General features: G+C 37.4%; 1 protein-coding gene across 1 annotated transcript; it reads right to left on the bottom strand.

Moving 5' to 3' along the window:
- Positions 1 to 21,013: 21,013 nt before the first annotated feature.
- DIPK2A (divergent protein kinase domain 2A) lies at positions 21,014 to 49,665 on the bottom strand. Its single transcript, XM_017882283.1, has 3 exons — positions 48,470 to 49,665; positions 27,189 to 27,492; positions 21,014 to 23,873 (listed from the first exon to the last, which is right to left on the bottom strand). The coding sequence occupies exons 1-3, from the start codon at positions 49,124 to 49,126 to the stop codon at positions 23,542 to 23,544; spliced, it is 1,293 nt and encodes a 430-aa protein (XP_017737772.1). The 5' UTR covers positions 49,127 to 49,665; the 3' UTR covers positions 21,014 to 23,541.
- Positions 49,666 to 68,248: the final 18,583 nt, after the last annotated feature.

The following is a 68,248-nucleotide window of genomic DNA, read 5'->3' as shown; positions in this document are numbered from 1 at the left end:
ACCACAGTGCTATAAATTTCCCTCTACACACTGCTTTAAATGTGTCCCAGAGATTCTGGTATGTTGTATCTTTGTTCTCATTGGTTTCAAAGAACATCTTTATTTCTGCCTTCACTTTGTTATGTACCCAGTAGTCATTCAGGATCAGGTTGTTCAGTTTCCATGTAGTTGTGCAGTTTTGAGTGAGTTTCTTAACCCTGAGTTCTAGTTTGATTGCACTGTGGTCTGAGAGACAGTTGGTTATAATTTCTGTTCTTTCACATTTGCTGACAAGTGCTTTACTTCCAACTATGTGGTCAATTTTGGAATAAGTGCGATGTGGTGCTGAGAAGAATGTATATTCTGTTGATTTGGGGTGGAGACTTCTGTAGATGTCTATTAGGTCCGCTTGGTGCAGAGCTGAGTTCAATTCCTGGATATCCTTGTTAACTTTGTCTTGTTGATCTGTCTAATGTTGACAGTGGGGTGTTAAAGTCTCCCATTATTATTGTATGGGAGTCTATGTCTCTTTGTAAGTCTCTCAGGACTTGCTTTATGAATCTGGGTGCTCCTGTATTGGGTACATATATATTTAGGATAGTTAGCTCTTCTTATTGAGTTGATCCCTTTATCATTATGTAATGGCCTTCTTTGTCTCTTGATCTTTGTTGATTTAAAGTATGTTTTATAACAGACCGGGATTGCAACCCCAGCCTTTTTTTTGTTTTCCATTTGCTTGGTAGATCTTCCTCCATCCGTTTATTTTGAGCCTATGTGTGTCTCTGCACATGAGATGGGTCTCCTGAATACAGCAGACTGATGGGTCTTGACTCTTTATCCAATTTGCCAGTCTGTGTCTTTTAACTGGAGCATTTAGTCCATTCACATTTAAGGTTAATATAGTTACGTGTGAATTTGATCCTGTCATTATGATGTTAGCTGGTTATTTTGCTCATTAGTTGATGCAGTTTCTTTCTAGCATCAATGGTCTTTACATTTTGGCATGTTTTTGCAGTGGCTGGTACTGGTTGTTCCTTTCCATGTTTGGTGCTTCCTTCAGGACCTCTTGTAGGGCAGGACTGGTGCTGACAAAATCTCTCAGCATTTGCTTGTCTGTAAAGGATTTTATTTTTCCTTCACTTATGAAACTTAGTTTGGCTGGATATGAAATTCTGGGTTGAAAATTCTTTTCTTTAAGAATGCTGAATATTGGCCCCCACTCTCTTCTGGCTTGTAGAGTTTCTGCCAAGAGATCTGCTGTTAGTCTGATGGGCTTCCCTTTGTAGGTAACCTGACCTTTCTCTCTGGCTGCCCTTAACATTTTTTCCTTCATTTCAACTTTGGTGAACCTGACAATTATGTGTCTTGGAGTTGCTCTTCTCAAGGAGTATCTTTGTGGTGTTCTCTGTATTTCCTGAATTTGAATGTTGGCCTGCTTTGCTAGGCTGGGGAAGTTCTCCTGGATAATATTCTGCAGAGTGTTTTCCGACTTGGTTCCATTCTCCTTGTCACTTTCAGGTACACCAATCAGACTTAGATTTCATCTTTTCACATAGTCCCATATTTCTTGGGGGCTTTGTTTGTTTCTTTTTACTCTTTTTTCTCTAAACTTCTCTTCTTGCTTCATTTCATTCATTTGATCTTCAATCACTGATATCTTTTCTTCTAGTTGATCGAATCAGTTACTGAAGCTTGTGCATTTGTCATGTAGTTCTCATGCCATGGTTTTCAGCTCCATCAGCTCATTTAAGGACTTCTCTACATTGGTTATTCTAGTCAGCCATTTGTCTAATCTTTTTTCAAGGTTTTTAGCTTCTTCATGATGGGTTCGAACTTCCTCCTTTAGCTGGGAGATGTTTGATCATCTGAAGCCTTCTCTCAACTCATCAAAGTCATTCTCCATCCAGCTTTGTTCCACTGTGTGAGGAGCTGCATTCCTTTGGAGGGGGAGAGACACTCTGATTTTTAGAATTTTCAGCTTTTCTGCTCTGTTTTTTCCCCATCTTTGTGGTTTTATCTACCTTTGGTCTTTGATGATGGTGACGTACAGATGGGGTTTTGGTGTGGATGTCCTTTCTGTTAGTTTCCTTCTAACAGTCAGGACCCTAAGCTGCAGGTCTGTTGGAGTTTGCTCGAGGTCCACTCCAGACCCTGTTTGCCTCGGTATCAGCAGCAGAGGCTGCAGAAGAGTGAATATTGCTGAACAGCAAATGTTTCTGCCTGAACATTCCTCTGGAAGCTTCGTCTCAGAGGGGTACCCAGCCATGTGAGGTGTCAGTCTGCCCTTATTGGGGTGTGCCTCCCAGTTAGGCTACTCAGGGGTCAGGGACCCACCTGAGGAGGCAGTCTGTCCATTCTCAGATCTCAAACTCCATGCTGAGAGAACCACTACTCTCTTCAAAGCTGTCAGACAGGGACATTTAAATCTGCAGAGGTTTCTGCTGCCTTTTGTTTGGCTATGCCCTGTCCTGAGGTGGAGTCTACAGAGGCAGGCAGGCCTCCTTGAGCTGCGGTGGGCTCCACCCAGTTCAAGCTTCCAGGCCACTTTGTTGACCTACTCAAGCCTCAGCAATGGTGGGCGCCCCTCCCCCTTCCTTGCTGCTGCCTTGCAGCAGACTCAGACTGCTGTGCTAGCAACGAGGGAGGCCCCGTGGGTGTGGGACCCTGAGTCAGGCACAGGATATAATCTCCTGGTGTGCCGTTTGCTAAGATCCTTGGAAAAGTGCAGTATTAGCATGGGAGTGACCCAGTTTTCCAGGTGCTGTGTGTCATGGTTTCCCTTGGCTAGGAAAGGGAATTCCCTTACCCCTTGTGCTTCCTGGGTGAGGTGATGCCTCACCCTGCTTCGGCTCTCGCTCGGTGGGCTGCACCCACTGTCCCACACCCACTGTCTTACACACCCCGGTGAGATGAACCCGGTAGTACCTCAATTGGAAATGCAGAAATCACCCGTCTTCTTTGTTGCTCACGCTGGAGGCTGTAGCCTGGAGCTGTTCCTATTCGGCCATCTTGGAACCGCCCCCCGCATATTTTTCTTAATGTTCACTTTGATATTAGAATATTATTGTTTTATTTCCCCTATAAACATTTTTTAAAACTTTCTTATATTTGCCTTAATATTATTGCAAGTATCAAATGAAGAATTCTATTGCAGAAAAGTGTCAAGGCTCTATTTTTGGATCAGTAATATGTGAAAGAAATGTCACATTTTCCTTCACCCTTGTTAATTTAGTTCAGTGTATTTAGTGGATATTGTAGATCCATCAATTATAATCCCATGTACAAATAAATACACAATAAAAGCAAAATCAGGAATTGACACTAAAACTTTTCAGGAAAGGAGACATTGGAAACTATTTTACAAAAAAGAAGTTAGAATCTATTCCTAGTGAGAAAAAGGTTTCCTGAGAAAACAAATTCTGTGTTAATAGTAGCCATCATCATTCTTATGTATACAGAACAATTTCAATAGAATTAAAATTATTGGGAACCAAAATTGTTGGAAAGATTCAGACTTTAAGTCTCTTCCCTAGCTGAACAAATGATCCTTTGTTACTCTTTCTAATGTAATTTTAGTAATCCATCTACATTTGATTTAATTATGCCAACAAATTTTTTTTAATTAAAAAAATAACAAACCACGATTAGGCAACTGTTGTCTAATGGAAACCCTAATTTCAAATACAGACAGTCCCTGACTTGCAATCATTCAACATATGATTTTTCTGCTTTCCAATGGTGCAACAGTGACATGCATTCACTAGACCCATACTCATACAACCATTGTTTTTCACTTTCATTACAGTATTCAGTAAACTACATGAAATATTCAGTACTTTATTCAGTACTTTTTTATTATAAAACAGGCTTTGTGATAGATTATTTTGCCCAACTGTAGGTTAATGTAAGTGTTCTAAGCACATTTACAGTAAGCTCAACTGAGCTATAATGTTCAATAGGCCATATGTATTAAATGCATTTTTGACTTACAATATTTTCAGCCTGCTCACTTTATTGGAACATAACCCCATCATAAGTAGAGGAGCATCTGTATATTTTTTTAAAATACTAGAGAAGTGCAGTGTTCATATTTTGGTGTTCACAATCCATAATGTGCATGTAATGGGATAATTTAGCCTATATATTGAAATGGCACTCCATATACTGAAATGGCACTACTATTTTCAAAGCATTAGACCAGCCCATTTAATTTTCTGTCTAACATAATCACTTCATATATCTAAATGAGATTGTTTATTTTCAAAGTATTAGACCAGCCCACTAGCCATTTACCCCATTCTCTTTGAAATGCTCTGGACACACTGGGCTGAGATCCCAGCAATATTTGCATTATGCAAATCTATCTACTTGACCTTTGTTGATTGGATCAGGAGAAGAAATGTGAGGAAAAAAAAACAAGAATAAAATATAATTTACATCAAAGCTATTCTGTGCACCCCTTTTTTACTGTAAAGGCCATTTCAAGATCTTAAAAATCTCTCCAGAACAGCATTTCGAAAGGATGAAGTTTTTCAAGTGAGGCTTTGTGTATCCCAAATTATTTCTTTTAATTCCCTAGAGAGAATATTAGAATGCTTCATTCAAACAATACTTTTTTTGACTGGACTTTAAATACAACTTTATATTATAAAGTAATGATCATTCTGTCTTATCCCCCAAATTGTTAATGTGTTTGATTTTCTATCATAAGAATAAAATACAATTAGTATACATTTCTTGGTTTGCACCTTGTGGTTATATGCTTGCTAGATAATGAGAGTTACTATATGTTTGGGGCTTGCTTTTAAATACAAAACAGTAAAGCATAGTCTTTTAAAGTTCTGAAATGCACTCTCATTCATTCATTCAACAGATATTTCTTGAGTGTCTTTGTGGGGCAATATTCCAGTTATTGGGGTTAAAACAGTGATAAATATAAATGAAATAAAGATAAATATAATGAAACCCCCACCCTCATGGAGGTGACACATCAAGAAAGGGAGGGAAAAAGCAATGACAATAAGCAAATAAAATATGTAGTACTAAAATATATAGTACATCAGGTGATAAAAAGTGCCATGGAGAAAAGTAAATCTAGAAAGAGGTATAGTCATATTTAATGCACCTTTTCCGCAGGGGAAAATGTATTTTCTATTTCAAATGTGAATATAATTGTGTCTTACAAATACTTTTAAAAAAATGACAGGATTAGTAATGAGTTTGGGATCTAATTGAACACATAGCTATTTAGAGACTTTAAGAATATGCAAAGGAAATACAATTTTATAACGTTTTATAAACAGCTCCTATAAATAATAATAAAAAAAAGCCTTACTAAATTCTAGCGATAACACATAGCAACAAGATTATCCTTTACACTTATCTCCATCAGTGCCACACCCCACCCCAACAAACTACACACACACACACAAACACACACACACAAATGCACACACACACATCTATGAAAGCAAATAAATTTCATTTAGGTACTCAAATCGCTCACAGGAGTATGCGAAAACAGATCTAAGAAGAGCTTTATCCATTGGTCTTACTTTTTGTACTAACACATTTCTCACAAAATCTGCCATGACCCATTACAGTTTACAAAACATATCTAATCCTCATGCAAAATTTTAATATAGATCATCTTGTATCACACTATATTTATGAATGTTCACTTTCTATCACCCTCATAGACTGCAAGTTTCTTAAGGGAATAGATATTTATTGAAATAATATTTTTAAATATTTAACAATTTTTGTTTTTTGTTTTTTGTTTTTTGTTGAGACGGAGTCTCGCTCTGTCGCCCAGGCTGGACAGGCTGGAGCGCAGTGACCGGATCTCAGCTCATTGCAAGCTCCGCCTCCCAGCTTCACGCCATTCTCCTGCCTCAGCCTCCCGAGTAGCTGGGACTACAGGCGTCCGCCACCTGGCCCGGCTAGATTTTGTATTTTCTTTTTTTTTTTAGTAGAGGCGGGGTTTCACCGTGTTAGCCAGGATGGTCTTGATCTCCTGACCTCGTGATCCACCCGTCTCGGCCTCCCAAAGTGCTGGGATTAGAGGCTTGAGCCACCGCGCCCGGCCCAACAATTTTTAATGACTTGTTCACTATGACTTATCCAATGATGTAATAACTACTATTTTAGAACAGAGATCTTTGAAAATTAATACAACTCTTAAATTATATGTAAATATATTTTAAATACCACATTCAACATATCAACTTGAAATTATAGGAAACTGCAAATTGTCCTTAAGAATAATTTAAACCTACTTAACCCTGCTTCCTTTTAAGAGCAGAAAGTTAAAAACCAAAGAAATGGAGTGATTTTACCAAGATTATTCAGCTCATTATTGGTAAGGAGAGAGTTCAAATATAAATACCTTCGCATCCAAATCACAACTCTTTTCACTAAAACTTCATAAATGCCCTAAATATTAAAACTCAATAATCTGAATTATGATCTAGCAGACAAAGTGAATCTTTAAAGATTTAGGTTAAAGAAAAATCCTTAAAATGCTTAAATATGCTCTGACAATGTATATCCTTATATTTACTGTATAGGCACCACTTGTGTTATCATAGACAAGCAACAGCATTTAAATCTTCTTTGCCAAATCATGTTTAAAAGAAATAAACACAGTCTTTGCCTTGCAGTTGCAGCCATCATGACCTTGGTACATCCATTGTCCAAGATGAAGATATTTAGGTAGACATTGCAGTAGCTCTCAGCAAAGAATATCTGATTCTGAAATCTAATGAGCTAATTCAAGCTTAAGAATGAAGTGTTTTCTTATACTGTCCTCCAGGCTTCACCTAGCCTCAAAGACAATGAGATTATTTATGGTGACTCAGCTTTGGAGAGACAGCAAAGGAGCTAAAAGGTGGGTACAGATAGTACTTAAATATGGAACATTACTGTATAAAGCAAAAGATGAGAAGGAGTTCTTTTAAGTCCACAGAGTACATATGGAAATTACAGTGGAAATTTTTGTCAAAGGTTTGACAAAATCCTTGCATTTTGCAGAGAAAAGCACACAAATAAATGTTTTTTTCTCAACAGAAATCACAGAAATGTCATAAACATTCTTTTTCATTCTACCAATCTCACTACTGACCAGAGATGCACAATTATTTATAAGGTGGCTGCTCAGAGGAGAAAGGGGGAAATCTAAGCATTTCTTCATTTTAATAATGTGATTAAAATACATTTTAAATGGAAAATATTTTCAATAGCAAATCAAAGAAAAGGAAAGGCAAAGTTTATGAAAGAATAGCTGACCTGAAGTTTTGTTTAAAGATACCTATATCTGTCAGTCCCTTTGTATTAAATATTTTCCAAGTTACAGAGGGAAACGGAGTTTCCAAGCTGAGCTCTAAATGTGTTATACTTTAAAGTACAAAATTGCTTTCTTCTAAAATATATTTTACTTAATTACTCAACCACGTCAGGAAAATAACATGGACATATGTTCTACATCTGCACTATTCAATACAGTAGCCACAAGCCACTGTGGCTTCTGAGCATTTAAAATGTGGCTAGAGTAACTGAAGCACTGAATTTTTTATTTATTTAATTTTAAGTAATTTTAATTAGCCTCCTGTGGCTAATGGCTTCCATATTAGACAATGCAATCTATATAATCACTTGATACTAGTGCTAATGCAAGGGAACAAGTATATGAGGCATTTGAAGTGTTATGAAATATACTCCTATACTCTTCAGAAAAGAGCTCAACAATTAGGAAATTCCACCTAAAATGTAATGTTAATTAATGGACTAATGCTTAGTTATGATAAGACAGCACAAATCACTTTATAGTGGTAAAAGTGAACTTGGTTTCCTGAGGACTTGAAATGTAAACAGACAAAAAAAAATTAATGACTATGTCTCACATTTTCAGATTATGCTTTTTCCTCTTTTAAGAATGATTTTTCAACAGTCTCTTATTTGGTCACAGGCTGAACATTTCTTCTTGGTCTTGTTGAAGACAGGTGGTAAGTAGATAAAGGATGATTTCCTGTCGCCACAACTCCTCTTCTCTGTATCTCACATACGTAACTCTAGGTACATTCATCCACAAATAGAAATGCCCTACAAAGGGAGAACGGCCTCTCAAAATGTGGCAACACGTATGAGAATACATTTTGTTTAGCTCAAGGCCTGGTACAAGCTAACTTTTTAGTGTCAAAAAATAAAATGGTGAAGGCAAGTATTGAAGATCACATCACAGACATATATTTTTTAAACATCAAGTTGTCAAAACTTGTCAAGAAAAAACAAAATCACACACAGAAAAGAAATCTTGCCAAAAATTTGAAAAAAGCTAAAAAATCAGCAGACACAAAATTTTTTGCAAGTAGTACTGAATATAATGAGAGGACACGTAAACTCAAGGTAATCTCATCAAGATGAGTTATTTCCTAACATGTGACTTAAGAGTATTTTAAAAGGAAATATGAAACATGAAACAGATATGAACATTACTTTTAGCTGTTGGCAAAGTTTAGATTTAGAGTATTTTTAAAATCATACATGAAGAATATTAAAAAACTGCTTGAATTCATAGTTTTATAAAGACCCTTTTTTATTCCCATAAAACATACCAAAAAAGGCAGCAAGTAAATGCTTCTTAACCAAAACAGTTTGGTAAAATACTTTGAAGAAAGAATTTCTGGGAATTTTAAGTGGGATCAAACAACTAAACTGTTTACTTAACAGCAAAGGAAAGGGTTTCTTCTTCCAAAGACATGACACGAATTACTTTTCTTCAGGGACCAAATTACCTAGATACGTTTTGACAGCCTGGATAGCTTTTGGAACTAAAGTATTGCTGAAGATCTACAGAGCTTAACAATGTTCTCCCTGATTGCCAAGATTCATCTAAATTTTCAAAATGTAACAGCATAGTTATAATTCAGAGCTTAGCTTTATGAATCTAGTTAAGAATGGACAAATCATTTCCCACTGAAATATCTGTACTTCAGAAAAGTATGCATCCCAAGAAAAGAAAAAGAATCAAGTGAGAAATTTAATACCTTCCAACTTAGATTTTTTATTGTGGCTACCATTAAAAATGAGATCAATGTGGCCGGGCATGGTGGCTCATGCCTATAATCCCAGCACTTTGGGAGGCTGAGGCGGGTGGATTACTTGAGGCCAGGAGTTCGAGGCCAGTCTAGGCAACATGGCGAAACCCCATCTCTACTAAAAATACAAAAATTAGCCAGGTGTGGTCGTGGGCACCTGTAGTTCCAGCTACTAGGGAAACTGAGGCAGGAAAATCGGCTTGAACCTGGGAGGCAGAGGTTTCAGTGAGCTGAGATCATGCCACTGCACTCCAGCCTGAGCTATAGAGCGAGACTCCAACTCAAAAAAAAAAAAGAAAGATAAATTCAATATTTACAGTTTTGAGTATTTTCTCACCCACTTCTTTTATTCACTATACCTTTTTAATATACATCATCCCACTATGATAGATAAAAAAGCATATCCATTTTAAATAAATCTTAACAAAACAAAATGGGTAAAATGAAGAGATCCTCGAATACTGGTAGTAAGATTTAACTTATGAAATATTACTGAGTGAGAGGAGATTGAATGGGAACTAGGATGTATGTGAAAGAAGCCCTGAACTGAAGCAGGATACCAAGGTTCAAGACCAGGTACTACCATCAACGCCCAAATTGCCTGAGTAGACTGACCTTCACCATTCCTGATCTGCTTTCTTAGGTACCAAATGAAGAACCAGATTCAGTGAAATTTTTTTAAACTGTATTTTTCAAAGTAATAGCGTTCTAAGAAAGTGCCTATTTTGGGGAACACCCTAGGGATGCACAAGGTGACGGCTACCAATCAGTCAGAGTAGGTCTGGACCCTCTGGGGTCAGATAATCCCTCCTGCCTCAGACTCCTGAGGAGGTGCTGGGACTAGAGGTGTATGCCATGTGCCCAGCTAATGTTTGTATTTCCTGTAGAGATGGGGTTCCATCGTGTTGCCCAGGCTGATCTGGAACCCTGGGCTCAAGTGATCTGCTCACTTCAGCCTCCCAAAGTGCTGCCGTTACAGCACTTCAGGGTGAGCCACCACACCCAGCAAGAAAGCTTCCGATTTTAAAGCTGAATCAAAAAATTAAAATTCAATTTACAAAAAAGCCAAATAGGGGTCATGATGGTTGAGGAAATGCTACGAGGTGGAAGTTCTATCTAGCCACTTACAAATGGAACCTCTGGCTATCTTCTGATATTCTAAAGGTCCAGCATCAGGAATCTTTATGAAAATCATGTAAGATTTAAATGTCTCAACAAAATAAAGTGGGTAAAATTAAACAAGATATTTTCAAATATAAATCTGCTTGAAATTCATATTTGAAATACAGTCAACATGAAATTTTCAAAATTGTTTGACTTCATATTTGTATAAAGAAATAGTAGCATTGTTTATCATGTGACCTGCAACAGTTTTAAGTTAGCTGATCTATAGCCTTATTGGAAATATTCTAAAAACTTGTGTGGGGTAAGTTATAAGAACCTCCGTGAACGTGAAAAAATGCCCAGGCAGGGTTAGTGCCAGGATCATTCATATACTGCTACACCAAACCTTAAAGACAGAGATAGAAGCATAAATCAACCACCATTTTATATGCTCACAGTTCAGTGGGTTAGCAATTTAGGCTGCCTCAGCTGGGCAGTTCTGCAGGTTTTGCTTGGGGTCAGTCATGTGGCTGTAGGTATTAGGTGGTTCAGTTAACACAAGATGGTCTATGATGGCCTCACCGACATATCTGGCAGTAGATGCTGCCTGTTGGCTGAGCCAGATGTCTCCAGGGAGTGTCCTCAGGTTCCTTCTCAGGGGCAGCAGTGTGCCAAGCAGGCAACAGCAAAAACTGCCAGGCTTCTGGAGGCTTAGGTCCACAAGTCTCGCCATTCTGGCACATTCCATCTGCCCAAGCAAGCAACAAATCCAGTCTCATATTCAAGGGGTGAGAAAACTGAATCTACCTCTTGATGCGAGGAGAACAGTCACATTGCAAAGGAACCTGTGTATGACATAAGATGGGAGGAATTATTGGGCCTTCTATCTTTACAATCAACTACTATGTCTTTAGTGTATGTTTCCTCAGTCATATTTTGAGTGCCAGCTCCAGATAATATTAACTGGCATTTAAAGAAAAGGTGCTGATGTCAGTCACCTTGGAAAGTACTATTTTGACTGGAAACTGTAAGACTAAAGACTAAATGTACATAAACACAGTAGTTAGGTTGGTAAGCACATTCAAAATGCAAACAGGCACAAACATAACACACATGTATAATCACTACATTGCAGAGACAAAACGAAAATAAATACACCAAAAGTACAAATACAACAGATAACCTTGGCTGACAGCCCTCTACGTAGCCAATTAGGCTCTTCTGATATAAATATATACACATATTTTATTTATGTATACATTTAAAACTAAGAACAGGGGACAAGTGTGGTGGCTCACGCCTGTAATCCTAGCACTTTGGGAAGCCGAGGTGGGTGGATCACCTGAGGTGAGGAGTTCGAGACCAGCCTGCCGAACATGGTGAAACCCCATCTCTACTAAAAATACAAAAATTAGCAGGGCATAGTGGCACGTCCCTGTAATCCCAGCTACTTGGGAGGCTGAGACAGAAGAATCATCGATCCTGGAGGGGGCAGACGTTGCAGTGAGCCGAGATCGCACCACTGCACTCCAGCCTGGGCAAAAGGGTGAGACTCTGTCTCAAAAACAAAAACAAACAAACAAACAAAAAACAAAGAACAAAATTTTATATGCTGTTCAGGAACCTACTTTCTTCATGAAGCATATTTATGAAGCTTAATCTTCAAAGTCCCACATTGGCATAGGCTTTTTCCAAGTATCAGAACCTATTTTTTTAAAGATAGTTTCTAAATTATGTAAACTTCAGGTCCCACAAAACCTGTATACACTCCTGTTTCTAAGTGAATAAATACATATTTGCATTATCACTTTTTTTTTTTTTTTTTTTTTTTTTTTTTTTTTTTTTTTGAGACGGAGTCTCGCTCTGTCGCCCGGGCTGGAGTGCAGTGGCCGGATCTCAGCTCACTGCAAGCTCCGCCTCCCGGGTTTACGCCCTTCTGCTGCCTCACCGTCCCTTGAGTCTGGGACTACAGGCGCCCGCCACCTCACCCGGCTAGTTTTGTATTTTTTAGTAGAGACAGGGTTTCACCATGTTAGCCAGGATGGTCTCGATCTTCTGACCTCGTGATCTGCCCGTCTCGGCCTCCCAAAGCGCTGGGATTACAGGCTTGAGCCACCGCGCCCGGCCTGCATTATCACTTTAAGTGGCAGATTGTAACATAATATTTACTGCATGAAGGGACCATCCCCCCTTTTTTTTTTTAATCATTCCCTTAGACAGATGTTTAAGTTTTCTAATTCTGTGGACTATTACCCAGCACCTCAGCCTGGTTGTTGAGTTAGCATCCTCTGAGATACTCTCTCTGTGTCCTGAAGCCCTATGAGTGCGCACTCAATCCAGGCTCCTTGCTACTGCTCCTCACCCTGGTGCTCCTGACTTCTAACAGTCTTGAGGGAACAGAGAGTAAATTTGGGATAGTAGAAAATAAATGCAGGTTCTTGAGGAGAAATCATTGTGAGGCAGCAGTGTACTGTAGAACGTTATGACAATCAATTTATCAATAAATAAGTAATAGGGTGTTTGCACTGTGCAAATGTAACTCTCAGAGTAGCAGGGAAAAGAGAAACAATAACAGATCTGCAGACCCCTGTAGTTACAGTTGCAACCCAGAGATAGAAGTCCCCTTGATATAGCATCTAGGAGACAAAATTTCTTAAAATGAAAAATAAATTAAAAAGGGAAATGGGGAATCTGTTGACAGGGTAGGGGTGGGGTATGTTGGCACTTTAGGAAGGCACCCCTGTATGCCACTTTTTTTTTCTTCCAGTGAAAACACAGGGCCTCCTTATGAAGCAGAGTTGCAGTTTTGTTGATGAGGAAGAACTTCCAAGCTCAGCAGACATACCTCATACACTGAAGCACGCCGAAAGTAGACAGAGAAGGTTAGAAGAAAGCAAAATAACAGCAGTGCAAAGGCTCAGTTTGAGCTTAGGAATGAAGCTTTATGCTTCACTAACCAGACACCGGACACACTAAAGGAAAAACACACTCTGGGCAGTTTCACAGCAGAACAATGGCCAGTCCCAGTGCAAACCTGAAAGGGAAAAGAGAGGACTCACTCTTCCCAAAACAACTGTACACAGAGAGTGGTGGTCAAAAACAAATTCCATTACTAGAGCTTGTAGGGTTTGTGTGGCACTGTGAAAAGGGCTTGGGCACATGAAGAACCAGAGAACCCTAAATTCAAATACCATCTTGGCAGCTTACTGGCTCTGTGGCCTTGAACCAGTCACTTAATCTCTATATCCATACTTTCTTTATATGTAAAGTGAAAATAGCATACCTATCTTGCTTTAAAGTATGTAGCACAATGTCTGTCACTTAGAGTGTGCTTGTAAGGAGTGGTATTCTTTATTTTTTATAATTTCAACTTTTATTTTAGATTTGAGGGTAAATGTGCAGGTTTGTTATATGGGTATATTGACGCTAATAAATCTAAAGTAATTGCTCCTTCTCTCTCCACCTCCTCATACTAGCCTCTGCCCTTTACAAGCCCCAAATGATGCCTGTGGTTTCTCAATCTCTCTCCCTTCCTCAAGCAGCCATTTAATGCTTTCCCACCTACCATTTCAAACCTTTAAAAAACGAATTGTTCAGTATCTCTGGGCATAGGCCTACTCCTTAGAGTTACTTAAACAGTGTCTTTGTTTCTAAAGATGTAATTGAAGAACCTCTGGCAGCTCTTGCAACTGTAAGACAAACCTGCATGGATACTGTTGAGAGATGGGTCACTCCCAATGCGCTCACAGTCAGTGCCACTTCCTTACTGGCACTGCAACAAGGGTGGACAACTTCCTACTTATCCCCACAACGTTAATCATATCTTAGAGATAAAAGATGTGTGACAGTTTAGGGGCTCCTCAAAGAGTTAAATGTATTATTATCATACAACCTAGCAATTCCACTCAGAAAACCTATACACCAGGATTCACTGTGGCATTGTTCACAATAGCCTAAAGGTAGAAACAAACCAAGTATCTATTAACAGATAAGTAGATAAACAAATATGGTATATTATGCTAAATAAGAGAAGCCAAGCACAAAAGGAAAAATGTTGTATGAGTTCACTCACATGAAATATCTAGACTAGGCAAATTCATAGAGACAGAAAGATTAGAAATTATCAGGGGCTAGAAAAAGGAAAAATGGGTAATTATTGCTTACTGGGTACAGAGTTTCTGTTTGGGATAAAACATATTGGAAATAGATAGTGGTGATGATTACACAACATTATGAACATAATTGATACCCCCCTCATTGTATTAGGTTGGTGCAAAAGTAATTGCTGTTTTTGCCATAATGGCAACATCATTACGTGAGACAGAAAACATAAAAGTGAGTCAAGACAGTAGGTGAACTCAACATAGAATGTTTTGCAAATACCTTAATCATTTTGTTTTCACTTTTATTTTCTCTTCTAAATAAACACAAAAAGTTTAAATTAGCTTTTTTTGATAAGTATAAAAGAAAATTCTAAGTGATAAGAACTCACCACAACTGCTTTTAGGATGGGCAAAAGATAAAACAAGCAGTTCACTAAAATTTACATGGCCATCAAACTCATGGGAGAGATGGTGAGCCTCATGAAGTTTGGAGCTAAGATTAGCGGAAGATACTGAATTTCTACTTCTCAAGTTTCCCAGTGGAAGGACTTCCTACAAGCAAGACTCTCAATCTGTATTTTCCCCTTCACCAATGACTCATCTAATGGGTGAATTTGAGAAAAGGAACTGGGCATGTGCAGTCAGTCACTTTCTCTTCCCTTTCAGGATGGCTGTCTCATGAATCACAAATTCTCTGCTTCTTCATGTATGTTTCTCAAGGGGTGATTGCCAATGGCAGAAGGTCTGTGGTTTCCCCACTCTGTGACAAAAGCAGAGAGGATTAATTCTGGGACACAGTATTAGGAAAACTATGTTACCTTGTATATAAACTACGCTAACGGCTTTAACAACAGCATAGATGATATTCCCTAGCTTCTTAATTCCTACATCTGTTTCTTATTCTAAATCAAGCAGGAAAGTAAAGGGATGTTATTAGTTCCTTTGAGCCTCATGAACAAATTAAGTAGTTGCAAACTAAGCAGTTGCAAAGTTACCTGTTTTACAGGTAATATTGATAATATTTATAAAAATAAATCAAGTAAAATAGCCAGTGTTGGCACGGCCTATAAGAAGCCCATTCTCACACACTGTTTTGGGAGTCTAAGTTGTCAAAGATCTTTGAAGGAGAATTTGGAAATAGTTTACCTGATTAAATATGCACACCTAATTGCAACTAAAGCAAAAGTTGACAAATGGGATCTAATTAAATGAAAGGGCTTCTGCACAGCAAAAAAAAACTACTAACAGAGTAAAAACGATAACCTACAGAATGTGAGAACACTTTCGCAAACTATGCATCTGACAAAAGTCTAATATCTAGTATCTATAAGGAACTTAAATTTACAAGAAAAAAACATTAAAAAGTGGGCAAAGGACATGAACAGACACTTTTCAAAAGAAGAAATACATGCAGCCAACAAGCATAGAAAAAAAAAAAAAGCTCAATATCACTTATCATTGGAGAAATGCAAATCAAAACCACAAGGAGATACCATTTCACCCCAGTCAGAATGCCTATTAATAAGTTGTCAAAAAATAACAGATGCTGGTGAGGTCGCGAAGCAAAGGGAATGCTTACACACTGTTGGTGAGAGTGTACACTGGGTCAACCATTATGGAAAGCAGTGTGGCAATTCCTCAAAGAGCTGAAAACAGAACTACTGTTCACTGGTTCAACCACTGTGGAAAGCAGTGTGGCAGTTCCTGAAAGAGCTGAAAAGAGAACCACTGTTGAACTCAGCGATCCCATTACTGGGTATACACCTGCAGGAATATAAACCATTTTATCATAAAGACACATCCATGTGTATGTTCATTGCAGCACTACTCAAAATAGGCAAGACATAGAATCAACCTAAATGTCCATCAATGGTAGACTAAATAAAGAAAATGTGGTACACACCATGTAATACTATGCAGCCATAAAAAAGAATGAAATCATGTCCTTTGCAGAAACATGGATGGAGCTGGAGGCCATTATCTTTAGCAAACTAACGCAGGAACAGAAACCAAATACTCCATGTTCTCACTTAAAAGTGGGAGTTAAATTATGAGAACACATGGACAAAAAGGGGGGAACAAGAGACACTGGGGCCTACCTGAGGGAGCAGGGTGAAAGAGGAGCAGAAAAAATAACTATTGGGTACTATACCTAGTACCTGGGTCACAAAATAATCCATTTTGACCTGCAAATCTCACTTCTTGCAGAAGTACTCATACATGTGCATAATGATATTCATAATAGCATGTTTAATAGTGAAAAGTTGGACATTAACCAGAAAAATGATTAAATGAAGTATGGCATATTTTTATGTACAAATACTATACTTTAGAATGCAGGTTGGCAAATTATGACCCACAGGCCAACTTCAGCCTGTTTTTCTTTTGGAGTTTTGTTTGGCATAGGCATCCAAAAGGGCAAAGAAGTGTCTGGACCCACCATAGGATTTCTCTCTTTGCCTTATAGCACCCCTGGTCCCTTCACCACCTCCTTGCTGAAGACACATGTTCTGCTAAGCCAAGGAGGAAAACTCAATCTGATTCTCTACCATTTTTACTGGTACTGTTTCCTTCCAATGATGAGGGTAGAGATGGAGTGACCCATTATTTGATTTTTAATGAGCTTGCACATTTTGCCATGTTAGTTTCTATTGTGTTGTCTCTTTTGAGGATGTCAAGATGCAAGTTAGACTTACTGGTTTCAAATACTGTAACGTATTTAACGTTTAACTATATAGATATACTTAAGTATAACTTAATATAAATTTATACTTAATATGTATATAAATTTATAACAACATAAATATTGTTACTTATGGTAACATTTTTCCTTACTTTTGATATTTCAACAAGATAGTTAACTTCAAGAATAATTTGACAATACTAATAGTCTTGAACAGTCCTCCTCCCCTCAAAATGTATGATTTTTCCCCCAGATAATTATAAATGCTTATCCTATGAAATGCTAAGAATTGGAAACTTAAAATCTTCACGCCAAATCATATCTTTGGCAAATTCATCTAAATCACGGGAAGTTTTCTAAAAGTATATGCTGAATGTCTCTCCTCTGCTAAAACTAGTTTACAGTCTTGAGTTATAAAGAGGTAAAAGTCATTGGTGGCTGTGCCCTGCCAGCTAGCAAGAAACCAATTATTTAATCCTTGAATGAAGTCCCTTCTTTCTCTCTGGGCAAACCATCAATGTTTATATATTATTAAACTCTTCTTGTATAGCACTTCACAGCTTACAAAGTGCTTTCCTATACATTACCCCATCTGTCCAGTGACCCTGTAGTAGGGTCAAAGAGAAAATTCTGTGTGAACAACTGTCTCACAGATGTTAAATGATTTGTCTAGGAACACAAGTGGCAAATGTCAAAGAAGAAATTCAAATTCTCCCTCTCAGAAACATCTAAGTATTCATTTTAAGCAGTTCAAAGATGTTTGTTTCCTCTTTTTAGCTGCCTTTTATTAAATAGCATCAGAGAAATATTCTCTCCCTTGAAAATAAATGAGTGTCAACTGTTTGAGATTTCTATTTATGGTTTTAATGAAAGCAATGACTAAAAAATGCTGCTAGAGGGAGACAGAGAAATATCCTCAAAACTGCATTACATCTCACAAAGAGTATACCAATCTATTTAGGTTTGTATGACCAAAACCTGCCTGTAATCTGATTCTCCTTCCCCAAATATTTGAAACTAATTTGTCAGAAAGTCATAATATTAAAGAACCACAGAAAAAATATTGAATGTAATATAAATATTTATTAAAAAAAAAAAAAAAAAAAAAATCAATGAAACTCAATTCAATAGTAATACTATAAATATATAGGCATGTGTTTTAAAAACCAACTCTAAAATGTTGCCTTTCTGAATTGCTGATGACACTATTGAAAACACACCTTTTAAGGTTAAGTCTCAGAAAATAAGTGAGAGTGGGTATATTTTCCTTACCACTCCTCCCACCCAAAAATATTACTAAGTGATTCTTCAAAAAATAGAAGGACAATTTACATGGAGTTCTTAGGATATGGTTGAGTATAATTAGAGTAGCTTTAAAAAAAAATGAAAACATGACAAGAAACTAAAACTAGTAATCAACGACTTCAAGTACAAAAAATAAATAAATAAATTAGTTCACTTAATGATACTGGAACACTATTGGTTTTGTTCCAGGATTAAAATGAAATACTAAAAGAGCACTGCATCTGCTACTCCTATCTTGATCTAATAGCCTATAGGTGACTTCTTTCAATATATTAAGTTACATAGACATCTGATATACAGACAGAAAAAGAAGGCTAAAATTAACAAAATAACAAGCCTGATTGAATAACTGTCAAGCATATTTTTAATCATGTCACTTTAAAAGGTAGTTTTTGTTTAGTTTTTTTTTTTTTACAAGTCTATACTCTTAGAACTTAGGGTACAAGGCATGGCCTGCAGTTTCAACAATATTCATAGATAAGGGGAAAGAAAAGGCCGAGGTAGATCCCTAGAGATAGAATACATTAGTAGATCCATGTTGAGAAGCGTAATCTAAATCATCTGTATACATATGTGAGACGCCTCAAGTTTTGAGGTCAAAGGGAACAAGATCTTACCCTTTTCATGAGATGTTAATTCTCTCATTTTCTACCCTCTTCACCCCTCCAACTTTCTTTTTATCTTGTATGTCACTGATTCTTCTACCTCTTCTTGCCTTCCCAAATCTTCCCTTCCCCTAATTTATAATAATTGAAGAAATGATTTTTTTTCTTTACAATTGTATGATTTTGCCTTCAACTATATACTTCTAGGACTTCAAGCTGAAGAACTTGGGCAGTAGAAAAATTGTTGAAGTCAATCAAAAAATCAATCAGAACACTGAACTCCAGCTCTACCACTACCTATTTTTGTGACTAGGGGCAAATAATCTTTGGGGAAAAAAAAAAAGGAACCCTACTAAATATTCTTATCCAAAATTTAGACTTACAGTTAACAATATAAATTAGTAAACTATGAGTTACTTAATATAAAGTAGGTACTTGTGGTTTTTTGACATGTCAAGATGCAAAATTAAAATGGATGAGCTCACCCAAGACATTCACCTTATTGTTCAGTTGTTCAAATTTCAACTTTTTCAAAAAGTTGATTTATTCAAATAAGTATACAAAGGTAACACTTGCATTTTTGTGTTTCTTAAATCTTTTAATGGTCCCTCCTCCTTTTCCCTACAACTTGTTAAAGAAAACCGAGTCATTTATCCCGTAGAATCGCCTGTTCAGAATTTTGTTGACTGCGCCCCCATGGTGTTCTTTAATGTGTTCCTTTGTGCTGTTCACTCTCCATTTACAGATAGGTGTAGGAGCTTGATTCGATTCAGGGGTTTTGTACTTTGGCCAAACACTTCATAGGTGGTGCTGGGTACCTGCTGAGTCTTATCAGAAGGCACATTACTGTAAGATTGACCAGTGGGTTCAGGTGTTGCCATTCTCATCTATCCTTACAAGGCTTCTCATCAGCTTTTCAACTAATACCCTCTGAAGCCATTGATGATCATTGCTTAGATTTGTCAATTTAACAGAAACTGAAAAACAGCGATATTCTAACACTTCTGCATTGGTTAACTGCAATAATTTACATAGTCAACAAAATTTTCCCTTGATACTTTGATTATCCTGAGGTAAGGCAGGATAAATGTTTCTTTTTCTCCAATGTAGCAGTTTTCAGAATGATTTTTTCAATATCCTTTCAAGGTTATCGAGGTAGTTTGCTGTTTGTGGTTGCTGGTTTTAGTAGCATTTTCAATGCATAGGTTTACATATTTATAATAACATGTTGGAATCAATTTCAGTTATTACTCTTACTGATCATGAAATTACTCCGTCTATACAGCCAGTGGTTCAGAATCCCTGTAGCTGGATCTAGTGTTTCTGAGAAAAACAATGGTGTTTTAAGTTTTCCTCCTTTGGTGATAATGAGTTTGTATTGTAATTTTTTAGATGTAAAATAATATTTTAAGACCAGGCGCGGTGGCTCACGCCTGTAATCCCAGCACTTTGGGAGGCCTAGGCAGGCAGATCACTTGAGGTAAGGAGTTTGAGACTAGCCTGGCCAACATGGAGAAACCCTTCTCTACAAAAAATACAAAAATTAGTCAGGCGTGGTGGTGGGTGCGCCTGTAATCCCAGCTACTCGGGAGGCTGAGGTACAAGAATCGCTTGAACCCAGGAAGCAGAGGTTGCAGTGAGCCGAGATCGTGCCACTGTACTCCAGGCTGGGTGACAAAGCGAGACTCAGTCAAAAAACAAACAAAAAAATAGTATTGTGTTTTACTAGGAGAAAATGCCTAATATAAATCTAATGATACATCTCAGATTTACTTCAAAATAAGCTGGAAGCAAGTAGTTTAGAGATGAAACTAGTTTGGCCACATGTTTTTAACTTTTGAAGTTAGTGTAATGATAGTTATACTACTGTTCATTATGTTATTCTCTTGCATACATTTGAAAATTTCCATAGAGGTTTTTTTTTTTTTTAATTCCATTTTAGTGGTAAAATTTTTTAAAACTCACTACTACAGAAAAGGAAACACACACAACCTTTAAGCCTGGTGCACACCCAATCAGTAGTTCCCTCAAAATTCTAATCAAAGTGCATGCTAGAGGAAACTAGTAACTTATCTACTCAAATTCACTTTCCACTCAAGAAAAATGTGGGTATCTGAAATTAAGAAATAGTCTGAAAAGTGTCATTCTTAAAGTATTCTTTATTAAGATCATTAAAAGTTGTAGAAACAACTTCATATTATAAAGGCACAGGGAGACAGTTTGATAAAATATTCAAATTAACAGTAACTTACAGTACAAAAGACAATTTTAATGCACATACAAACCCCAAATGTCTGATTCAAAAATATTTTACTGCGTCTATTAATGGGCAATGATTAAAATATAAATTGCTGCCATATAATAAATATCTGATAGTGAACATCTTGATAGCAAAGTGAACAAAATATTTATTGCTTTTCACTTACATATTTTTCCCTGTAATTTTAAATTCCTAATTCTTTTACTATCTTCTCAACTTTTCCCAAAGATAAAATAAATTTCACATAATTTCATGGAGGGGAAATGGTAGTTATAAAAAACTACCTCAAGTAGCAATCACTGCTGGCAGTGTTTTCTCACTTTCTGTTCTGCAATTGCAATCACACTTCCAAAAAGAAAAGCAAATGTTTGCTAAACCATAGACAACCTCTTTGTGACTGGTATTGTCAGGTTTATAATGAAAACTTATCAAATATAAAAGGTGTTCCCTTTTCAAAATGTGTATTTTATTTGAAGTTTTGAGTAAGAGGTGTTTGGCAATTTTAACTACTCCCCTCAAAAATCTTCCAAAGTTGCAAAAAAGTCAGTTTAGTAAAATTCCAAGCACTTAAATGCTTCATTGAGGGCCAGTTGATATATGCAATGCACTAATACGTAAAAATGAACATAATGCAACTATTTTATAATGGAGAGCTCTTATCTTTTCCTTCCAGTTTTAAACTGGAATTAACTTTACTGACTTCATCCTCCTATTTTATAGCAACCTAGTTTTAGATGGTACAAGTTGAATTTCTATCACAAGACAATAAAATAACATGAATGCATTATCCTAGTTAATGCTATTTCAACTTAAGAAATATCTACATTGAAGTATTTGATAATAATTGTAAAGTTACTTAACCATATGTCATGTTCAGACAGTATGTAGCAGCTAGTAACGTGCCTGGCACTGAGTTGATGCTTAATAAATAGTTGCTGAATAAATGAAAAAGAAAAACGTGGCTTTGGTTGTGCATACTTTAATCACTTTCTGATTTAGAAAAAGATCAGTCTAGAGCTCACTACTGCACACTACATCAAATTTTGCTGTAAACAAAAGTAACAACTTCAAACAGAAAAATATTACCTGTTAGTGATAGTCAACTTACATACTGTAACATTGTTTAAAGAGCCCACACATTTCTATGCAAATAATTAAATTTGATGTTTTGATGTTTAACCATTAGGTAAAGAAGACCAAAGTGGGCTGACTGGCTAACTTGTCTGCTTTACTGTGATAATGATTAGTTCCTCAACAAATAAAAGGTTATGATGCCCAATTAAATTCAAACAATGGCTACCATGTCACTTTTGCAAAACTACCTACTAGTAAAAGGTAGGATAACTTTATATTACTTGAAAGCAGTAGTTTAACTTTAAACAGAAAGAATCATCAGGAAGATCTGAATTTAATAATGACAGAGCTAGAAAACTGGAAGTAGGGTGGTAAGAATAAGTAGGTGATCAATTCTATTTTAAATTCTAAACATGAGACTAGGTGTAATATTTCTTTGGCATATGCATTACTATCTTGGACTAGTTAACACTTTTTAGATACTGGGTTGTATTTTTTTTCTGAGTCAAAATTAACATCGAGATACAGATTCTAGTATATTCTTCTTAAAGCCTTTAGTAAAAGATAAAATGACATTTTGCAACATATGCCAAACTTCATGTTTAGTGTATACTTGTAATTATTGGCATAGAGGAATATAACTGTTAAATAACCAGAAATGATACCATGCAATGGTGAAACTACAGAAGGTGGTGAAAAGAAGTATTTACATCATATAATATTTAGCTTTCTTTAAAAAAAACACACACACAGTAAACCTGGGAATCCTGCCCTAACAGTAAATATGTACCAAATAGCACTGAATGAGAACTAGTAAAAATTTAAATGAACACCTACAGTAACCTGAATTTTCAAAATTTAATTAAAAAAAAAAAAAAATGGGAAAAAACCCTACACATCAAAAGGAAAAAGCGGCCTATAAAACAGGCCAATCTGACTTGACATTCAAAGTAAATGCAAGAGATTCACAAAATCATGATAGTAAATGCAAACTAAGTACCAAGTACCCTTTGATACACAAGTCAATGTACTATCAGACTCATTTCCAATAGCTTAACAATATTCATTAATCCACTCAAGCATTCTGGTGTAGTGGGGAGCAGCTGATGACAGCTCAAGCCTCCAAAGTTTATCATACTTATTTGCAGAAGCATCATGTGATTTTTGAAGTAATGTCTTATTTTGATGGATGTTAACATTAAGTTCTATCAGTGCAAGTTTATCATCCTCTGAATGTAACATTTCCAAATTTCATTTTTTCAGATAGTTTTTTGGTGGTTTAGTTTTAGCCAGTGCTGTTTCAATGGAGGAAAAAAGAAAAGGTCACCATAGACTACCTCACGTTGTTACTTAATTGTGCTAGGTATTCACGCAGTTCTTTTGCAGCCTGGAATCTGCCATAGCGCTTCTTTGGGTTGGCACACTCATCCAGCAAGGCCTCGAGCCGGCCATCTTTGGCAATTTCACTTGGTGGATCATGAAGGAGTCCTCCAGACGTGCCACGCCAGGTGGCATGTCTGGATAAGAGGTTCTGACAAACAGCATAGTAATTGTGGTCCACAGTGGCACGAGCACAAAGAATTTCTTTTGAAAATGATAAGCAAGCCTCCTTATCACAGTCATCAAACTTGCTTTCATACCATACATCCCAATTTTCAGGTTTATCTGTGAAAGGAGGAAAAGCAGAAATAGAAAAAAATTTTTTAAGTAGTTTTCATTGCTTCCAAAAATAGAGTATTTCACTAATTAATAGTATTTGTTCTATACTTTTAGGTAAAAGTATATTATAACTTTAAACATTTAAATATATAAATTCATACAAACATTCACTGAGAGCCCACCAATGCTAGGCAGAAAGATTCAAAAAGGTCCCTACCACTTACAGGTTTAGTCTAGTGACTTTCCATCGTACACAGAAAGTGCCATAAAGAAAATGACACAATGCTACAGGAATAGTGGGGAATTAGCACTTATCCCTGGGGCTGTAGAAGGCTGCAAAAAGGAGAACATCTGATTTAGGTCTTAAAAGATAACAAATCTGAAAAGAAACTAGGAAAAATAGCACTCTAGGTTCAGGACACAGTATATGCAAAGGCATGGACTTAAGAGATTGGTCCATTTGGTTGACGAAGCAATAAGTTCACTGTGGCTACAGTGTGAGAAAGGTAGTTGGCAAGGAGATACAGGTGACGCTAGAGAAATAGGTCATAACTTGTGTAATCATGACCATAATTTATTTCATAGAAAGATAACTCTGGCCTGAAGACTGGAAGGATTAAGACCATGACAGCAACTATAGAGGGCCCAGAATGAAAAGTTAGATTGGAGAAACATTTCAGGCAAAAATAAGTAAGTATATGGGTAAAGTTTAAGGTTCTAATTGGATGACAAGGTATGTACAATTGCATAATAGTGTCAATATTTTATATATAGACAACATAAATATAAAGGAGCTATAAGGTATCAGGTTGGCACGTCACATGTGCAACTAGAACTAGACTTGAAACATGAGTTTGAGATAAGAGGGATAATAGGCATATTAAGAACACATAAGCACACATGTACTTGAAGGAGCCCAGGCTTGAAAAACAAATAGCTAGCTGTATATGGAAGGAAGAGACATTTTTGGAAGAGGAAACTGCATATGGGAATGCCCAGAAGTGGGCCAATTCATTCAGGAAAACAAAAGACCATTGTAGCAGAAGCACTGAGGGCAATAGACAGAGGGGTATTAAAAATGAAACACTCGAAAAATACATACATACATAAGGCTGTATGGGCGGGGTGGGCTCACATCTGTAATCCCAGCACTCTGAGAGGCGAAGGTGAGAGGACTGCTTGAGCCCACAAGTTTGAGACCAGTCTGGGCAACTTAGCGAGATCCCACCTTTACAAAAAATTAAAAAATTAGTCAGGCATGGTGGTGTATGCCTGTAGTCTCAGCTACTTGGGAGGCTGAGGCAGGAGGATCACTTGAGCTAGGGAGGTCGAGGCTGCAGTGAGCCATGATCATGCCACTGCACTTCAGCCTGGGTGACAGAGACCCTGTCTCAAAAAAGAAAAAAAGGAATCAGAAGAGGGCCAAGTCACACAGATTACAGATTATGCCCTGGCAAGGCATTTGGATTTTACTTCAAGAACAACGGGAAGTCATTAAAACCATTTAAGCAAAAGAGTAGTAAGATTAATGTTTTTTTAAGGTTACTATTCCAAAGAGGAAACAACTTCAAGAAGTTGATACTAGTCAAAATCACTTCACAAATTTGCCAATTAGGAGGTTGCTAATGGCAAGGCAGAGGTCTATGTCAGGTTTTAATGGACTAAGGAATGAACAGAGGCTGAGGAAGCAGAAAGGCAATAAATACTTTTAAATAAAACAGTGGACAAGCAAGGAGAAGCAGAAGAGAATCTTACATATACTTTTTATAGGGAGGCAAAAGAAACGTTGGATATTAAAAGGAGGTGGGACACTGAAGAAGGTAACTGATGTAACAAGTTCTCAAAGAAGAATCTATCTGAAAAAGAAAGACCAATGTGTGTTGTTTTAATGAGGTTTAGACAATAAAGGACACTGAGGGAGTTGCCACAGCAAAATCTCAATTTCCCTGTGAAGAAATAAAATAAAGGTAATTTACTAGAAAGTGGAAAGAAAAGGGAGTGAATGAACGGACAGAGGCTTTTGCAAAATGGCTACTTAGAGGACCCATGAGACATCTGAAAAGAAATGAACACATTTAAAGTATTACTAGAGCAATGCTCACTGTATGAAATGTAAGAATACAGAAGCTATATGGTTGGATTCATCTAAGGTCAGGAATTAGTAATAATTATTCCAGGAATGTCTGCATAAAATGAATTATAAAAAAAAATTTTTATAAACACTGAAATAATTTTTTAAGCTTAGGAAAATTGCACTTTATGAATATAATAAAAACCACCTGCTTGTGTACACTTCAAAAAAGCATAGTATACGCTGCTACAATATTCACAAATGTAGGAAGAGGTAAATAGAGAGTAGAATATTTCAGCAGGATGTTCACCTCCCATAGGAGGATCTACAGGGCAAGTCAATAAATAATCAGGAAATAGTCTGGTAAGTATAAAATCTGAACAAGGGGGTGGGAAAATCAAGTATTTAATAGGATCATGCTAAGATCATGCAAAAAGTAAATGTCAACCTAATATATGGCTGTCACATAAACTTTTCCCCAGGTGCCACAAATTTTCAGCCTTTGTCAAAATATATTTATATTACTTTTATCAGGGGGAAAGAAGAGATTAAAAAATATAAAACCCTCACCATGGAGCAACACCGTTTGGTTTTTCTAACTGAATTGGTTCTAGACCTACAGGCTTTGTCCCTGACGCTTCAAAACTTCTATGGCATTTAATTTTCAAAACACTTCAGACACTATCCATCTATCCTGTGAAGAACTCAAAAATAAACTGAGAGCAAAGTTTTGGGTGAGATGTAATAATCAGAACGTCAAACCAAATTCACAGCTGCAGTCCCAGGAATCACCAAAATGGTTAAAAATAAAGTACAAACCATATTTCAAGAACCCATACGACCATTCTGTTTTTCACTTTCAGTACAGAATTCAACACATTACATGAATATAATTATATTCAACAGTTTATTATAAAATAGGTTTTACTTTACACAATTCCCCCAACTGTAGGCTAATGTAAGTGCTCTGAGTATGTTTAAGGTAGGCGAGACTAAGCTATGATGCCCCATATGTTAGATGTATTTCAAACAACAATATTTTCAACGTAGACTGGGTTTATCAAGATGTTATCCCCTAGTAAGTCAAAGAGGATCTGTATTCGTTTATTGACAGTGGTTATATAAAGCAAAGAAAGATGTGTAAAGTTGCCATCTAAGGAGGAAATTCAAGGCTCATTTCATACAAGTATAAACATTATATTGACATAGGAAACAATGAGTAGAAAAAAATCTAAAAACTATATACTTACTTTGTCTAATTAATCTTTTGTCAGCAACCAAAACATTTTCAGCATCCACAATGATTACCTTCCCATCTCTAGGACCAACTGCAAAATTGTCAAAGCTGACGTCCAGGAGGTAGAGTGCAAATTCAAAGTCATTGTTTGTAAGCTGTTCTGCTATTTCCATTAATTGCCAAGCGAGGTCAACTCGTTTCTCCCATGGCGCATTAAAGTAACTCCACAGTTCTTCTCCAACATAATTTACAGCCACCATTCTTCCACAAGCTCCAAGATACTTTGCAAATGGCCAACCTTCATCAGACGGAAAACTCTACAAAAGAATTATCTTAATATTACAAGAGATTCTGATGAATATATCCTAGGTCTATCCTCAGATCCTTTCAGTAGAAATTGCTACTAGGAATGACTTTGGATGTTCTTACTACATTCGACAGTTTATTAGAGATTAAATTCATTTTTTCCTAATTCATACCAGTACCACGGACCTGAAAAATATTTAAATAGAGAACTTTACACTATAAAGCTAAAATAGGATGACAAGTCTTGCTTATCAAAATCTAAGACCCAAATTGATCAATAAGAGGGAAGATACTGTCTTTATTACCAAATCTGAAAGTATTTACGCTTTCCCTTATCTTCTTCACTTGTGTAAATGTAGTCAACCAATCCTTTTATTTAAACCGATAGCACTGCAGCCTATTAACCAGCAGTTATTTACCAGGCATTAGGAACTGTGTTATGGTGGCAATTAAGGGTGAACCAAACAGTCTCCATTTAGCCATGGGCTTTTATGTTAGAAGAGCATGCAGACACCAAACAAATAATTATGAATATGAAAAGTGTTAGTTACTAAGCAGTGGTGCAGGTCCCAGGGGAGCATTTAGCAGGGGCCTTACCTAGTCAGGAAGCAGGTGGGGTGGAATTCAGGGAAAGATTCTTGAGAGGTGTCTCTTACCCTACATCCAAAGGTTTGGAAGGGACAAACTGATATCCTATTAATGCAACCTCCACTCTGAGCACATCTGGTCCAAGTTTATCTTGTTTCCCTTTCCCAGCCATATTTTCTGTTCTCCTTGGCCCAGCCTCAAAATTATTCTCATCTTAGCAAGGTTTTCTAATGGATTTTAAAACTACTGGGAGGATTATCATCCTAAATCAAAAGAAAAGTGCTCCATGACCACGAACACTCATTTTCACCTTAAGTAAAATAACAGGCTTTATCTAAGGTACTTTCCACTGCTAAAATACATATTAGAAAATGAACATTGGAGAAAAAAAGGAATCAATAAATGTGTGTGTTCTGACTGATCCACCAACCAGCCGTTCCCCCATCTCTTCCCTCTTCTCGGGCCTCCCTGTTCCCTGAGACCCAACAATACTGAAAATAAGCCTATTAATCCTACTATGGTCTCTAAGTAAGCAAATGAAAAGAGTTGCAGGTCTCTCATTTGAAATCAAAAGCTAGCAACAATAGGTATAGTGAAGAAGGCACATCTAAAACTGAGATAGGCAGAAAGCTAGGCTTCTTAACCCAAACAGCCAAGCTGTGAATGCAAGGGAAATATTATCAAAAGAAATCAGAAGTGCTACGCCAGTGAACACACAAATGTTAAGAAAGCGAAACAGCCTTATTGCTAATAGGGAGAACGTTTTAGTGATCTGGGTAAAAGATCAAATCAGTCACAACATTCCCTTAAGCCAATACCTAATCCAGAACAAGAACCCAACTCTCCTCAATTCTATGAAGGCTCAGAGTTCAGAAGAAAAGTCTAAAGGTAGCAGAGGTTGGTTAATGCAGTTTAAGGAACAAATTCATCACCATAATATAAAAGTGCAAAGAGAAGCAGCAAGTGCTGATATAGAAACCACAGCAAGTTATCCAGAAGATCTAGCTAAAATAACTGATGAAAGTGACTAATCAACAGATTTTCAATGTAGATCAAACAGCCTTCTATTGGAAGAAAATGCTTCCTAGGACTTTCACAAATAGATCTAAGAAGCCAATGCCCGGCTTCAAAGCTTCAAAGCAAAGGCAGAGTCTCTTGTTAGGGGTTAATGCAGCTGGTGACTTTAAGTTGAAAACAGTAATTGTTTACCATTCCAAAAATCCCAGAATCCTTAAGAATGATGCTAAATTGATTTGCCTTCACTCTATATATGTAACAAGAAGGCCTGCATGACAACACAATGGTTTACAGCATCCTTTACTAAATATTTTAAGCCCACCATTGAGATCTACTGCTCAGAAAAAAAAGATTCCTTTTGAAACACTGACAATGCTCACTGACAATGCACCTAGCTACTCAAAAGCTCTGATGGGGGTGTGCAAGGAGATTCATGTTATTTTCACGCCTGCTAACATCCATTCTGCAGCCCACAGATCAAGGAGTAATTTCAACTTTCATGTCTTATGATTTAAGAAATAATATTTTGTAAGGCTATCACTGCCATACATAGTAATTCCTCTAATGGATCTTGGAAGAGTAAATTGAAAATCTTCTGAAAATAGTTTGCCAATCTAGATACTATGAAGTGTATCTGTGATTCATGGGAGGAGGTCAAAATACCAACATTAACAGAGTTTGGAAGTAGTTGATTCCAAATCCCATGGATAACTTTGAGGGGTTCAAGACTGTAGTAGAGGCAGTAACTATAGATAGAGTGAAAAGAGCAAGAGAACCACAATTAGAAGTGGAGTCTGAAGATGTGAACACTAAATTACTGAAATCTCACGATCAAACTTGAAAAGAAGAGGAGTTGATTCTTATGGATGAGCAAAGAAAGTGGTTTCTTGAGATGGAATCTACTCCCGGTGAAGATGCTGTGAATATTAGTGAAATGACAACAAAGGCCTTATAATATGACATAAACCTAGTTGACAAACAGCAGTAGAGTTTGAGAGTACTGACTCCAATTTTGAAATTCTACAGTGGGTAAAATGCTATGAAAAACATGGCAAACTACAGAAAAATCCTTCCTGAAAGGAACAGTCGACTGATGCAGCAAACTACATTTGTCATTTTATTTTAAGAAATAACTGTCATAGCCACCCTGATCAGTCAGCAGCCATCAACATTGAGGCAAGACCCTCCACCAGCAAACAGATTACAACTCACTGAAGATTTGGCTCAGATGATCATTAACATTCTTTAGCCAAAAAAAAAAGTATTTTTTAACTAAAGTATCTATATATTTTTTAGACATAATGCTTACATACTTAGTAGACTACAGTATAATGTAAACAGAACTTTTATATGCACTGGGAAACCAAGAAATTCACATGACTCACTTTATCATGATGTTTGCTTTACTGAGGTGGTCTGGAACTAAACTCTTAATATCTCCAAGGCATGCCTGTATCAATACTCTATTGCTAGAAACTGAACAATCTACATACACTTAGTGACCCCAAAGTCAGGCTCCTATTCTTGTATCTCTTAGGAAAACAGGCAATATTAATTTTGCCCTGAGCTTTATAAAACTGTCACAACTCAATATCCTTGCATTAAAATTTTATCAACTTTAAAACAAAAAACAAATTGAGAATTATACTTTCTCCATAATTACCAATTTCAATTGCTCCCTTTCAACTATAACAATGCACAGTATCTGTACTTGTTCTTTGTGTATATAACGTTTTTCTCTTAAATTTTAATATTGTAGCTTTGTGATGAAATCCTAATTATGTAAATGAAAAACAGATACATATGAATCATTAATTATAGTAATTTAATTGATTCCATTTTAGTTAGGAGGTCATATGTACTGGTTCTTTAGAAGTTAGAGGTAAACACATATCTAATTTTGTGCCTTGCCTGAGAATTTCAAAATTTATTTTGGGAATTAGAAAAAGAGATTACTTGTGTCCAATGTGCAATACAAAAACTGTTGAAGAACCAAACAGCATTCTCAGCTATTCCCCAACTTAAAATACCTCCGTGACCTTGAAATTTTGTTAGACAATTACAAAAGATTTAACTATTTCCCAGAAACATTCATGTATAAAGACCCTGACATAAAAACGAAAGCACTAAAACAAGAAATATGTAAGATTACATAGTTTTGTCATGCAAAAAATAAAACAAAAAACTCCTCCATACACTACTGGTATATTATTCACATGCCATATTGTAGAACAGATACAAACATATCTTTGTGAAAATAAAATGGTCTTTGACAACAGGAGAAATGAAGAACAAGGCCAACATCTGCACATGTACAAATGCTTGTTTTTGGAACCTTTCCAACTGACAAACGGCAGTCAAAACTACACTTCATTACCCAAGTTCCCCATAGAAGAGGGTAACATATATGAGTAAATGTCACACTGAGCAACTTTATATTCATAGAGTGCTTTCTGACAATGTTAACTGAAATTCTGTTATGCCTCATTTTAAGAAGAGCACTATAGTTCTTTCATATAGTTTGCTACCTAATCTTTCAGAAGAACTTTAATAAATGAATTCACACCATTTGCTCAGATGATAAAAATTTTTAATTGTCTAATCAAAAGTCAGATTTCATTACTGATAATACAATTCTATGGAACACACTGTAGTCCAAAGAAAATCCTCAAGGAAAGCCAAAATATTTGTAATTTGTGATTAATGCAATTCGGGCTTAGAATCAAATTACCATGGTCAAGCAGAGTTTGAGACAAAATTTATATACGTTAGAACTTGGATTTGTTAAACGTATCAAGCAGTAAGAAAATAACTTATTCCTGATTACCAAACTTCCACAGTGCATAAAACACATTAGGTAGGACAGAAAGTTTACTGCTAAGGTCTACATTTTTCTATTTAAAACAAAATTTTAAAATCAGATTTTTCAGATTGTCTAGCACAAGCATATAGTTTAAAGTAATAAAACAAAATGTGATTTTAATAAATTATGTACAACTGAACAAAATGTACAAATACTTTTCAAATGAAAAAAGGAACATTTAAATTTAGAATGATATCAATCCTAACTCTGGATTGGAGGCACGTCACTTAATTTTGCTAGGCTTTTAATCAGGATTGTATATATGACATAAAGTGAAAACGTAGAATTTTTTAAAGTAAATATTAGTTAAAGGTTGTACAAAGGCCCAAAACAATTATATATTTACTTTTCTATAACTGTATTTTTTTAAAAAATTAAGTTGGTAATAACTAAAGAAGATGTCTTTAGAAAAGCAGCATGGTTAACTGCTAAGAGCTGAAAAAATATTAAATGCTTTCACTTTTAATTTTAAAGCAAAATCTGTTTTGAATTTGAAGCGTAATATAAATCACGTCTAGGCATCTTTTTTAAATTTGGTTACAAAACCACAACCTACTTCTTGGATAGCATACAACTCAAATAATACTAATAACAATATTGTACATACTGACAGCATCTGAAAGCCAAGATTTCAGAAACAAAACCACTAACGTCGCCTTAAGAGAAGGTGATATGTAATGTATGTAATCAATATTAAAGACTGGAAAATTTGGATACTTTATACTCTTTATAGGAATACAATATTTCATAAAATTTCTATATTTAATGGCCAAAATAGTATATAAGTAGAAAATGAATCTTAAATTACAGTGCTAGATTGTGAAGTCCCTTCCACCCTTACATCTCACTAGCTATAACGATGGCAAAGCAGTAACTTTTCTGAGCTTTGGTTTTTTCCTCTGTAAAACTGGAATATTTGTATCACCATATTCATCAGGGCAATCTAAGGATCAAAGAAAAAAAGATATGAAAATGAATGAACGTTGCACATTCAACACTATTCAGTAAGGAATTGTTTACCGAAGTATTTACACTTTTATCATTATAAAGTTATGGGATACATGTGCAGAACGTGCAGGTTTGTTATATAGGTAGACACGTGCCATGGTGGTTTGCTGCATCCATCAACTTGTAATCTATATTAGGTATTTCTCCTAATGCTATCCCACTCCCCAGCCCCGCACCCCTGACAGGCCCTGATGGGTGATGTTCCCCTCTCTGTGCCCATGTGTTCTCATTGTTCAACTCCCACTTATAAGTCAGAACATGCAGTGTTTGGTTTTCTGTTCCTGTGTTAGTTTGCTGAGAATGATGGTTTCCAGCTTCATCCCTGTCCCTGCAAAGGACGTGAACACATTCTTTTCATGACTGCATAGTATTCTATGGTGTATATGTGCCACATTTTCTTTATCCAGTCTATCACTGATGGGCACTGATTGGGTTGGTTCCAAGTCTTTGTAGGGCATGTCCACCCACGCCCAGCTAATTTTGTATTTTAGTGAGACAGGGTTTCACCAGTTTGGTCAGGATGGTCTCAATCTCTTGACCTCATGATCCGCCCGCCTCAGCCTTCCAAAGTGCTGGGATTACAGGCATGAGCCACCATGCCCAGCCATAAATGTCTTCTTTTGAGAAGGGTCTGTTCATATCCTTCACCCACTTTTGATGGGGTTGTTTTATTCTTGTAAAATTTGTTTTCCTTGTAGATTCTGGATATTAACCCTTTGTCAGATGGATAGATTACAAAATTTTCTCCCACTCTGTAGGCTGCCTGTTNTGTCTAGCACAAGCATATAGTTTAAAGTAATAAAACAAAATGTGATTTTAATAAATTATGTACAACTGAACAAAATGTACAAATACTTTTCAAATGAAAAAAGGAACATTTAAATTTAGAATGATATCAATCCTAACTCTGGATTGGAGGCACGTCACTTAATTTTGCTAGGCTTTTAATCAGGATTGTATATATGACATAAAGTGAAAAACGTAGAATTTTTTAAAGTAAATATTAGTTAAAGGTTGTACAAAGGCCCAAAACAATTATATATTTACTTTTCTATAACTGTATTTTTTTAAAAAATTAAGTTGGTAATAACTAAAGAAGATGTCTTTAGAAAAGCAGCATGGTTAACTGCTAAGAGCTGAAAAAATATTAAATGCTTTCACTTTTAATTTTTAAAGCAAAATCTGTTTTGAATTTGAAGCGTAATATAAATCACGTCTAGGCATCTTTTTTAAATTTGGTTACAAAACCACAACCTACTTCTTGGATAGCATACAACTCAAATAATACTAATAACAATATTGTACATACTGACAGCATCTGAAAGCCAAGATTTCAGAAACAAAACCACTAACGTCGCCTTAAGAGAAGGTGATATGTAATGTATGTAATCAATATTAAAGACTGGAAAATTTGGATACTTTATACTCTTTATAGGAATACAATATTTCATAAAATTTCTATATTTAATGGCCAAAATAGTATATAAGTAGAAAAATGAATCTTAAATTACAGTGCTAGATTGTGAAGTCCCTTCCACCCTTACATCTCACTAGCTATAACGATGGCAAAGCAGTAACTTTTCTGAGCTTTGGTTTTTTCCTCTGTAAAACTGGAATATTTGTATCACCATATTCATCAGGGCAATCTAAGGATCAAAGAAAAAAAGATATGAAAATGAATGAACGTTGCACATTCAACACTATTCAGTAAGGAATTGTTTACCGAAGTATTTACACTTTTATCATTATAAAGTTATGGGATACATGTGCAGAACGTGCAGGTTTGTTATATAGGTAGACACGTGCCATGGTGGTTTGCTGCATCCATCAACTTGTAATCTATATTAGGTATTTCTCCTAATGCTATCCCACTCCCCCAGCCCCGCACCCCCTGACAGGCCCTGATGGGTGATGTTCCCCTCTCTGTGCCCATGTGTTCTCATTGTTCAACTCCCACTTATAAGTCAGAACATGCAGTGTTTGGTTTTCTGTTCCTGTGTTAGTTTGCTGAGAATGATGGTTTCCAGCTTCATCCCTGTCCCTGCAAAGGACGTGAACACATTCTTTTCATGACTGCATAGTATTCTATGGTGTATATGTGCCACATTTTCTTTATCCAGTCTATCACTGATGGGCACTGATTGGGTTGGTTCCAAGTCTTTGTAGGGCATGTCCACCCACGCCCAGCTAATTTTTGTATTTTTAGTGAGACAGGGTTTCACCAGTTTGGTCAGGATGGTCTCAATCTCTTGACCTCATGATCCGCCCGCCTCAGCCTTCCAAAGTGCTGGGATTACAGGCATGAGCCACCATGCCCAGCCATAAATGTCTTCTTTTGAGAAGGGTCTGTTCATATCCTTCACCCACTTTTTGATGGGGTTGTTTTATTCTTGTAAAATTTGTTTTTCCTTGTAGATTCTGGATATTAACCCTTTGTCAGATGGATAGATTACAAAAATTTTCTCCCACTCTGTAGGCTGCCTGTTCACTCTGATGATAGTTTCTTTTGCTGTGCAGAAGCTCTTTAGTTTAATTCGATCCCATTTGTCAATTTTGGCATTTGTTGCCATTGCTTTTGGTGTTTTAGTCATGAAATCTTTGACCATGCCTATGTCCTGAATGGTATTACCTAGGTTTTCTTCTGGGGTTTTTACGGTTTTAGGTCTTATGTTTAAGTCTTTAATCCATCTTGAGTTAATTTTTTTATAAGATGTAAGGAAGGGGTGCAGTTTCAGTTTTCTGCATATGGCTAGCCAGTTTTCCCAACACCATTGATTAAATAGGGAATCCTTTACCCATTACTTATTTTTGTCAGGTTTGTCAAAGATCAGATGGTTGCAGATGCGTGGCATTATTTCTGAGGCTTCTGTTCTGTTTCATTGGTCGATATATCTGTTTTGGTACCAGTACCATGCTGTTTTAGTTACTGTAGCCTTATAGTACAGTTTGAAGTCAGTCAGCATGATGCATCCAGCTTTGTTCTTTTTACTTAGCATTATCTTGGCTATACGGGCTTTTTGGTTCCACATGAAATTTAAAGTAGTTTTTTCTAATTCTGTGAAAAAAGTCAAAGGTAGCTTGATGGGGATAGCACTGAATCTATAAATTACTTTGAGCAGTATGGCCATTTTCATGATATTGATTTTTCCTATCCACAAGCATGGAATGTTTTTCCATTTGTTTGTATCCTCTCTGATTTACTTGACCAGTGGTTTGTTACTTCTCCTTGAAGAGGTCCTTCACATACCTTGCAAGTTGTACTCTTAGGTATTTTATTCTCCTTGTAGTAATTGTGAATGGGAGTTCACTCATGATTTGGCTATTATTGGTGTATAGGAATGCCTGTGATTTTTGCACATTGATTTTGATTTTGTATCCTGAGACTTTGCTGAAGTTGATTATCAGCTTAAGGAGATTCTGGTTTGAGACGATGGGGTTTTCTAAATATACAATTATGTCATCTGCAAACACAGACAATCTGACTTCCTTTATTCCTATTTGATACCCTTTATTTCTTTCTCTTGCCTGATCGCCCTAGCCAGAACTTCCAATACTATGTTGAATAGAATGGTGAGAGAGGGCATCCTTGTCGTGTGCCAGTTTTCAAAGGGAATGCTTCCAGTTTTTGTCCATTCGGTGTAATATTGACTGTGGGTTTGTCATAAATAGCTCTTATTATTTTGAGATACCTTCCATCAATACCAAGTTTATTGATAGTTTTTAGCATGAAGGGGTGTTGAATTTTATCAAACGCCTTTTCTTCATCTATTGAGATAATCATGTGATTTTTGTTACTGGCTCTGTTTATGTGATGGATTACATTTATTGATTTGCATATGTTGAACCAGCCTTGCATCACAGGGATGAAGCCCACTTGATCATGGTGGATAAGCTTTTTGATGTGCTGCTGGATTCAGTTTGCCCGTATTTTATTGAGGATTTTCACATTGTTGTTCATCAGGAATACTGGCCCAGGAATATTGGCCTGAAATTTTCTTGTTTTGTTGTGTTTCTGCCAGGTTTTGATATCAGGATGATACTGGCCTCATAAAACAGGGAGGAGTCCCTCTTTTCCTACTGTTTGGAATGGTTTTAGAAGAAATGGTACCAAGTCCTCTTTGTACTTCTGGTAGAATTCGGCTGTGAATCCATCTGGTCCTGGGCTTTTTTTGGTTGGTAGGCTATTAATCACGCCTCAATTTCAGAACTTGTTATTGGTCTATTCAGGGATTCAGCTTCTTCCTGATTTCATCTTGGGAGGGTATATGTGTCCAAGTATTTATCCATTTCTTCTAGACTTTCTAGTTTATTTGCATAGAGATTAGTATTCTCTGATGGTAGTTTGTATTTCTAGTGGTCTATTTTTTTAAATATTTTCAAAAAACCAGCTCCTGGATTCATCGATTTTTTGAAGGGTTTTTCATGTCTCTATCTCCTTCAGTTCTGCTCTGCTTTTAGTGATTTCGTGTCTTCTGCTAGCTTTTGAATTTGTTTGTTGTTGCTTCTCCAGTTCTTTTAATTGCAATGTTACGATGTCGATTTTACACCTTTCTCGTTTTCTCTGTGGGCCTTTAATGCTATAAATTTCCCTCTAAACATCGCTTTAGCTGTGTCCCAGAGATTCTGGTATGTTGTATCTTTGTTCTCACTGGTTTCAAATAACTTATTTACTTCTGCCTTAATTTCATTATTTACTCAGCAGTCATTCTGGAGCAGGTTTTTCAGTTTCCACGTAGTTGTGTGGCTTTGAGTGAATTTCTTAATCCCGAATTCTAATTTGATTGCACTGCAGTCTGAGAGACTGTTTGTTAAGATTTTCATTCTTCTGCATTTGCAGAGGAGTGTTTTACTTCCAATTCTGTGGTCAACTTTAGAATAAGTGCAATATAGTGCTGAGAAGAATGTGTATTCTGTTGATTTGGTGTGGAGAGTTCTGTAGATGTGCATTAGGTCCGCTTGGTCCAGAGCTGAGTTCAAGTCCTGAATATCCTTGCTAATTTTCTGGTCGTTTATCTGTCTAATATTGACAGTGGGGTGTTAAAGTCTCCCACTATTATTGTGTGGGAGTCTAAGTCTCTTTGTAGGTCTCTAAAAACTTACTTTATGAATCTGGGTGTTCCTGGTATTAGGTGCAAGTATATATAGTTAGCTCTTCTTATTGCATTGATCCCTTTACCATTATGAAATGCCCTTCTTTGTCTTTTATGATCTTTGTTGGTTAAAAGTCTGTTTTATCAGAGACTAGGATTGCAACCCCTGCTTTTTTTGTTTTGTTTTGTTTTTTTGGCTTTCCATTTGCTTGGTAAATGTTTCTCCATCCCTTTATTTCGGGCCTGTGTGTGTCTTTGCATGTGAGATGGGTCTCCTGAATACAGCACACTGGTGGGTTCTAACTCTATCCCATTTGCCAGTCTGTGTCTTTTAATTGGGGCATTTACACAATGTACATATAAGATTAATATTGTTATGTGTGAATTTGATCCCATCATTATGATGCTAGCTAGTTATTTTGCCCGTTAATTGATGCTNGTCTAAGTCTCTTTGTAGGTCTCTAAAAACTTACTTTATGAATCTGGGTGTTCCTGGTATTAGGTGCAAGTATATATAGTTAGCTCTTCTTATTGCATTGATCCCTTTACCATTATGAAATGCCCTTCTTTGTCTTTTATGATCTTTGTTGGTTAAAAGTCTGTTTTATCAGAGACTAGGATTGCAACCCCTGCTTTTTTTGTTTTGTTTTGTTTTTTTGGCTTTCCATTTGCTTGGTAAATGTTTCTCCATCCCTTTATTTCGGGCCTGTGTGTGTCTTTGCATGTGAGATGGGTCTCCTGAATACAGCACACTGGTGGGTTCTAACTCTATCCCATTTGCCAGTCTGTGTCTTTTAATTGGGGCATTTACACAATGTACATATAAGATTAATATTGTTATGTGTGAATTTGATCCCATCATTATGATGCTAGCTAGTTATTTTGCCCGTTAATTGATGCTGTTTCTTCACAGTGTCAATTATCTTTACAATTTGGTATGTTCTTGCAATGGCTCATACTGGTATTTCCTTTCCATATTTAGTGCTTCCTTCAGGAGCTCTTGTAAGGCAGGCCTGGTGGTGACAAAATCTCTCAGCATTTGCTTGTCTGGAAAGGATTTTATTTCTTCTTAGCTTATGAAGCTTACTTTGGCTGGATATGAAATTCTGGGTTGAAAATTCTTTTCTTTAAGAATGTGGAATATTGGCCCCCACTCTCCTCTGGCTTATAGGCTTGCTGCAGAGAGATTCTGCTGTTAGTCTGACGGGCTTCCCTTTGTGGGTAATCCGACCTTTCCCTATTTAAAATTTTTTAATAACAATTCCAGACATTCATCAAGAGAGATGCTTATTTTCATGCACCTACTAAACACCTACTAAAACAGCATCTACAAATAATGAACACTCTTCCAAATAGAGTGAAGAATCACTAAATTAGAGAAACATCTTTACTGAGCTCTAGTAATTTCTAATTCATAATGAAATATATAGACTAGTCACTAAACCTGTAAAACCACTGATGTTATAAGAAATGTAGAGAGCATCTACAAGCACTAAAATGCAAGAAATTTAAAACTGGAAACATGTACACACATAAACACAATATTTTAACTGGCTTTTTATTACTGATAAGCACAAATCAAATTCCAAATGCTGAAATAACCTATAATCTACCAAGATCAAAATCAAATATTTTATGTGATCAATAAAATAAATGTAAAATCAAAGAAATTTAGAGTTTAACAGTACCTCAATTGTAAACCCCGTTCAATCTTATTAGTACAGTGTTAAATGATTTACCTAAAGTCACACAGGTAGTAAGAAGCAAATTTAGGCCAAGACTCTTTGCAAGAGTCAAAATGGATTCAAAAGATAGATTAATACAACCCCCCTCAAGCCAATATCCTTCTGTTGAAGTTAAACTTTATTAGTTTGGGGTGGCTTTTTTGTTTTTTTTTGTTTCTGCTTTTGTTTTTGCTTATTTACCATCTGTTTAAGAATTTTTCAGATTTTATAAAGGTAACAGGTTATATATTACATAGCAGCATTCCAGAAGCCATTATGCTGGAAAAATAATGTAAGATTGATTATTTACCTTAAGTGATCTCCACCTAGGCTGAGACCTAAAGGATGAGTTTAATATTAAGCAGACTGGAGATGGGGCAGTTTAGGCACATGAAAATCTTCTCAGAAATGAATAAAAGACCAAAGCAGCTGCAGTGAATGAAATGCATGGAGAAATGACTTGAGGTAATGGAATCTGGAGAGTGAAGCAAGGACCAGATCATGTTGGGACTTACAGAATCAAACAGAAATCTTCAACACAGGCTTTACAGCGTGGTCTATATGTATGTCATGCAAAAACAAACACATGTCAAAATCTTAATGTTCAAGATTATCTTACACACTGAAATCAAACAGTATGCTGTGGTGTATTTATTCTAAAAAAAACAAGTCTTTAAAATATCACAATAATACCCTTTGATCAATATTCATCATCCTGCCAGATTAATAAGGCCATTTCATTCTATCATGCTATAACACTGTCATGAAAAAGGTGGACATGGAATATATGAGTAAAGATACATAAACAAATACATTTTGGTTTCATTTACTTACAAACAATAAATGACATGAGACTAATACATTAAAATAGAGTCTACTTAAAAATGCTTGCATTCTTTTTTCTCCTACATGACCAAAAATATTGTATACTAAATTTAAAGATCAAAATTCCTTTTACACAATATAAAATATTTTATAATACTTCATTACCTCATAAGATTCCATTAAAAGGAACATAGCTTTGCAGTTGGCCTTAAGAGAGAAAATAAATACAGACCAAGAGATGTGTTACCATGCAAGACTGATTTTTGTTAAAGTTGAACGTTCTTAGTATAAACAAACTAACTTCAAAGAAACTATTAATAAAACATACAATCTAAAATGTGAATATCGATTTTCTACATAACTGGCATTTCTACAAAAAAATTAAAAAGTTTAAGCTTGAAAACACTCTTACAAAGTATTGTCATCAAAAGGATGGAAAATGCTTACAGGAGCCAGGCATGGTGGCTCACGCCTGTAATCCCAGCACTTTGGGAGGCCGAAGAGGGCAGATCACCTGAGGTCAGGTGTTCAAGACCAGCCTGGCCAACATAGTGAAACCCGTCTCTACTAAAAATACAAAAAAATTAGCCAGGCGTGGTGGTGTGCACCTGTAATCCCAGCTACTGAGGAGGCTGAGGCAGGAATTGCTTGAACCCGGGAGGTAGAGGTTACAGTGAACTGAGACCATGCTACTGCACTCCGGCCTGGGTGACAGAGAGAGATACCGTCAAAAGACAGAGAGACAGAAAAGAAAGAAAGAACTAAAGTTTTAAAATTATTTTTTAAAGCCCAAATTTGAATGAAATCCCATTGTAGGAACACACATGTTGTAACAGCTGTTCATAAAGATTAGTCAACTGTACTGGTGACAGACTAATGTGTTCACAGTTTGGTGAACTGTCTGGAGGGGGAGATATAGTAAAATTACTGGGATGATTTAATGGTTACTGAATTTTTGCTAAAATTTCTCTAAGATCTTAGCTTCTTAATTTATACTGCTAAATAGCAGCCAAAATCCATGGCAAATACTGTAGAAGCTTAACAATTTCAAGATTTTAAAGTCCTAGCATATGTCCCATTTATTTCATGAAATAATTTTCTGAATGCCGTTTTCCACCCACCTCAAATTCCAACAATATTAAGCAATGCCTTGAAAATAGTAAAGTTGTGTTATTTTACTGAATATCATGTCCAACAGCTGTATCTAAAATTGGAAACTGATGTCAAAACACATTTTTAAAAAACTAAATTTAACAGAAATACATTATCTTTAAGAATCAATTGCTTAAGAAATGCTGCCCCACCAAAAAAAAAAAAAAAAAAAATCACTTGTTCACAAGTTTTAAATATGCGTAAGTTTACTAGTCTCAACTGACCCTTACTGTGTCCCAAGGGTGTACAGATCAGTTCCTGGCACTATTAACCAATTCCACATAATTACTGTCAAATCTTTTCACTTCAGAGTTAAACCCCCCAAAAAGCGTTAGAAAGAAAAAATACAAAGAAGACACTGAAGCATCATACTTACTTCAGATTACAAATATTTTAAGATTCTGTCTGAGTCGAAGTTCCAGACTTAACCTGTTTTTTTGTACTACCATTTACAAACATACTAAATAGAATTATTCAACTATAATAATGATTTACAGAGAAAAAAAAGAAACTATTTGCTTTTTATTTCTTAATCCTTATCTAAACCCTCTTTCCTACCATATTCATTCTATTCAGTATACTTCATATGAGACAAATCCCTAACCCCCTTTTAAACTACTATTCTTAAAAAATTATAGCCTGAATAGGTACATATGATGTATGTATATGTAAGGACGGTGACATTTCAATGTCTGCAATGAGAAAAGTAGGATTTTTACATTTCTAAGACAGACATCAGCATAATGTACTAAAGAACTTTTAACTATTATAGCTGACTAAAAATGGAATAAGCTGATTTTCAAAGACATAATACACTGTAAAAAGCTTTACAGCTGAAAACATTTAACAGATATTACTTGAATAATCCTTTCTCCTTTAATCTTTAAAACAATCCTGTTAAGTAAGTATTAACAACCCCATTTTACTGATGCAAAAAACTTAGAATCTGAAACATTAAGTGACTTGCTCAATACCATCCAACAACTTTGTGGTAATACAGAATGTGAACTGGATGCTCTATCAATACTGTCTCCTCCACCCTTCCTCCCACTCTCCACCTCCATCTATTGGCAAAAATCTCTGAAACTTTCCCTGGTACCATTCCTATCAATATACAATGATATGTCCATCCTTGAGTCATATGACAGTGTATATATACACCTTTTGTACAGGGCTTATTACATTACATGGATTGTGTATTAATTAGTCACTTGTGTACCTACCTCCTACATAGTAAGCTACTTGTTTCCTAGGGCCATTTTTCCATCTTTTCAATCCAAATGCCTTGTCACAGATTGTAAAATGAACACACAAATTCAGTTCTTTTGATTATAAATTCGAAGAGTTCCCAAGAATTTCACAGACAACTTATCACCTATACTAACCTCACCTTACACTAATAATTTTCAGTCATTTTACAACTATTTTCTAAAGTTCATCAAGTGTATTAGAAAAATGCTAGATTTAAATTATAAGGCCATGATTTAACATATAAGTAATGAGTGAAAGTGAAGAAAGAAAAAGTCAGCATTCTGTGAAGAGTCAGCAGCAATGACAGAAAAATAGGAAGTAAGCCAGAGACCACAAACCAGAAAAACAGAATAAAATCCAGTTTGACAATCCCCTGGGAAGCTGGACACCCATGTCCAGAAGACCTATAAAAACAAGCTTTCTATTTCCCAACATGTGTGAAGAATATGTGCTAACCTATGCAATGGAAATATAAAGAATAGCTCAAAGACTAGACAAAAGTATATAAAGGACAAAATTCAGAATGGTCAAAAGATACGGATACGTCCAGAAACTAGACCAGGATGCCAAATGACTTTGCTCCACTGATTCGGAAGTGATGCTTTCTTAAGGGTGATTACCTGTTTCTAGGGTCTTTCTAAAATAAAAGTCCCCACCCCTTTTTGGACTTGAGGTACACAGAATTTTTATTATTTTGTTTGATTATCTTGAATGGCAATCAAAAGTGTACTGTCAATGGACTCTCAGATGAAAAGCCACAAAAAGTCCAAAAACTTACAAAATTTACTAGATTAAAAACTGCTCTACCAGGAACCATCTCCAATGTGTTTTGAAGCCGAAATCTAGGAAGACAGTAACTAAAGAAACAGCTAGTGAAGGAGAAGTAGGTGGTTCCTTAAGCTGTTGTTTGAAAAGAAACTCTTGAGACAAAATCTGGAACATCCTTTTGCACACTACTGCCTCACAAGATCCTTGGCTACCCTTAACTCCACATATTTCCCCTTAAAGGAAGGTTTTGGTTTTGGTTTTGTTTTAATCTGATTTCATGTGTGTAGGGGGTAAGAAAAAAGGCTTGAAAGAGAGCATCCAACTCCCAATCCCCTTTCAGAAGAGCTTAATTAAACCCACTCGTTAAAGTCAAGTTCAAAAGAAAACAACAACAACAAAAAACTCAAATTTCTCAAGTCAAGAGTTTGGAAGCCCCAGAATGTTGGGGCTGAAAAGAGCTAATCCAATAGTTTCATTCTATAAAGAGGGGAGTGAGTCCAATAGTAAAAATCTATCAACTTTTCTAAAGTACCAGTAGCTAAATAATCTTCTATTTGTTTACTTCAAAACTCTATTTTACCAGTGAACTTAAAAAAATATGCTGTTCCCTATATAAATTACTTTTAAGGGGAAAAAAAAATTGGAAGTTTTCTACAAAAAAAAAAGTAAAATGGACAAAATCAGTATAAAGTATGGCTGATATTCAAAATCACTGTTATTTTTAAGGTGATCCATACTCCACATGAGCTTCAAAACAGCTGATCAAATGCACCAGGCAGTTAAAGTTACCTTGAGTTTATTCAATATCTAACATTTATGGAATGCTTACAATTTGTCAGATACTACGTGAAGTGCTTTGTATGTATTACAGCATTTACAAGAACAGAAAAACAAGCTTAAAAGCCATAGCTTAATGATAGTCACATACTATAAAAATAAAGTAAATCCTACTAAAATCATGATTCAGAAAATGTAAGGCAAATGAAGTTCCACAAATAGTAAAACTCCCAGCTCTTCCTCCTAAACAAAGAACTTTCTCCATTTCCTACAAACAAGACCATCTTCACTACATCCAGGTTATAAAGTCAGAGAGATTCTATCTGAACTTCAAGAAATCCAGACAGCATTTCTCTGTCTCTTTCTGTAAGTTCAATAGGTGAAATACAAATGCTGATAGAAAAGTTATCAACAATAACTTGTCATCTTGCCAATTACTTCAACTCAATTTTTGAATACTCCAAGATTCCTATTTACACAATATAAAAATCAATATAGTTCCTCTCCTCCATTTTTCTCCATAGTCTTACAGTATACTTGACACTAACATACACCTCTTAGTAAAGTAAGGTATTAAAAAAAAAAGAGGGTATTAGAGCAGAAGATAAAGGTACTACTAGCATTCTCATGTTGCTTGATGTTTATAAACATTTTTTTTGAAGATAATAATTCTATGAGTAAACTGTTGCAAACTAGTGAAACTATCCAACAATAGGAAGAAAGCCGTACTCTCAAGCCATTTCATATGCGGAAATTTATATTACAAATCTATACAGCCTTACATAGATAAGGTACGTGTGTACACATCTTACAGACACTTAATATCTTTCACCTCTCCTTTCAAGGCATAATAGCAACTTCAAATTTTACTGTTTTTTTCAAATCAGAAGAGGTGAGTTTAATGAATTAAATTCATAAGTATTTTTCAGTTCTTTCTTAACCACCTTATCAAAAGAAATTTTTACATGCTTATACTGAAGCATTCTTACTATACTGGAAGTTTTGTTAAGAATACTTTGACGAAGTCAGTTCGAAGACTTTTTTCCCCCTGAAGTTGTTAATTTTGGACAATGTAAGAAAATCTAGTTTGTGTCACCAGCTGTCCAAAATTCGTCAAGTAGCTCCCTCTCCTGGAGGAAAAAAAATGAGTTCCTCTTCAAGCTGTAAAACATTTGTACTCTTAAAAAAAAATTTTTTTAATACATGAAGCAATAAACAGCCAAATCTGAGTTTTTCTATAAGTATCAATTAATATCCCAATATTACTGTAAACATCTTTAAGCAGTTTTATAGAAATCTGTATAAATACTAAAAATGTAGTTTCCTAGATAACAAAGGTAATGAACATCATGATTTGACTTACTGTACAGCAACCTTTGTACTTGTTCACAGAATGTTGAGATACCTTCCATTTTGGTGGTTTTATACAATCATCAGTCCTCAAGTATATTGTTCAGACTTGTAAATTCACTAGCTTTTACCAAAGATCAAGTGATTCCACAAAGAAAGCAGCAGCTCTACGAAGACTCTTACTTAAAAATATCTTCTTCCTCTACTTGCTTGTTAATCCAGTTTTAAAAAGATAACATGCCTATATGACTGGCTGCTACTAAAGACCCCTAAATTATACTACACTGTACGTAATTAACTATAATTATAATACATATATTAGTATTAGTACTATTCTTGGGAACTGGGTTGTGTAAATTTAAAATGTAATTTACAAATCTCACACTCTAAAATGTGGCGACATGTTTCATCACATACTAAAAACAAATTCTTATCCTATGGCCCATCTATTTACCCACTCAGAGCAATTGTGCCATTATGTGTCATATATAAGAAAATAATTGTGCATTTTCAAAAAAGGCTGTTTCATCACTAAAGATGAGAAGAGATAAAGAGTAAGTTTGAGGGAAAAGTTAAACAGAAAACAAGATACAAGCACACCATCTCAACTACAAAGTAAACTGAGAATGCCATGGTAAGTTCAAACTTAAAAAAATATAAAACCTTCCTGCACAAAGCACAAATTTACCGTAGCGTAAAATCAGATGCCAAAGTTTCTCAAATTCAATGCTATGACTACACTTACAAAGAAGTGGCTACACAATGCTCTTAAAATATCAATTCTACTATTAGTTGTTACTAGTACACCACTATTCAAAATTACCTAATAAAAAAATCTTTCAGTAGGGACGCCAGCATTTTAAGTACAGTAAATGTATATTACACTAAGATAGCTCTTTGCTAAATTTTTGGGTCTCAGAGAATTTGTCCGGGTATCTACTTCAGCAAATTGCTAATACAATCTCCATGAACCAACCTTGTTAATATAAACAAGGCTTTTTTTCTTTTTTTAAAGATAGCTTAACGAGAAACTTCAGTTCAAGTGTATGTACATCATAGATATAGGCTAAACCTTTAGAGACTGACTAGTTTGGGAACTACTGAATAAAGAAAATTTCACGGAAAGTTTAACCAGTTTTATGCATCCATTCAGTTAGGAGATACAGCAGTATTTAAAATACACTCCGACTTTAAAATTAACACAATACACATAGCCTCTGATGTCCTGAAATTTACTAAGACCCACACTAAAGTTTCATTTGAGGCAAAATATTTGTTTTACATTATTTGGCTGAACTAATCAAACGAAGCTGGTTTCTTTTGGCTAAAATGGACAGTGTGGAGCTTGAGAAAAGAAAGTAATATAAATAAATCTGCACTTTCATATTAATGTATTTTAGATTAAAAAAACAAAAACAAAAAACAACAAAAAAAAACACCCTGTACAAACCCTCCAGCCCTCAGTGACATTCTTAGCAACCCAGAAAGAATGTGAAGTATACCAAAATTACTCGTGAACTTTAAATCATTTTTTTCTCTTGTCATGGAAAGGAGCACGATAACTTTTCCTGAAGACAGCAAGAGAAACCACAACCCCACAGCTGTAATCACTGTTCAAGGACACCGCACTGAAGCCGGGTGGGAATGTGCAGAAACAAGTAAATACTCCGAAAGTAAAGTGTTTTGTTTTTTGTTCTCTTTTGATGTCACCAGTAAAAGATTCCATCCTATTCCCCTAAAAGACACATTACTTTTCAGAATAAAGTCAGACGAAAGCAAATAACGCAATTGGCGAAAGGCAAGAATCTCCTTCCCTGATACTCGTTCTGGCCTAGTATTTCATCTCCCTTCAACTAGATTACCAGATGAATACGGCAGGTCACAGGATCAGGATGAAAATGTCCTCCTGGCCTTAAGCCCTCCCAGCCCCAAGTCCGACGCTGCCTTACTTTTCCTGTTTCTCTGATTCTAATCCCACCCAAAGCTCGGCTCACGGATTAACCCCACCCCGGCCACTATCCCATTCTCCGACTTCATCCTCCCCAACTTGTCCCCGAATTAGCTGTCCAAATGACTGGTAAATGAGGGAAAACAAAGACTCTGAGACCGAAGTTAGGCCAGCCACCAGCGCCAGAAAAGAAGTGCGAACGCGGTGTAAAACACTTCAGAAGAACTAAGAAAGGGTTCAAGGGCTCGTGAACAGTCTGCGCCGCGGACCTGCAAGCCCGGCAGATAAAAGCAGAAAGGCAGGGAAGCGAGCGGAAGGAAACTCGCGGTAGAGACATTTTGGGGAGCGTTAAGAGACGCACTCCCTCTGGCGTTGAGGGATCCGCAGTCAAATCCGAAATGCGCCCGAATCTAGGTGACAAGAGGATACTCTCCATCAGCCGGGTCGCCCTCGGCCTCCCTACACAGCCCCGGGGCTCCCCCGGAGCCGCCCCTTCCCAAGCCTGCAGCCTGGCCCAGCCGGGCCGAGTCCGAACTGGCGGCGGGCGCGGGCGGAGCCACTTCTCCCGACTCCGGTTCCCACGCGCAGCCCCTCCCAGGACGCCCCCCGCCCTGGCTCCGCGCCTACCTGTAGCACCAGCGGCTCGGGGTTGAAGGCCAGGGTCAGCAGCAGCTGCATGCGCTCCGAGTCCTTCAGGTTGCGGAGCAGGAAGCTGCCCGAGTCCTTGGTCTCAGCGTAGCGGCGCACCAGGCGGTCGAGAAGGCGCTGCGAGGGGCAGTGCACCAGGTCCGACCAGCCCTCCACCGCCTCGGGCGTGAGCAGACGCACGTCGCCGTTGAGGCGCGCGAACTCGGTCCGGGGCATGGCTTGCAGCAGGTCGCAGCGGGGCCGGCCGGTGGCCCGCTTGCAGATGCTCTGGTCGAGCTGCGCCAGCTCGCGCTGCGAGCCGAGGCGCTTGAGCACCACTCGGCGGCGGCCGCCCTCGCGGGGCTCGCCGTACTGCGCGAAGTACACGTTCTTCACGTTGAGGAAGTCCAGCAGGCGCAAGCGGCCCCACGCCTCGAACACCACCTGCCCGTTGAGGAAGCGGCGGCACCAGCTCGTGCCGAAGCACGCCGGGCACTTATTGAGCTGCAGGAAGCGCCGGTCGGTCAGCTCGTTGCGCTGCCAAGAGGCGAGCAGCGACGGCGAGTGCAACACCATCAGCACCAACAGGCTGCCCAGCGCCGCCAGCTTCAGGGAGCGGGACAGGCGGCCCAGCTTCGGGGGCACCAGGCGCCACATACCGCCCGCCCGCCTGCAACGGGAGGGCGAGGGCACCCCCGGGGCGCCCCCGCCGCGCCAAGACCCGGAGAGCTACCGGCAGGAACCCCGGGCGAGAGAAGGAGCGAGCGCGGGGGCTGGGGTGGAGGGCGGAGTAGGTGTGTGAGAGAGGAAGACGGGGAGCGGGAAGACGCGGGCCTGAGCGGGCTGCGACTTCTCCTAGTCAGTAGTCTCCACAACTCTCGAGCTCCCTCCTCCTAGCTCCCCGCCCTCCGACTCCGGCGGCGTCTCCTCCACGCCAGCCAAGTTATAGAGGAGCGGGAAGGGGAGGGAGCGCGGGGGCCCGACGGCCGCGCGCCCGTGCCCGCGCGCACGCGCACTGCCGGCTTGGCACGAGAGCTGCGGCGGCAGCCAGCCACGACGAGTGGGGTCTGCGAGGAAAGGAGGGACTCACGGAAGGGGAAGACGAGCTGGGATGTCTCACATCCACAAGCGGGAACGCACGTCCCAGAGCCGCACACCCTCGCTTGTGCGCGTCGGCTCTCCTGAGACTGAAAAGGGGGGCCCGGGGGCGGGGCCAGAGGGGCGGAGCTAGCGCGTTGCGCGCCGCCCGGAAAGCGTAAGCGCGGGCTCGCCGGAGGGGCTGTGGGGGCGGTTCAGTGAGGGCGAAGCTCGGGCTCTTGAAGTCTGGGCCTGAACTCGCGGTTTCTGGTTTCAGAAAGACTCTTAGATACAGTCATCTTTTCTGATTATTGTGGTTTACTGGTGCCTGCCTTTTACCATTGTGGAAACGGCCCTTTAAGGGAGGAGGGAATAAGAATGAACTGAGGAAGTCTATTGCAGTTCTTTTCCTCCGAACGGCGCGCGAGGCGGAGGCAGAGCTGGCGCGATTGCCTCCCCCGCCTTATATGGGTTGCTTGCGCGCCTGGGGGCGGGGCGAGGCCGGGGAGTGCCCGACGGGGCTTGTGTTCCCCCCAGCTCGTGCGCCTCACGGTAGGGGGTGGGGACTGCGGGGACACGGTGGGAAAGGCGCGAGTGGTGGCTGGCTGGTTGGAGCTTCATCTTTGGGGTTGTATGTGTGAAAGCATTCAAAATTTTCCTGAGTGGGCACAGAAAAAAGTTCTCAAGCCAACGTCCTAAAGGGAAAATAGGATGAAGGGGTACCGACGCGGCCTGGTGTCGCCAGGACGTCTGCCTCAAGCGCCACGAAGAAGCCGGAAAGAGCTTGCCAGGCTTGCCTCTGCCCCCCGCCGGCTGCCACAGCCAGGCCCTGGAGCCCTGCGGTTCCTCTCCGCGAGGCGGATTTCCAGGCGCCGCCTCTGAGGGTCCCTGAGGAGCGGGCCGCGAAGCGTTGCCCTGGCGGTAGCCCTGGGGACCCGGGGCTGCTTGGCGCTCCACACGGTTACATTGACTCAGTCACCCCAGACTGTGAAAGTAAGGTCCAGATGTGCACGAAAGCACTGTGTTTAGGGATAAGTTTTAGGGGACCCAGACTGTTTAGGGTAGCGCCAGCAGATTACATTATTATCATGCTTTTCACTTTTAGTGCTAGAATAGTTAAAATGAGAAGTGATTTTTAGTCTGAGGGATAGGTGGTTCCTGATACGTTATTAAAACATCTGAGTCTTAACTGAGTTAATTTTAGGGATTGAACAGTGCTTTTAGAAGACCATGGTCACTGGCATGTATAGATCAACTCTTTACAGCAGGTTAATAAGAAACATCTATACCAATGCTTTCAGTATTGTTTGATTGTAACAGGTATTTGTTACAAAAAAAAGTTCTTAGAAGAACTCAGATTTTGGAAAAAAAAACTTTGAGAAATTTAATAAATTCAAAACACGTGATTTTGTAACGATTTGCATTGAATACAGACAAATTGAAATAATCTTCAAAGCTTTGTAGAAATTGACTTAATGTACTTAAGTTTGGCTGCTTCTACCTAGTGTCTTATGCTACCTTTGGTGAGAATTTTATTTAACTTGCTTTCAAATATTCCCAAACTCCATATAATATAGAGTTAAAAGCTCAAGTGAGATTTTCTTAGGAAAAGGAATTTGGTGATGGTTCTGGAGACCTGTGCTGTAGTTCAGCTGTGAGGCTGCTGCTGCTGCTGCTGAATTGTAAACAAAGGGAGTTATTACTTAACTACAATTTTTTTCTTTCTCACATCTTTTCTATCTGCCTCATAAATTTGTTCGATTAATGCTAGACAATCCATGTAGAATTGGTTTAAAACAATAAAAGTATTACATAAGTTGCCATTAAACTGATTAAGCTGAGAGCACCGGGGCATAGTGAGACTATTTAGGTAACTAGTAACAGGATTAAGGAGGTACCTGTACTGCTTCTTTGTATGGAATAGGTCTTTGGAGTTCCTAAACTATTCTCAGCCTCCAGATGCTTGGAATTGTATAGACATCATTTGAAACATGGAAATAAAACACGGTTACTAGTCTATGCAATTTGAATTTTGAAAAATGTTTGCTGTGCATCTAAGTAGTTTACATTTGTTTAAAAGCTCTGATCTTTTCAGTTAAATTTTGTAGACTTAAGAAAGATAGTTTTCAAGAACTTAATATATTCATCAAAAGGAAAAAAGTCTTAGAACTATTTAAGATAAACGTATAGTGTTCTAAAGTGCCATATTAGGGTTTGCAAAAGATCTCTTAATTGGGGCCGGGCGCAGTGGCTCACACCTGTAATCCCAGCACTTTGGGAGGCCGAGGCAGGCGGATCATGAGGTCAGGAGATCAAGACCATCCTGGCTAATAAGGTAAAACCCTGTCTCTACTACAAATACAAAAATTAGCCAGGCATGGTGGCGCTCACCTGTAGTCCCAGCTACTCGGGAGGCTGAGGCAGGAGAATTGTTTGAATCCAGGAAGCGGAGGCTGCAGTGAGCTGAGATGGTGCCACTGCACTCCAGCCTGGACAACAGAGCGAAACTCCATTTCCAAAAAAAAAAAACTAAGTGAAGGTTAATGTGAATTACTCACCTTTCCTATAAACTACAGGATGCTTTCAACCAGTGGATCATTTAAAGTTCTTGACCATTATTTTAAATAATGGCAAATAATGTAATTTCCAGTGCACTGTAAAATATTTTACAATAACTATCACTGTTTTAAATGTTATCAAATGGAATTAAATACCATAGTAGTTTGATACTAACAACCATTTTGATAGTCAGAGTTTTACATTGTATTACTATTCTATTCTCTACAGCAGTGGTTCTCAGCAAGGGACTGTTGCCTCCCAGGGGACAGTTGGCAATGTCTGGAGACATTTTTGGTTTCATAAACTAGGGAATGGGATGCCACTGTTGTCTAGGAGGAACATACCAAGGATGATGCAAAATATCCTACATTGCAAAAGACAACCCCCAACAATAAGGAATTAACCCACTCAACATCTCAATAGTGTGCTGTTGAGAAACCCTGACTGACAAGAATTCTATATAGTACAGTTTTAGTCATAAGCCTTATTGGTTATCCTTTCCTGCAGCAAAAAAATAGGTGTATACTGTTGTCTCTTGAACAACACAAGTTTGAATTGTACTTACACACAGATTTTTTTCAACCGAATGAAGATCAAAAATACAGTATTTGCTGTATATGAAACCCAAGGACAGCTGACTTTTACTGTAAGCAGGTTCTGCAGGACTGGCTGCAGAACTTGTGTATGACAGGATTTTGGTAGACAGGAGACCCTGGAACCAATCCCAGGTATATACCAACAGACAGCTGTATTTAAATTTTGTGCATATCCTGTGATCATAATCTTCTAAATGTTAACATAGGAATTTTTTGTATCATTACAACTATTATTAATGTTCAGCTGATCAAAATAACATAAATATCCGAATTTGAATAAATAAATATAAAAGTAACATTTTATTGAAATGTATTTCTTAATTAGCTTGGGCATTTTTTTAATTAGATTTCCATGAACAAATATGATTTATTGCTAGAGTCAGACGAAGTCTAACATCAGTTTTCTCTCTTTTTCACTTTTAGGCGTGTAAGGGCCAAAACATCTTCATTTATGTTGAAAAAAAAGTTTATATAGCAATTTCATTCATTTTATTCTTTTTGACTAGAATCATTTACCGATGGTGATCAATTATCAGAATATTATTAATGACATATCAGTTAGGTTTTCCAAGTTAGTTGGATTTAGAAGGAAAGCATTGGAAGCCCATCTTGGAAAATGATTCTTTTTACTTGGGTATTAGAATTATTTTCTCATATTAACTATATTTAGTGCTCTGGCACTCATGTCCTGGGACAGTGCACTATAGTAAGATTCAGGATGGATAAGACGTATTCATTTTGTAGAGTCCAAAAAGACAATTTCCTGTGTACTAAAGAACCCAGAACAGTGTCTGGTTTAAGTGGTTTGTTCCAGTAGTGGGTAGATGAACAATTGAAGGAATAAACACTTTCAGATTAACTATTATTGTAATAATCCAAACTAGAAATGATGGGTATTAACTAGTTTAAAAAAAAAAAAAAAAAAACTAGCACATTCTGGATGTATTGTGAACATAGAGCTAACAAAGTTTACTCAAGATTTTAATGTGAGAGAAAGGCAAGCATCAGGTATCACAGCATGGTTTTTGTCTTAAACTATTGTAAGAATTACCATTTGTCTAAGCCCTTTGGGGCTGCTGAAACAAAAATATCTTAGAGTAGTGGCTTATAAACAACAGAAATTTCTTTCTCGCAGTTTTGGAGGCAAGCCCATGATCAAGGTGCTTGCAAATTTTGTGTTTGGTATTTTCCTCATTCATAAATGTTTCTGCTGTGTCTTCGCATGGCAGAAGGGACAAGGGAATCAGTCTGGGGTCTCTTTTACAAGACTATAAGTCATCTCCCAAAGGACCCACCTCCAGATACCATCACATTGAGGATTAGGCCTCAACATAAGAATTATGGCACAAGGGGGTGGAGGTGCAATTGACACAACCATTCGGGTCCTAGCACCGTGTACTGAGATGACCGTGTACTGAGATGGGGGAGACTGAGAGGAAAAGGATGAGGAAGATGCCAGTACAGTTCACGTGTCCGTAGTCTTCAGTGTCCATTTATGTTTCAGTTACCTGATTTATGTGTTAGGAGATGTACCTTAAGGACTGGTTTTGTTAATGGCGTTTTTTTTAAAGCTGTTTAGCATTTTAATCGAATTTTTAAAACATTTTATTGTATTTAAAATCCATAACTCTCTACATAGGTATTTTCTACATAGGACAGATTCTGTATCAAACAGTTGGTTTCATTGGTTGTAAAAATAGAATTGTCAAACATATGCACTAAAACCATGATTTTTCTTGAAATAATTGAATCATATAATTTTCTGACCTTGTCAGAATAATGCAAATTAGCCCAAATGCAACTGTAATATAATTCATGATTTATATTAATTCCAAATAATATTATAGAGTTTTCCACATTGGCTAGGTTAATAGAGAGGCACATTTTCATTTTGCTCAATAAATTTTTAAAACTTGTTTTTTTCCAGTTTGTTTCAGCACAGAACACAATATTTACAAATATTTAAAAAATTAACACATCACTGAGAGGGGACTTACGTACCACTTGTTAAGATCTTTTGAAAAGTCGTGTATGTAGGTGTAAACATTACAATCGTCTATTTTAAAGCTTGGCATACATCTGAAAGTGTGGTTTATTTAGTTCCAACCGTGTACAAGATTCTAGGCATGTGGGTTCTCAGAGTCCAGTGGAGGAGGCAGATATATGCATACCAATGTTCATTACATGTTTGTGACAACTAGTGAGATAAAAGTAAATATTAAAAGAGCACAGACAAAAAATTCATGTAGCTATAGATGTTGTCTTTGCATTTATATGACTCCCCTCAGGAGAATAGGCTGTGTATACTAGAATTTTGCTGCTTCTTTGTCAACTGTGTTTCTCTCAAGCCTCACATCCTAAGTCTCCTACCTTTCCTCATTCTGACTTATGCAAATGGTGTTCCTGCCACCTCTTTGGATGATGGATGCTACACAGCTCGTCTCTGTGGGCAAGCATGCCAGAGATCTTGGAGAAGAGCAGCTGCCTGTTCAGAGCAAAAGCATTCTTCTGGATACCAGAAGCGCTGCCTTGTTTCTGACTCAGTTTTCTTTAACAGGCTCGTTTTGTGGAAACCACTTGTATAGGTAAAAGAGCTGCTATAGTCTTCAATCTAATGACCCTGCCAGTTTTAAAGGTCAGCCACAGCTGGGAGAGAGAGGCCAGGTAAGTGTCACACTTGGGTATCAAATACAATGTGTATTTAATGTTCAAAATGATATAGTCCAGAAATGTCCATTTTGTTTTCTTCTTACAAAAGGACTTATAAAACTCTTTAGGCAAATAATTAAGATATCTAAGTTTGGGGAACTAACTACAGAGATGTCTTATAATCCAGTGTAGTCTAATCAAAGAGTATGGCCAGTAGAATTATGGGTTCACCCAAGAGAGTCTCCATCTTTGAGCTATAATTGATACACTGGTCTATTTGATTTGACATATCTCCTACTCCTCTGCCCTTTGCAGCTTCATGCCTTTCTGTAGATTGATATCCAGGACATTTTCTTTTATATTTGGGAAATGGTAAAGCTCTAATTATTTTTTGAAAATCAGGAATTAAAATTTACATCAAATGAAATAGAAATATGACATATTGTTTTGTTATAATTAGGTTTCCTTGAAGATTTGCCTGCTACTTAGAAAATAAAACTAGAATAATTATAAATAAGTGAAATATATTTTGTGCTGATTTAATCATAAGATAACCAGACCATAAGAACTTCTTGGCAAACTGAAAGTAACAATTTAATGGATTAAACTGGGATGTCATAATATATTTAATTATTCTAAGATAAAGTGACCCCTAATTTGCATTCATCAGTAAGCAGATTAAATAAACACAGTTATTGGAGTTCTAAAAGGAACGTTGAACTCTATAAAAATCATTACATCATTCAATAGTTAACGTGCACGTCTATCCATTTTTTTGGAATGTATCTTCCTACCAAAATGACTACCAGTGAATTGCATTTTACATTGTTTTCCACATAACACTGGAAATAGATTGCAAAGGACATTTCAGGGAAAATTCTAAGAAAATAATTATTTTAAAAATTACTTTCCTCCAGGCATGGTGCCTGATGCCTATAATCCCAGCTCTTTGGGAGACCAAGGCAGGCAGATCACTTGAGCCCAGGAGTTTAAGACCAACCTGGGCAACATGATGAAACCCTGTCTCAACAAAAAATACACACACACACACACAAATTAGCCAGGCGTGATGGTGCGCACCAGTAGTCCCAGCTACTTGGGAGGTTGAGGTGGGAGGATCACTTGAGCCCAGGAGGTCGGGGCTGCAAGTGAGCCATGTTCCTACCACTGTACTCTAGACTAGGTGACAGAGCAAGACCCTGCCTCAAACAAAAAATTACTTTCAAATTCCACAGATCCGTCTAAGTCCCATATATTAAAAGAAAAATATTTTTCAAATAAAATATTAGCCTATCTTTTTTATAATTTTTATATTTGTTGTTGGCATATGGAAATAAAATTGCTTTTTTAATGTTGTCTTTGCAATTAGGAAAATTGCTGTTAATAGTCATCACGATCAACTACCACAGTGGTTTCTTTTGGGTTTAACATACAAAAAATTATATTACAAATTACAATAGCATCATTTTTAAACCTTTCAGATACCTAGGAATAAACTGAAGGAAGGATGTACAACATCTCTACACTGAAAACTACAGGTCAGTATTGAGAGAAATTAAATATCTAAGTAAGTGAAAGTATATACTGTCTTCAAGGATTACTGGATTTAATACTGTAAAGATATCAGATGTAAAAATGTTAATTTACAATTCAATATAACCCTCATCAAAATTCCAGGAGATTAAAATATTTATATTGACAAGCTGGGTGGGCACAATGGCTCATGCCTGTAATCCCAGCACTTTGGGAGGTCAAAGGGGGCAGATCGCTTGAGCTCAGGAGTTCAAGACCAGCTTGGGCAATATAGTGAGACGCAGCCTCTAGAAAAAAAAGAAGTAGCAAAGGATAGTGGCACCTGTCTGTAGTCCCAGCTACTGAGAAGGCTGATGTGGAACAATTGCTTGAGCCTGGGAGGCAGAGAGATTGCAGTGAGCCAAAATCGTGCTGTGCACTCCAACCTAGGTGACAAAGCATGATCTGGTCTAAAAAAAAAAAAAAAAAAAAAAGACAAGCTTAAAGTTTACATAGATATACAAAAGGCCACAAATAGCCAGGCCAATTTTGAAGGAGAGCAAAGCTGGAGTATTTAATGGATTTGAAGTACCATTATAAAGAATTAGTAATTGAGACATATTTGTTCAAAACAGTGAGATGAACTAATGGAACAGAATAGAAAATAATATAAAAACATACAGATCAGCTGATTTATGGCAAAAGTGACATCAATGCAGTGAGAAAAGGTGGTCTTTTCAATAAATGATGCAAGGTGAAATGAATGTCACATAAGGAAAAAAATGTATCTTGACTTGTAATTCACATACCACACTGTACACAAAAAGTGATTCTAGAGTGATGATATAACCAAATGTGCATAACAACAAAGCCTTAAAACGAGGACATTTGGATGACCTTTGATAGGCAGCAGTTCCCCAAAACCCCCCTCAGGTTCAGTAATTCACTAGACAAACAGAACTCAGCAAAGTTATTATACTCATAGTTTGCTATATCGAAAGGTTATAGATTAAAATTAAATAGAAGGAAGCATATAGGGCAGGGTCCAGGAGAGACCAGACAGAGCTTCCAGTTGTCTTCTCCCAGTGGAGTTGTGTGAACAGTGCTTGCTTCTAGCAAAGATGTAATGGAACCTTGTGGCAATGGAACCAGGGAAGCTCAACTAAACCTTGGTGTCCATTGTTTTTAGAGGACTGGAGGTGGGAGTAGGGAGGGTATCAATGGTGTAATTATGGCTCACTTCTCACATTGCTGACCTTGGAGCTGCCAGCATCTCCAGGGGTCAGTGTGGTACCACATGACCCAAGGTCCCAACCATAAATAACAGTGTTAGCATAGACTGGTGATGCAGTTTGCGTATTTGTCCCTACGCAAATCTCACATTGAATTGTAATCGTCAGTGCTGGAGGTGAGCCTGATGGAAGGTGTTTAGTCAAGGGGACAGATCCCTCATGGCTAGGTGCTGTCTTTGCAATAGTTCTCGCAAGATCTGGTCATTTAAAAGTGTGTGGCACCCCCCACCCCCACTCTCGCTTGCTCCTGCTTTCCCATGTGATGGTTCTGCTCCCTCTTCTCCTTCTACCATGATTGAAATCTCCCTGAGGCTTCACCAGAAGCTGAGCAGATGTCAGCATCATGCTTCTTGTAAAGCCTACAGAACCGTAAGCTAATTAAACCTCTCATCTTTATAAATTACCAAGTCTCAGTTATTTCTTCATAGCAGTACAAGAATGAACTAACAACTGGCATGGACCAAGGCATCCAGGTAAACAAAGATACTCTCATGAAGCAGGACATTCCAAGGGTTTGCAGATTACCTGCCGGGATAAGGGCCATAGCTTTCTTTGGACAAGCTCAATCCTTTACTATATGTAGGCAAAGACAAAATAACCATAAAGATTTTTAAAATGAGCAACTGGCCTGTATTAAAGGTTGATAGAATTATTAGGCATTAAAAGAATGATTAGGCAACTCACAAGAGTGAAAGAAAGTATTTCCAATAAATATATTTGACAAAGGACTGGTATCTTCCAGACTATATAAAACACTAATACAAATTAATAAGAAACCCAATTAGAGGGTCTAGGAGGTAAACAACAGGTGAAACATTTTTAAAGGCACTTCAGAAAAGAAGATATCCAAGTCTCAGCTTCTTTAGTTATCAGCCTAATGTAAATTAAAATGATAATGTAATACTATGGCGTACCTAGCAAAATGACTAAAATGAAATAGATGGACAGTAACAGAGTAGGCAGAGATGTGGAGCAATCATATCTCTCATACACTGCTGATGGGAGTCTGAATTGGTACAACCACTTTGGACAACTGTTTGGCAGTATCTACTAAAGGTGAATATATGCATATCCCATGGCTCAGCAATTCCACTTCTAAGTATTTACCCACAAGATAATGGATGCATTCATTTGCCAACAGACATAAATTAGAATGTTCATAGAACACTATTCATAATAGCAAAAAACTGGAGATTATTCAGATGTTCATTAATAAAGACAATAATATTCCACACAGTGGAATACAATACAATGAAAATGGTCTACCACTGTAAAATATGGATGAATCTCAAAATGTTAAGAAAAAGTCAGACACAATAGAATACCTTGTGATTCCATTTATATAAAGTACAAAATCAGTAATTTGAAATGAGGATAGCAGTTATCTTTGGCGATACAGGAGACATGGAGTGAGTGGAGGGTGCACAAAGAGTTTCTGGGATGCCATTCAAGTTTTGCTTCTTGAGCTTTATATTAGTTATGCAGGTGTTTTCAGTTTGTAAAAATTAAGCAGTTCACAGGTTTTAAAAACTTCATTAGTTAAATTTACGTCTATCAGATAATATCATGAGAAACATATTCTAATGGAAACAGAGTGATTTACTTTGCACCTGATAAAATTTCAGTTTAATGTCCCCTCACTTTCACGAGACCCTGTAAGTGCAGGGAGTTTCTGGGAATAGTAATGAGTCCTAGGTACAGATTGGAAGACAGGTTTCAGTCAGAAGCATTTCTGTGTAAACATGCCCGGTTAAATTGCCCAAAGAGACCTCAAAAGAAAGGCATCTGAATTACCTCACTGATGTTTTCTCATTCTAAATAAATACTCACTTTAAACCTAATTTTGTATTTATTGTGTATTTTTTTCTTAAATATGAACCACCACCACCACCATCCTCTGCTCTACACACACACATGGTGTAAATTTTAGGTCTGGCAAATCTAGATCTCTAAAGAGAAGAGTTAGCTGTGGTTTGATTTTTTAACACTGTCATCAAATTATTTTCATTATTTTCCTTGCGGTAATAGACTTCATTTCTGTTGAAGAAAATATCTTAAATACTCAGAATAAATAATCATACTTATTGTTTCAACTAAAACTATGAAAAAAGCCCCTATTTGAGATTGCAACTCAAAGAATTACAAAAATGCTTTTCCTAAAGATATTGTACTTCAGTATTATTCATATTTGCCATTCACGCAAAATGTTAAAAGAATGTGCACTCAATAAAATGAATATTTATTTTTCTGTGTCTCATTCTGTCACCTAAGCTGGAGTACAGTGCTACAATCATGGTTCACTGCAGCCTCAAACTCCTGAGTTCAAGTGATCCTCCCACCTCAGTCTCCTCAGTAGCTGAGATTACAGGCATGGAACACCACCATGCCTGGCTATTTCTTTTTTTTTTGTACAGACAGGGTCTTGCTATGTTGCCAAGGCTGGGTCTTGAATTCCTGGTCTCAAGGAATCCTCCCCCCTCAGCCTCCCAAAGGGTTGGGATTGAAGGCATTAGCAACTGTGCAGGACCAGTAGATCTTAGTAAGCTTTTAAAAGGCGTTTTCAAATTAAACTGTTGTTTTGTTTTAAATAGCTGTTATGTTCAAGGAAAAATACAATGACTTGATGTATGCTAGCAGTTTTACCCACTATTGTTTTTGAACCATTGATGCAAATGTCAACACAGGAGTTCTGAAATAAATTATGATGTTCAAAATATTTATTTAACATGTTAATGTTTTAGTGCAACTTGCATTTAATGCCAAATATTCAAATAAAAGATATTTGATGTTTACTTGGTGCTGATACTAGACAAATACAAGCAAAAGAGCATGTCCAGCAAAATCTGTAGACCTGTGCATTTTTAGAAACAATTACAATTCTATAGACATCAATCCAGTCTTCATTTTTGTAGTTAAATCTTTCATTCAAAAAGTTTACTATGTTTGGAAAATGGAGCTTTCATGATTACTTTCAGTGACTTTTCATCCAGCAGGCATTTAACGCTGTAATCCATATATGGTTTAGTATTTTGTTGCACTCTAGCCAATGCTATACAATAATTCATCCTGTAAAATGTTTCAGTAGCTTTTTCACTTGTAATTTCAAATGCCATAATAATTTTGGTTTAAGGAGCGTATCTCTGTTTAAATATTCAATTTCTTTTCATAAAACTATGATCTCAAAATGAAAGTATAACTTATCTGAAAAGGTTTCTTACATGAGACACAATAAGATGGGGGCAAGGAAAATATAGCTTTTCTCATTTTTTATTTCTTATTTACATTATACCCAGTTTATTTGAGTAGATTACTTACTTCTGTGAGTCAGAGGACTCTCTTATATCTGAATTTTATTTTTATTTTTTTGGCATCATTAGACATAATGCAGATGCAGGTTGAAACAGCAATTCTTTTTATCTTCCTTTTAAATCAATGATCCATCTATTTCCCATGCTCCTCATTTAATGTCCATCTTGTGCATTTTTCTTTTGTATTTCTTCCTTTACAATTTCTGGTAATGCAGTCTATTAATGATGCTATTTCTCAAGTTTTTAGTCTGATAAAGCATATCACCTCAAGTTTTGAAAGATATTTTCTCTAGATGTAAAATTGTAGGTTGACCTTTTTTCAAAACAAGATTTTCTTTCATTGTCTTCTGCCCTGCTTAGTTTCTGAGAAGTCTGCTGTCATTCCTAGCTTTATTCCTCTGCATGTTATGTACCTTTTTTCTCTGCATTAAATTTTTTTTCTTTATTACTGGTTTTCAGCAATATGATTATTATGTGCTTTGGTGTGGTTTTCTTCACATTTCTATTAGGGAGGTATTGAGCTTCTTGAATATGTAGGTTTCTACTTTTATCAAATTTGGACATTTTTTACCCAATATTTCTTTAAATGTTTTCCCCTATCTCTTCCTGTGATTCCAGTTACACATAACATAGCCTTTTTGAAATTTTCCCACAAGCCACTAACACTGTTGATTTTTTTCTCAATCTATTTTTATGTTTCATTTTGGATAGATTGTATTGCTACGCCTTCACATTCACCAGTCTTTTCTTCTGTAGTATCTATTCTGCTGTTAATCCCATTCAGTATATTTTTCATTTCAGATAAGTATTTTCCAACTCTAAAAATGCTATGTGATTCTTTTAAATGCACACAAAATGAACACACAAAACTACTGAAGTGAAATATCATGCAAGTAACTAAAAGAAAAGATGGCCATAAAAACAGAATAACCCTGTAGACAATGAAGCCACACTAGAAAGATTTACTCAACATAATGAAAATCATTTTAAAATGAATGAAATGATGTTGAGAAAACAATATGAGATGTTAAAAACAACATTAAATCAGAATTAGAAAAATTCAGAAATGAGCTGATTACAGCTCACAAAAGAGAGAATTAATGAATTAAGCAGAAAAACTATAAAACAAAACATAAAACACGTATGTCCACCAAACACAACAAATAATTCCTAAGGAATAATAAAAGGGGGGATTTTTAAAAACCAAATACAAGATGAAGAAGCAAAAAGGATTTGAGAGAGAATGACAAAGATTGAAGGTAAGAAGATACAATGTACCTATATGAGTCCCCACCCTCCCCCAAAAACATCTAGGGAATAGAACAATTATTTAAAACTTGCTGAAAATACCATTGTGAAATACACATTAAAAGATCATACCCTTCTCTGAGAATAACAATCCAGGAAAAAACAGAACCAATACATATCCTAGAAAAATTACTAGACTTTAAAGAAAAAATAATTCTTTAGGAATCCAGAGGAAAATAGCACATGTTATGCAAGGACATCAATATTATCAAATAGTCTTAATTTTCTTAAGATACGCAACAAAAGAAAATTTGAACCAAGGATTTTATATCCAGCAAAACTAATCTCAAGTATAAATGGCAGAGTCAAACTGTAGAACATGAACTCAGAAACCGTTTTTCCCATGAGCACTTCCTAGGGAATCTGCCAGACAGCAAGCCTTGGACATACAAAACGACTTGACAGAGCAATCCAAGGACTGGAAAAGAGCATTAAAAATACAGTTACTTTTAGAAGTAAGAAATAAAAGCTAAAAGGAGAGATTATAGTATGTAATAGCTATATGATCTGAAAGAGTAGAGAATATTTTTTAAATGGAGGAGTGGTGAAGAATAGCTAAAACATATGCAAAACCATTTTTGTTTAACATTCAGTAATCATAATTGTAGTTATGCTATTAATAGTGTTATCTTAAGCCTGTTGTATTATAAAATTGGATAAAGCAAATGAATAATTGTATTCTAAATCTATCATTTTCTGTGACCATGAGAACCAGAATTCTCACTGTGGAAGAGAGGAGATACAGATGTAAAATAAAAATAAAAGAAACAAAAGCCCTGTAGAAAAAAAATTTCTATAATCCTAGAAAATAATTGTAATTTCTAAAATCCTAAAAGAAAAAAATTCACCAAACAGTAGCAAACAGCAACACTAGCTACCAAAATTGCAATAAGAATATGTTCTTGTTATTGGATTCTGGCCAAAGTAATGTGGTGGAAGTGATATACCCACTTCCAGTTCTGGCAATAAAATGTTTCATGAGATCTTCCACTTTCTTGACAAGCGAAAATCAGTGTACAAAAATTTCTGAGAGACCATAGGAGATAGCTTGAACTAATTTGTTCTTTTCTAAATATGAATATATCTAGTTGGTAACTTATATTTATTTCTGTAGAGGGCATAGCCTTTTATACCAGAAGGTAGCTTCTTCACGGGTAATTTTCTAGTTTCTGAGGCCTGAGTATGCTCAAATCCCACTTATCGTATATCCTTAAACTTCAGTTAAAAGGTAATACTGAAGTATTGCTGGGTAGTTCAAATAGAAAACATTTTCATTCACCTACCTTCTACCATGTAGTAATCCTGAATCACCAGCACCTTCCAACTACTAATATTTTAAGTCAGCCCAATCATTTGATAATAATCTCATTCCGATCTTCTCCCTTTGAACAATTTGTTTTTCAATACTGTGCACTGGCTCTTGACTTAGGGTTATTGTTTCTTGTTCTTCTGGATAAAAACACAGCTAATCTTTGCATCCTCGTGGTATTTTAAATATAAACTGATTGCTAACTCCTAGTTACCACTTTCTGTTACTAAATATATCTCACTTATTGTTGTTTCTTGAAACCACTTTTGACATAGTTTTTTTTCCCCCCTGCCCTATAAAATGGGGTTTTCTGGTTTTTCTCTTAAACATCTAAAGAATTTGTGGCTATGGCATTAATGTATTTTTTTTTCAGATTGTCTGGTTGTTGTAACTAGTGATAAAGTGCTGAATTATATCAATGTATTAAAATGTGCTCTAAGTATTTAAATAACACCACATTTTAGATTTCAAAGTTCTATTGAACTGCTCTAAAATCTCAAGCTTAACGAAATCACTGTTGACAAAATGATGGATGTTTTGCTTCTTTAAGAGTTTCCTTATGGGATTATTTAAAATTCTCCCTGCCTCCTCCCCCATCTGTCTGGAGTGCCTGTACTACCTTGACCAAATCAAATACTGTTTTAGGAGTTTGGGTAACATAATAACCTCCTTTATCTTTTAGGTCCATGGCTCTGGTAAAGTTTGAAAGTACATTATTGGATGTTAAAGCATCCCTTGCTACACTTGTAACACTAGCTCATATTCTCCAGGTTTATGTGTCTGTATAATTCTCTATCTAGAATCACCCTATTGTTCTCTTAAAGTGGAAAAAATGTGCTTTATTGCGGAGAGCTACTGAGAAGTCCAAGATCAGCGCACGGGCAGGTTCAGTTGTTTGGTGAGGGCTGCTTTCTGTTTTCATGACTTTTTTTTTACTTAAAGATTGTACTATCTGATTCATATTTGCCTTTCTGCCCCTCGTAACTGCTTCTGGAAGACAGTAGACATGGCCCCTTATCCAGCAAATCCCCACAAACAGTAAATCTTCCTAAACAAATAATATACCTTGTTTACATCCGTGGACTTTATTGAAATAGTAGCTATATTAGTTTCCTAGGCTGTCTTAATACAGTGTCACAAACTAGGTGGCATCAAAAAAATTACCCAAAAATCTATTTTCTCAGAGTTTTGGAGATACCTAAAACCAAGGTGTTGGCAGGCTTCTACTCTCTTTCTGAAACTTGTAGGGAAATCCTCCCTTACCACTTGCTAGGTTTTTGGTGGTTTGTCAGCAATCTTTGGCATTCTTTGGCTTGTAGATGCATCACTCCAGTCCTTTGTGTCTTCACGTGGTTCTCTCCTTGCATCTCCTGTTAGAAGCATTCCTCCCTTTGAAACTCAAAACTCTGGACCAGCAAAGCATAAGGTGCAGGAATTGCTATGCTTTCAATGTGTCCCCTCCAAGATACAGGCATTGCCAAGTGATAGTATTAGGTGGTGGGATCTTTAAGAGGTAATTGGGCCATGAGGGCTCCTCCCTCATAAATACGATTAGGTGCCTGTATGAAAGAGCTTGAAGAAAGGAGTTTGTCCCTCTTGCTCTTCCACCTTCTGCTATGTCAGAACACAGTATTCCTCCCTCCAGAAAATGCAGCAACATAGTGTCATCATGAAAACAGAGAGCAGCCCTCACGAAACAGCTGAACCTGTCCATGTGCTGATCTTGGATTTCTCAGCTTCCAGAACTGTGAGATATAAATATCTATTCTTTGTAAATTACCCAGTCAGTGGTATTCTGCTACAGCAACACAAATGGTCTACTGCAGAAAGGGAAGCAAAAATTTTGCTAGTGTATCACTAGAAGTAACTGGTGCCACTTCTGTCTAGGAGGATGTTTGTATCTAAATCAGTGTCCAATGTATGGTGTCTTTTTCTTCCATAGCCAGGATTCACAGCTCCAGGAAACAAGGGGTAGAAATGGGAATTAACACTATTACTGTTCAATGCAACTGTTTCCGTATTCTAAATGTTGACCAACAATAGAGCTTTACTGACTAGTTAAAATTAACTCTCAAAAAAAAAACCGGTCAGCCATAAACGTATCACAGTTACTAATATAAATATATGATTTGGTTGTTTATACTGTTGAATTTAAAAGAGACTTGAGTTGCAGTTTGTTTGTGCCTTATCAGATGTCTTTATAGCTATTTTATTTCGCCCATCAGTCGGTGGTTAATTTTCAGTCTGTCCATCTCAAATACACTTGTTATTTCTCCATGAGAGAGGAAAAAAGGATCAAACCAACCACATTAACAGCTCAAAAATAAATAATAAACTATCATCATCAGAGAAACAATTACAAAAGGGGGCGCGCCCAAGATGGCTGAATAGGAACAGCTCCAGCCTGCAGCTCCCAGTATGAGCAACACAGAAGACGGGTGATTTCTGCATTTTCAACTGAGGTAGCAGGTTCATCTCACTGGGGCATGTCAGACAGTTGGCGCTGCTCCGCAGGTGCAGCCCGACCAGCGAGAGCTAAAGCAGGGCGAGGCATCGCCTCACCTGGGAAGCACAAGGGGGAAGGGAATTCCTTTTCCTAGCCAAAGGAAATTGAGACACACAACACCTGGAGAATTGGGTAACTCCCACCCTAATACTGCGCTTTACCAAGGGTCTTAGCAAATGACACACCAGGAGATTATATCCCACACCTGGCCCAGAGGGTCCCAAACCCATGGAGCCTCCCTCATTGCTAGCACAGCAGTCTGAGATCTAACTGCAAGGCGGCAGCGAGGCTGGGGGAGGGGCGCCCGCCATTGCTGAGGCTTAAGTAGGTAAAGCCTCAGGGAAACTCAAATTGGGTGGAGCCCACCACAGCTCAAAGAGGCCTGCCTGCCTCTGTAGACTCCTCCTCTGGGGACAGGGCATAGCTAAACAAAGAGCAGCAGGAACCTCAGCCGAGGTAAATGCCCCTGTCTGACAGCTTTGAAGAGAGCAGTGGATCTCCCAGTATGGAGGTTGAGATCTGAGAACGGACAGACTGCCTGCCCTGACCCCTGAGTAGCCTAACTGGGAGACATCCCCCACTAGGGGCAGACCGACACCTCACACCTCACATGGCAGGGTACACCCCTGAGACAAAGCTTCCAGAGCAAGAATCAGACAGCAATACTCGCTGTTCAGCAATATTCTATCTTCTGCAGCTTCCACTGCTGATACCCAGGCAAACAGGGTCTAGAGTGGGCCTCAAGCAAACTCCAACAGACCTACAGCTGAGGGTCCTGACTGTTAGAAGGAAAACTAACAAACAGAAGGGAAACCCACACCAAAACCCCATCAGTACGTCACCATCATCAAAGACCAAAGGCAGATAAAACCACAAAGATGGGGAAAAAGCAGAGCAGAAAAGCTGGAAATTCAAAAAATCATAGCGCAACTCCCCCTCCAAAGGAACACAGCTCATCGCCAGCAACAGAACACAGCTGGACAGAGAATGACTTTGACGAGTTGAGAGAAGAAGGCTTCAGTTGATCAAACTTCTCAGAGCTAAAAGAGGAACTACATAATCAGTGCAAAGAAACTAAAAACTTTGAAAAAAGAATGGATGAATGGATAACTAGAATAATAAATGCAGAGAAGACCTTAAAAGAACTGATAGAGATGAAAACCATGACATGAGAACTATGTGACAAATGCACAAACTTCAGTAACCAACTCGATCAACTGGAAGAAAGAGTATCAGCAGTTGAAGATCAGATGAATGAAATGAAGCAAGAAGAGAAGAGTAGAGAAAAAGAGTAAAAAGAAGTGAACAAAGCCTCCAAGAAATATGGGATTATGTGAAAAGACCAAATCTAAATCTGATGGGTGTGCCTGAAAGTGATGGGGAAAATGGAACCAAGTTGGAAAACACTCTGTAGGATATCATCCAGGAGAACTTCCCCAACCTAATAAGGCAGGCCAACATTCAAATTCAGGAAATACAGAGAACTCCACAAAGATATTCCTCAAGAAGAGCAACTCCAAGACACATAATTGTCAGATTCACCAAAGTTGAAATGAAGGAAAAAATGTTAAGGGCAGTCAGAGAGAAAGGTTGGGTTACACACAAAGGGAAGCCCATCAGACTAACAGCAGATCTCTCGGCAGAAACTCTCCAAGCCAGAAGA

Source organism: Rhinopithecus bieti, unplaced genomic scaffold, assembly GCF_001698545.2.
Source record: "Rhinopithecus bieti isolate Rb0 unplaced genomic scaffold, ASM169854v2 scaffold_12642, whole genome shotgun sequence".
NCBI classification, from domain to species: domain Eukaryota; kingdom Metazoa; phylum Chordata; class Mammalia; order Primates; family Cercopithecidae; genus Rhinopithecus; species Rhinopithecus bieti.
Note: the sequence above shows the minus strand (reverse complement) of the source record. Positions and strands in the feature narration are given on the sequence as shown.

Coding starts and splice junctions, on each gene's coding strand:
- DIPK2A (XM_017882283.1), bottom strand. CDS start 49,126: ATGTGGCGCCTGGTGCCCCCGAAGCTGGGCCGCCTGTCCCGCTCCCTG. Junction 27,493..48,469: donor CCGAGCCGCTGGTGCTACAG/GTAGGCGCGGAG, acceptor ATTCTTTTGTAG/AGTTTTCCGTCTGATGAAGG. Junction 23,874..27,188: donor CAAAAGATTAATTAGACAAA/GTAAGTATATAG, acceptor CTCCTTTCACAG/ATAAACCTGAAAATTGGGAT.